Below are 55,563 nucleotides of genomic sequence, written 5' to 3'. Positions count from 1 at the left end.
TCATTATCACTTGACAGCCTTTCTTGTAGAAGTTTTACAGTGGATCTTTTCCAAACATGTTCCTGTGATGTATGTTTTCAGGGTTGTTTGCAGTGCCACGTCACTCACTGAGCTGCTTAGTTTTATGTGTGGATGACCTATGGGACGTTGTCAACAAAAGACCTGCATAAGTAGAATAGAAGCAAAAATATGGGTGTTACATATTTTTCTCTTTTTATTTGGCCAGCTAGTGAGCCATTTAGAAAAAGTGAGGAACCAGTCATCAGACCAAATGAATTCCAATGATTAGAACTGAATATCTGCATAAACAATAATGTTACCTTCTATGAAATAACAGATCATTGCACACACACAACCAATTTGACTTTTAAATGCACAGTTATGTCATCAAACAAATGCGAGCTGAGCAGACAGCAGGGAGTGGTCACCCCTACAAGACCTCTTGTACAGTCAGCCCGGCTCCTGCCCACTCGCCTCAGGACAGCAGAGTGACGGATGGAGGGACGGAGGAGCTGTGGGTCGGGGGAGGAGGTGAGCATATATCAACGACAGGCTGAAAGATGTCAAGATGGAAGGTAAAATTAGGGGACAGGAGAGAGCAAGGGAAGACAGAAAAAAAATGAGAAGAGAGGAAGTGAAGAGAAGGAATGAGAGGAGTGATTGTTTTTGGATGCAGGGATGACCTTTGACCCCGTAAAGCTGGAGATGTACTTGCTTTTTAACCATGTGTTTGAGTAGATAACTGGCTGCGTCATGAACGTACTTATTCACATACGTGCCTATGTACTTTGCATGTCACTAGAGGACACACCATAGAACTAAGGATATAAATAGACCTTCTGGATTTGCACGATGTAAAATCTGCCAAAAAACACAAAGAAGAAGAAGAAGAGGCATGATGTTCAAAATAAACATGGTGACACACGAGGAGGGTACTGCTTTGTTAATTCAAGCATATTTGTCACTGTGCAGCAGCAATGACACATCACACAGGTACGGCTAACTTGGTCTATTAACTTATCTAAAAAACTTTCCACCATTGTTGTCGCTGCTTTCGTGCCTACTGATTCCTGACCCTGTCACGTCCCCATACTGCCCCTACACTGCCCCTACCGTCATGTGCATATTGCATCTTGCGGACGCGTCCATTCATTTCTGAGGATGCGCACAATCAACACTCCAAAAGGATGCAGGATACGCGAGGCAGCCATCATGCACACGTGAGTGTGTAGTTAAAAGCAAGTATATCTTGCTTTTAGGTGAGGATGAAGCAGACTGAGTCTTTGGGTAAACATATGGTCTTGATTTATCCTCTCCATATGAGCACAGTGCACAGATGCAGGTAACTCTGTAGGTGTTTGTGTTTGTAATCTTCAGTTTTTTGTTGTGTTTAAATCAGCACAGTAGCTTAAGCAGTTAGGTCACCTGCTGTTCACCAAGGCAAATGTATTTTTTTCCCTCTTTCTCAAACATATCATCTCTTAAACCTGTGAAAAACACAACCTTCAGTATGTTCCATGTAACTGAATTCATCAGTGATATTGAGTTAGGCAAAGCAGTGAATCAAATAGTGAATATATATGTGTATTTTGCATAAGACTCCTGGAATACTATATGATGTCTTTGATAGCCTTTGCTGGATGGTATGCAAGAGTGTGCTTTTGACTGACACACACTTAAACCCAGCGTGGTCTATTTTCACATTCAAGCTGTGGAGAGATAATGCTGGTTTCTAATCCTATGGAGTAACCTCGGGCTATACAAGCATACCTGATATTTCTGATATCACTCCGTCTGTGAGATTGCGTCGAAACTGCACTCCGTCCCTGAAGCCATATCACATGCTCTTGTATCTCTTCATTCCAGTTTCAATCAAATGTTGGTCGAACGTTTCACTTGATGTGGGCGAGGAGTAGCCTTGGGCAGCCAAAGGGTATGAGGCCAGTGTGTGGCTATCAGGCCTCCCATGCATGAAAGGACATCTATTATCTGTGGACCTGAGAGCATGTTGAATTCTCATACACAAGGACAAATGGATACAAGTTAGGATTCATTGAAGTAGACTACTCCATGCTCAACCAACACTAACCAAAAAAGGCCACGTTTCATTGCGTTGTAGGATATGGCAATTATTTCCACATTCAAGATCAAAGGTGCGTGGTGGCAATAGTGGTGTTGTTTGGTGCAGGAGTGAGAATAGGTGATCAAAAATGTCAAAAAATACAAGATGCTGCTTTGGTTTGGCGTGTTCCTACAGGTACTGGTGAGATGATGAAAGATAATACAGCCAGCAAGTGTAGTTTAATAATACTTACATGAATCTGAAGCTTGATCAAATAACAAAACACTGCAGACTCTTTTATGTTACTACGAGACAAGATTGTGAAACTCTGGAAAGTTATAGGTAAACAGAGGAAATATGAGAAGGTAATTTAATTGCGTGTATTTGATTGGTCAAAGAAGTACATTACCAGGTGATGTTGCATTGCAGCAAAGTCGAGCCAGGTTTTTGTCTAATGACCCTGCATTTTTTTTTGTTTACACATGAACACATTTTTAGACTGTTTGATCATCTCAAGTTCTCAGTGTTTTTCACTTTTTGCAAGCCGTTTATGTTTTTTCAACTTTAAAGGCCCAGTGAGGTGGCACCGTGTTCAGCTTCTGTAACGAGACATATTACAAAGTGAAACTGAACATGTGGGTAGGACATCATCTCGAGAGGGATTTGTCCTAATTGTTAAGGGATTTGACTGGATTGCAAAAAAGTGGAAATGGTTTAGCAAGCATGAGAATTTTCACCGTCACCCCTCTTGTTACATCAGGCGGTGGAGGACGAGGGAGAAATGAATAAATTAGACCGCAACCATGCTCTTTTGGAGACAAAGAAAGCTTAAACAAAGTTTTTGCTAGCTGATATCCAAACACACCTGCAACCCATGATATGACTCTGCTAGCTACTAGAGCCCATGAGCTAATGGTCAAGTTATGTGATGGTTTTATATGATAGGAGGGGTTAAGCGGTCACCCCAAATCACATTAAAGTGCAGGATGAGTCATCAAAAACATACCAAGAGATAACAAAACAATTAATGTAGGGGGAACAGGATATTTTTGTCTAATTTCACTGGATCTTTATATTGTACAGTGTTTATCTGTGAAACAAATTTGCAGCACACAACTTTTATATACTGTATTAAGTAATTTTGACAGAATTCAGACTGATATAAAGGGTGTATTAAGTTCAAATTAAAGGGTCTTACCTGCAGGGATATCTGTCTCTGACATTCCTGCCATCACTAAATCATAAAGGAGGTAGAATTGAATTCAAAGTATCAAAAAATTACATTTAAAAAAACACAACAGCAACTTCTCTTTCCGTCAAAAATGTCCCAGAATAGTTTTCATTACCTTCTACTAAAGAAATAGTCCCAAAGACAGCGAGGTCTGTGGATAATCCTGAGTAACTGGGACATTGTGTATAGAAAAGGGTGTTGCTGTTAAATTTTGCAGAGGTAACTTTTCAGTCCCTTCAGCAGAACAAACGAAGCTCCATTGTATTGGCTGGTGGCACATGTTTCAGAGGCTGATATTTTAAAACCTCTGCACATACAACCAAGACAGCATGATACCAGCTGACGAGATAATGAAACAACAGCTTGAGGTTGACTGTAGCTGAGAGGTCAATTCAGCTATGAGGAAGGCAAATATTTTCCTGCATGAACGGTGTTTACATTTCAGTTTAGTGAGGGCACAGCGATTGTTTTCCCGGCAGGTCAAGGGAGCGTACTGCAGACAGGCTTGACAAGTTTTCTTTTTTTTTCATGTACATTTTTTTTTGTCCATAATCTTTCTTTGCTCAGAGTGATTCATGCTTAAAAAATTTTTACACCGCTTTTTATGACACGGTACTTGACTGTAAGATTTGTTGAGTTACTACCCAGCACCTGTCTTCACTCTCCGATTTGAGCTTTAAAGGTCGTTGTCTATTTCCGTGGACAGATGATGATATTCAGCTTTAGGTGGTCCCAGAAGGACTTCTATCTGCTGTGAATCCATTCCAGGATGTGTTCAGTGGGTCTTTCTTTTCATATATCAACACAACCGGCAGAACAATCATCCTCAATCACCCTTTTTCTGTCTGTCACTCGGAACCCCGCACCATACTGGCAGTGCTCCCAAAAGCTAACGTGGCATCACATTCTTGACTAAACGTGCATAAAAACAAATTAGCCTGGCCCATACAATTTGCAAAGAGATGTGTGCAGCCAGCCAGCAAATAGATGTCATTCCAAACCAAGGTCATGATGGTATTGAGGCTGGAAATTTAGGATTGATGTTTGCACATGCCGGCCTCTTCCACTTTTCACTCTCAGTTTGACGGGTTTGATGCAGGCTTATTGGACGAGACCCACTGGGAGCGAGACGGCACAGAGAACAGAGACAATCCTCCGCAACCTTGTTGTTTAGAGCTGAATTAAACCCTAACTTACCATCATTTTGATGCTTGTAAAAAGCACTGAGTAGCTGTGTCAGTACATTTGAAAAATGCTTCCTGTTTATCTTTTTTTTGGTGCTACAACTGTCTTCTAAAGTTTGAATTAACGATTTAACCTTTAAGAAAGTGTGTGGGTGAAGGATGCAGTCAGCTGAGGTTTTAATGGCAGGAAAGTCACATTTACATTTCCTGTTATGGTTTGAAACTGTATTTTGAGCAGCACTGACATATCTTCATACAGTCGTCCAATTTGGATAATGCAAAATGCTACACGTTTGGTGATAGCATGAGTGTCAGAGGACCTCTGCAGGTCTGAATTGATTTTTTCTTTTTAATAATCCAAAGCATGTAGCAAATATGATAGTCCTAGCACATATATGTATGTGCTTTTATATATGTACATATTCTTCGTGTTTTTCTAGTCATTGACATGCATGGTAAATATACAGTATGTTACATCAGGAGAGGCTTTCTACCCTCCATGGTATGCAGAGTGGGGCTGTGTTGAACAGAGCAGGGCTGGTCTAATAAGTCCCCAGGCTATGGCAGCCAGGCCTGTGGTAGGTGGATGATGGATCTCAGTGCCAGGGTACATAATGGTGGGACATGGGAGCATGGGGGTGAAGGACAACACTCTGCCCTCTCTCCTTAATCAGATGCAGATCAAGCTAAAAGCAGCAGAGCAGCAAATCCCTCCTCTAACAGTGAGCCTCTAGACCCCGCACAATCCCTTCTCCTTTGCCTCTCTCCTCTCCTCCTGTGGCCCCTCCTCTCTTCATCCCTCTCTCTTTTCTTCTGATTGTCTTAGCAACAGAGCTTAGGGAGCGGACCAGCGGAGGAGATGGATGCTCAGAGGCCTTTACCACAAAGATCATATAGGATAAGTGCAAAAGCCCCTTGTGGCTTGTTGATAAAGTATTGATTTCTCAGCAAGCTGCTGTTTACGAATCACCTTGGAGGGAGTGACCCCCGAGACCTTAGGGTGTGAGATAGGAACGTGTGAGGAGGGGGGAGCAATGGGGGACACAAGGGGGTAATGTGAAAAATGAAGAAAGGGAGAGCAGAGAGAGAGAGATAGAAAGATAGAGGAACAGAGAGGGCGAGATAGGAATTGATTGGAGACAAACCTTGCCATTAATTGAAGGGACGGATCAATGATGGTGGAATGTTGAATTTGGGGAAAACGAGGCAAGAGGTGACAGTAGATTCAGGCTCTGCTTCTTGTTATTGGTGGACAACATAAAACCAACTACACTTGCATGAGTGCGCTGACACACTCAAATGAACACAGTCTGCGCTTTGATGCCCCTTCTCATTGTCTCCCGTGAGATCAAGGCCTTGGCCATGCCACTATGAAGAATATAAGGAATGCTAATGTCATCCTCAACCTAGACGCTCCTTCCTGTCCTCTGTTTAGGAGATGGTGGTAAACAATGTGGGTAAAGCCATTTTGGAGCATCCACGCTTGTTCCAGGGTGATTGACACAGACAATGTCATTACCCCTAGGGGCTCGAAGGGGGCAGAGTATGGCCAGACAGACGTATAGCTCTCAGCTTTCAAGTCCACTCTGAAAAGTTTAAACCTCCATTCAGAACTGTTTTTTTTTTTCCCTCTTTCACCCCCATCTGTACCCAGAGTCAAGGTGAAGGCCTTGGGTCGTCTGTGTGTGTGTTAGCTGCATTTGCCCACATCTGATCAATAGGTCACTATTTAGTGAAAATGTGACTTGTTTATTTCTCCCCTGTCAGGACTGTGAGTAATTCAGGAGGTCCTCATACCTATAAGAAGGAGAAAAAAAAACAACTCATTAAAGGAAAACATTGTGCACTGCAAGGACCCTGTTTTCTGATGTCAAACATTTTGTACACCCATCCACCCACAGAGACCGCATCTCTGCAGATTTTGCTGCAGTATATGAATGTCACCTCATATTTTTTTGTACAAAATGTAAAAAATGGGCAATTTTCATTTTTACAACACTGCCAAACATGTACAACAACAAGATTGTTTTTTTTTTTTAAAGAAAGAACGCAAACTGCTCGCTCCCGCTATTCTTCCCTCTCTTACACCTTGTTGTCAGGAAATCTAATTTGTACCCATGGCCCAGAGAGCCACCTGGCAACATATGCAGCATGCAAATGTGGCTCTGTTTTCAGCATTGCCAGTTGTAGAAAGAGAGAGAGAGCGAGGTAGAGAGAGAGAGAGATTGCCCTGGAGGATTAATGACATCATTCTGTATGCACCTCTGGACTCCCAGACCGCCAGGATATTACCCACCTCTGACACAGAGGGATAATGTTGGTTCTATGAAGGCACAACGTTAGGGGATCTATCTCTTCCTGCTGGCGTACAAAAAATAATGGGGCTGGTTCATCATCAGATTGCGGTGTCAGGTTTTGGGGAAAAAATGAATAAGAATGTGGCATATTGAGAATAGATGGGTCTGAGGCTGTGGGCCAGTTAGAGTATACGTCTGGGTCGGTGACAGTCTCACTAATGGCGGCTCTCTGTGCTAACATAGCAACACAACTTGCTGCAGCCGGGCGCAGTGTGAGGTTGCTTTTCTTTGTAGGACATTATCCATCTTCTGTGCTGATTATGTTTAATGCTTTTATTTGACTCAGTGGGACAATGTGTCTATTAAAGGAGGCACAAAGGACAATGGCTGCAAGTGGGTAAAGCCCTCTGCAGATACAAGAGTGATGCACCACATTGGCCCTCTCTCCAGGGGAGCAGTTATCACAAACAAAATTCATCACTGTGTCACCGAAGTAGTTGCTGGTCTTTTAGCATTGTAGCTTCATTCCATTGTCATGAAATGTTACATCATTTTTTTCATCCACATCTCTTATATTAAGTGTCTTATTCTCCCAGTTTTTTGTATTTATTTGCCACTTCAACTTTTTAACAATGTTGCATTAAGTTATTCAGGCAAAGCAGGTTTTCATTGTTCACACATGGGTCTCCAATGTGCATAAAATCTGCATTGAGGCTGTATCTACATGAAAAAATGTCTCCATGCATAGATTACATTCCCCCAGATAAAACATTTTGTATCAAAAAGTGTACATGGTATTACAGATTAACGCACAAACAACAAACATGATTTCTAATTAGTTAGACTGATTTTTCTTTTTACAATCTCAATATTTGCTCGTTATTTGTCTTCAGAGAGCATTTTATTCAAGAGAATACCTCTTGAATAAAATGCTTTTCTGCAGTTGACTTTCAATAGCTGCACTGCCACTCAATGAAAACCCACCTGATAAAGCGTGATCATTTTTGAAGTGGATCGCCATATGAAAGTAGTTCCTGCAAGTGCATTTTCATGCTTTACAGGGTAATGAGGTGAGGGTGATTCAAAGGTTCACAAAAACAGTTATATATGTTTGTAAAATATGCAGATGATATTACAAATATCGAGATTATCATTTGTAATAAATGGGCTCAGTGTCCTGATTTACTTTTTTTCTGTGTATACATATAAACATAACAAAAGTATAGCATGAATATTGCTACTTTTTTTTCTTGAGCCTGTAAATTGCCGGCGCATCGTACACTGAAAATGGACTCACTGTTCTCACGTGACACTGACATGGAAAACTGCCTGAACATTTATGTGTTGCATGTGGGAAAGGGGTTTCTCTCTCTCTCTCTCTTTCTCTGTCTGTCTTTCACACACACCCCCCCTCCACATGCACACACATCTATCCTGTTTATCCTGTCCTCTGGACCCAGAGGCCCCTGGCTTCAAGGCCAGAGAAGACCAGCCTAAAGGCTATAGGCTGTCCTATCCTGTTTCAGGCCTCTCATAGCCAGCCACATCTGTTTAATGCATACATCCAGTCATGAGGTCATGAGGTGGGTATGTGACAGGGAGCAAAGGGGGCTCTGGACTCGGAGATCATTAGTGCCTATGGCTATTGTGATTTTGGCTAAACGCAGAGCTAAACAGTGAAAATGACAAAAAAAAATCAAATGGTTTGTGGTGGTGTGTTAGGTTAGAAGATCGTTTATGTCCGAAGGTTGCTTGCACTTTTGTTAACCAAAAATGGTGGTGGGGGATGGAAGAAGAAGTGTACTTCTGAGCTGAAACAAAGTTCAGACCAGTAACATACAACTTGACTTGCATTTGGCAGGCATATCACCCCCTTCTCTGTTCATCAGGGCATATGTCATTCCTCGTTGAGACCCAAAGGTGCGCTGAGGAAAGAACAGAGTGTCTTTCACCCCCAGGCTCTGTCATTGAGACATAATGGGACCTGTCTGGCCAAAGGCCCTTTTTTGGTTTCCATCAATTGGAGAGGAGAATGGATCCCAGAGGAAGGTATCAGTGTCCATGCGATGTTCTCTGGTCCGACTGAGGAATGCCAAGAACAACACAGCGGGTTTAGTGCTTAGGACTCGGAGAGGAAATTACAAGCTAAAGACTCTAGATCTTAGGACATTTCCAGGTATTTAAGGCTATTAATCTGCTGAATTCCTTAATGACAATATTATGGTTTGTTGGCTACCGCTTTCATTCTGTCTGCCTGTATGTCTGAGGACTGGGTGCACATGGATAAACACACACACGAAGCAACCGCACAAGCGAGCGCACGCACGAATTACATACATACATGCATAGGAGGATAAACACAATTTGCTGTGCAAATCCCGCCCCCTGCCCCAAAGACACACACAAAGATACAAGCAGCAGCTTTGCAGATACAGATACATAGTTATCCACACTCACTCACTCTCTCACCACACGTATACATCCATACACCACACAATACTTGAAGGGGGTCTACTCTAACTGTGGCACACTGCCACTCACTGGTCTGTGAGGGGTGCTGCTGTGTCTCCTCCTCTCTAATATCTTTCTTAAAACATCTTATTTCATACACTGTCTACAGTATGTGTCTATATGTCATCCATTGTCATCTATTTCCAAAAACCAAAATATGTAATAAGCTCTGATTTAAGTTTTGAGTTGTAGTTGAGTTCCATTCACTGCAAATTATTTGAAATTATAGGCCTACAAGACAAAAAAAAAAGCCAGTTTCTATGATAAAGTCCCAAGTCTTATTCTCCAAGGTCAAAGTGTTGTCTGTTTGAGATACCTGCTCCTCTTCGTCTCTCTTTTAATAGAGTGATAACCTCTTGCTGCAGTGGTGACCGCGTATGCAGATGATGAGAAAGAATGAAAAGGCGACAGGAAGCGAGATAAAGGATTAAGGGAGGGAGAATGAGAGAAGGGGTGAGAGATGTGCAGAGAGAGAGAGAGAGACGGACAGAGAGGGAGAGAGTGAGAGAGCAGCGCGCTGTGTGACATGTGGACAGATGGTAGCCACGCCGCATAGCCGCCGAGGCACATGCGATAGCCGTGAACTATGGTAGAGCCTCCCACACCCACGCCTCTACTGTTGACACCTCTCAACATACTCAGGCAGAGAGAGAGAGACATAGAGGGAGAGAGAGAGAGAGAGAGAGAGGAGAGAGCATGGGGGGAGGGAAGGGGAGGGCACACACACACACACAAGCAGGATGCTGGGTCTTACACTGTGTACTGAAGTACGCAGGTAGCATCACTCTATGTAGAAGAAGACAGGAGTAGAAGGTTGTAGAGTAACTCTGGTTCTGCTCCAGGAATAAGAGAACTTAACTGAAAATCATACTGACATTTATAATCATGCAAATGACTAAAATACAGCCCTGGAAAATCACTTAACAGTCTGTCATGTGGTCACTCCATTTATTTTATTTATTATAAAAAGAAGTCATGTCATTGTTAACTCAATATTTCTACTTTAAACTGCCTTTCATGAACATTTCCCACAAGCCCAAGAATTTTGTGTGCTGTACAAGATATCAATTCATTTCTAGAACCCAGAAACACCATATATTCATTTTCAAAAAGTCATTCACACAAAGCAATGTACAGTATGTTATCCTACACAGTGATGTTACTTACTGTATGTTAGGGCTTCATTCGTCCCCAGAGACGTCTAACCCCCTGTTAGAACTTTTATGAGCGACCTGTTAAAAAATTCAAGAACAGAAATTCAAATAATTCATTGATTTAAACACAGCTGCGGTCTCTGAGCCCCCGAATAGTTGTAATTTGTCAATTTCTGTAGCAGACTTTTGAAATATGTCATCAGTTCATAATCATATTTACAAGCGCTCCTCATACGATTAGAAAAAGACTGATAAAAGCAAACTTCAGTGTGAGATTGCATCGAGTGAGAAGTTAGTGTAACAGCTGCTGTAACCCAGAAGTGGCATCAGGACTTTAGCTTTCTATTGTATGCTGAAGTAGACCTATGACATTAGCAGGTGTCATCTCTTTACAGAAACAAAACAACATTTCTGCTTTTACAGTTATCTCTGAACCTCCGCCTCTTTTTGTGCCTTTTTCACATCATCTACCCTTTTCTCTCTCCCGCTCCCTCCCTCTCCTTTTAAACCCGCCTTTCTCTCTCGCTCTGTTTTCCTTCTCTTCCCCCCATTCATCGTACCCATGCAGGTTGGTCTGCGCGGTTCGTTGTGTTGTTTAATATGCACAGCCCATTCTTGCTCCTTTATTATTGTCCCACTGGCGGCGGAGGCCCTTTTCTTTGGCCAGACAATGGGCGGCGTCGTGACAGAGAGCACGGTGGTCATGTCCCATTTGCCACCCCGTGCTATCTCTCTATCCTGCCCCCCTTCTCACCCGCCATCCGCTTTTCAATAGCACCCTAATACTGTTACAGGAGAGAAAGACCTGGGAGCCTTCAATACGCCCCAAGCCTCCGGGGCCACAGCTATATACATACTATTAGCATAATTATAGCCTGAGAGAGTGAGAGAGAGATAGAGGGAAAAAGACAGATAGACAGAAAAAAAGAGACAGAGAGGCAGCAAAGGTGTTTGTAATGTGACAGTAGTCTCCCCCCCAACCCCCCTTCACACACACACATACACACTCGTGGAAAGACATTCTTGTAAAGGACATTTGAATAGATCTCGTATTGGATTTGTCCTGATCTCATCTACAGTTGGACTAGTCCACTCCGGGCTGGGACTCGTGGGTGGGCAATTCTCCTGCTGGTGCCACGGTTGCCTGACTTTGAACTTGAACTTGGACCCTGGGGGTCGAGCAGATTGAAATTGAATTGAGGAGGGCTCCCCCTGGGATTCTGGGCTGGTAAATGCAGGCCAGAGCAGCTGTGGTCCTGGCGGCTTGTTTACATGTTAACATCTCTTCCCGTTCGGTTATATTATTCTGTCCTGCTCAGTAGCATGCATTCATGTTCAGTTGTAACAACGCGGTATTTGAAGTCCGGCCTCAAGCAGTTAATCTTTCATTGTTTAGATTCCAAAACATCTGTCATTCTCACAAAATCATCAGTTGTCTGAAAATGAAAGCATAACATGGTTTGGTTAGAAAGCAGAGATGTGTGATGGAAGTGTCATGTGGTTCTGAAATACAGACCACTGTTGTTTTGGTTGCGCTTTGTTTGACTGCTTATTCCCAGAAGATGATTTTTTTTTGGAAGTGCAGCATTTATTTTTATCAGATTTGTGTTATCTCATGACAGTTAAAAAATGGAAGAATAACTGTAACTGGGAGGGTGTCACATTGTCTTTCAGAGTTTTTAATGGACATACAATAACAAGTATTTCAGGTGGTACATCAGTAACAAGGAACAATGGAGCTCCTGGTTGCCTGGTGGTTAAGATGCATGCCATGTAACTGCAACATCTTGTTCAATCCCAGCCAGGGACCTTTGCATGTCATCCCTCTATTTCTTCCCATGTGTCTACTACCATTGATAAAGGCTAAAATGTCCAAAAAATATAATTTTCAAAAATAAACACCGGTATTGAAATCCCTCTGCCGTTACATCACAAATGCTGTTTTTCTCACACTGTCACACATAGATAGGCAGGCACACCCTAACACCCGTACTTTGCCTTCATGCGGCAGCTACTGTATACCACACAACAGTTCCACAGAGTAAAACGATGATCTGTTCTCCACCCACTACATATTTTTCATAGGAAAGAATACCATAGCAATAGAAAAAGCCAACTCCTCGCTACCACTAGCCCAGTCATCCTGTTTTAGGGGCGGCTTTAAAGCATGTCACAAGACCTCATGCATAGTAAACAGTGCGGCCTCCATGGCTGACTGGTGAGCAATTTGCCTCGTAGATTGCCTGGCCCCGGGGCCTTGGAGCTATGTTTATGTATGAGCCCTCCTGTTTCATATGTATCGGCCCCGGATCATTTTCTACCCCCCTCCGTCCGCCCCGTTTTCTCCCTTGCAGAACTGATGGCATACGCATACACACAGAGACACAAGCACACATGAAAAACACACATAGAACAACACACACATACACACATGGACAGACACATAACGTAAACATTAAGAGTGATGACTCGCACAAGGGTTGACACTGTCCCAGCAGATTACACTATTGTCAATACAAATAGAAATTTACTATACATGTGTCGCAGCTGCTGCCGCTTACCGTGGAGGTTGTGCTTTTCAGGGTGAATGGAAATGTATTTGGAACATGTCTGTGATGGTGTATTCACACCTCCTCGTGTTGGATATTTTATACCACCTTTAGCTATATTTTCTAACTTAATAAACAACTTACAGCCCACGTTGAAGCCGCAAATTTGTAATTTGTGAGCTCTGTCTCATCAGCACCATCACAACATTATCACAAGGCTGTCATCACATGTAAATAAAGAGATTTTTAAACACGTGTCAAACACTCAATGAATTTCCTGGTGTCGATGGCATATGCTGCAAGACCGCATGCAGAGAGACAATTACGAAACTGAATACATGTAAGATGAGAATCCGAGTTCATTAACCCTTCATCACTCCCTCTGTTATCCCTCTCTCCTCCATTTCCTGCATTCTTATCCTGCTCTTTCTCTTCGCGATGGCTCTCGCATTCATCGTTTGAACCCCCACCCATATCTCTGTTTAATGAGAGAGTGGACATGTTTTAAAGATGCACAAAGCCCATCTTTGACTAGAAAGGAGATGCTCGTAGTAAGACCATCTTAAGAAATATTTACAGCATCAAAAGTCGGGCCAAAGATGTCCTCTATGTGTCAGCTAAGAGCGAAGCATCTCCAAAGGGCCCAAAATGTAATGGGTTTCACAGGACACAATTTGTTTGATATGAAATGATCCTCGGCAGACACAAAGTGGCCCCCATTAGGAGCCAAGCAGATTAGTGCAGTCCTCTGAGGGTCCGTGGCTCAGTGTCAGTGGTGGAGGACCCTTCTTATCTTTCATTAAGCGCACACAGCAGGGCGGATTCACCAGCTCAGGAGGGGGGGGGGGGGGTGGGGGTGGGGGTGGTGGGTTGGACTGAGAGAGTAAGAGAGAGAGAGAGAGACAGAGAGAGATAGAGAGAAAGGAAGAGAGGGAGGGAAACAGAGATTGGTGGCGTTTAAAAAATCGTTTCCACATATCATAGCCCCATCTCTAATTCAGTGCTGGAAGCGAGGGAGCCGTGGGGAATGCACAGCGTCTTTCTCTCCAAATGCCAAAATTGACCAGCAGGCACAGAGGAAATGAGGCTGAACACAAATACACACACATACGCATTCTGTATGTGCGCGCACATACACTTGTGAATGCAGGCAGGTTGGATAAATGCACACGTTGGGGAAAAAAAAGACATTCACATAGGCAAGCACCAGCAACAAACACATTCACACATGCCAAGTCTTTAATACAGACAAACACAAAGCGTGCAAAAATGAGACCTACTCAGACACTCACAGGGGAATACCACTCTTCACACACATACATCCACACACCACAGTGATGGCAGCATGCCATACGGGTTCATGCCTAATCTGTGTTTGTTAATGGTTGGCGTGTGCTAATTACTGTCACCGTGCACCAGGGGCCTTCGCTGGCCAATCACCAACTAGACTAGCCTCTGACCGGCCAATCGCTAGCCGGTCTAGCCTCTGAACCAGGGGGCTTCTGGGAGATAGGGACTTTCAGCGGCAGTGAAATTGGCCTTGGAACACTCGGCTAATACTGGAACATGATGTGTGTGTAAGAGAGAAGAGGGAGAGAGACAGGGATGGAAAGAAAGATGTGTGAGCGTGTGTGTGTGTGTGAGTGAGAGAGAGAGAGTGCTTCCATGTGTCTGTGTGTGACTCTATGTGTGTGTGCACATGTGGAGCTATGAGCATGTGAGCTTGTCCAGCTATATGTGTGTGAGCAGCAGAGTGGAAAGGAAAACAAGGCCTGAATGTGGGCCAAGTCAACCACTCCACAAGCTCAAAGGCAGCAGTAATCCAGTGTTGACATGGTAATAGCCATGAGCTTAGTGTCAATTAGATAGAAACAATATGCTTACTCTACTGGAGTAAGTGGATAGTACCTTTTAAGTAGAGCAAGCCTAGCAATACTAGGTTTAAGCTGAAATTAAATAGCGCTGTGAATCTAAGATTTTCCCAGCCGATGTTGATGTCTGTTTCCCTTATTTCTTCATTCTAACACCATTTCTTTCAGCTTGTTTGTACCAATTCACACTGACAGTGACAACCATCAACACTGGATTTTACCACCATTTTGTGCTGGCATCATATTCTACTCTCAGAGGGTAGATGGCCTTATTATATTTCAGTCACTCAGAATGGGTTTCTGGGCCATGACAATCTCAAACCACGCAGGCCACCATCATTCAGCATTGGTGAAAGAGGCGAGATACAAAGGGTGAAACCATCTTTGACATTCCTGGAATGGCCCTGAAGCCATATGAGGGAGGTGGTGCATGCGTGTGTGTTTGTGTGTGTGTGTGTGTGTGTATACATACAGCATGTGTGTGTGTGTTCGTGTAAATGGCTGCTTTGCTCCTCTGATAATGCCATGGTACCAGCTGAGGCCAGAGGGTATGAGGGGGAGAGGATCATGTGATTGGTTGATGCGTTAGGCCATCTTAAACGATAGCAAGAGTCCATTTACAGCAGTCGCCTACTGATGCTGCCCTAGAGGTGTACGAGGCACAAAGACACCTGCATGTAAACAAGACATGTGTTTAAAGGTGCAGTACATGCATGCAAACACAGTTCACATGCACATTCTAGCCGCTTATCAGATAAAGTAAAGCAGTGCTACGAGCCCTCTTCCGATGATGTAGCTATCCATACACTGCTCCCTCTGTCCAACCATCTCATTTTTACCCATTTTCTGTGAGCTGCACTCTTGTTTCCATGAATACCAAAGCTCGACGCGTCTCCGAGTCAATGTATTGTTTGCTTAAATTGGAAGGTCAGTGGGGGGAAGCAGACTGATGTGGTGAACCACTTCAAAACCACTTTTCATCTTTTCCCTTCTTTCTTTTTTTATCAGCCCCTCCATCATTTTCATTCGCCATGCAGCTGGAGAAGGCCCTTTCATTCGGAAGGGAGAAGGAGAGCGAAAAAGGGAGAGACGGCGAGAAAAAATGTCAACAGACATGTGCTTCTCTACCTACAGGAACTGATCATACCACAAACTTCCACCCGCACCCTCAGATCTGCCAGCAGCGTGCTCCTCCAGGCCCCCAGTACTAAGCTCCACACCATGGGGGATCGAGCCTTCTGCTCTGGTGCACTACGCTTGTGGAACAGCCTTCCTAACCATCTGAGGGCAGTACAGACCCTAGTCTCTTTAAAAAAAGGCCTAAAAACCTCTCTTTCAGGAAGGCTTTTTCATCTTAACTCTTATTACTGTTTTCTTTATGTTGTGTGTTCTAGGTGATGGTGTTGGGATGATTATATGTGAGCAGATCTTAATGACTTCTCTCCCTCTGACTCCTCTCTGCTTATTATCTGACCAAACAGCCTGCCGCCATCTACGGAGGCTATACCACTAAAAATCTTCTTTACAAAGAGGAGAGTTGCACTTTGCCAGACAATAGGTGAAGGCTTCCCATGCTTGCCTTGAGAGCACAACTACAGCAGTTACGTGTGATCTTGTGAGGGTGATTTTTAAGCTTGGTGGTAAAGATGATTATGTTCCAGCCTAAGTGAGGCTGTATTTATCTGCAATCCAAAATGTGCAGCCAATTTTCTTCCAAACAGGCAAGGGGCGACTGCTGCACATGCACATAAGGTCCAGATCATGAAAGCCCTTGCAATTCAATTCTGCATTATCTACCATATTAAAGCTAATAATGTCTTAAGATAAAACACTCCTAGACCGGTGACTCAGGTCCTGTCCTGGCACACAGTGTTTCAAGCTGCAATTTTATTTCCAAGGCCTGAGTTTTAAAACAAGGTCACTTTTTCTTTTTATTCTCTTGAAAACTTGAGAAGCCAAAGTTCACTGCCAGTTCCTGTTCTCCTTTCTATTCTGAAATTATGGGGGCTTTCAGTGAGGTCACTGCGCTGCCATATGAATAATAGATTTTAATTGATTTAACCTGGTCCTGAAGTGGGCTAAAACGCAAGTCCTGTCACTTTCAGAGGGCAGCAAGAGGGGATCATGGTCCAGCACACATCTTTAAAAGCCCCTTGACGTGAGTCTGGGATGAAATATTTACGCTGTAGTGAGGAGTGACCTCCCGCTGCAAACCCACGTTGTGATCTCCAATTGATTTCTGACAAGACAATTGGGGCGAGACAAAATGCAAGCGGCACTGTCCAGCTAAACCTGTGAGTCTCCACAATGACAACACAGTGCACTGAGTGGACCTGGTGGAAATCAGGATGGTCATCAACCTTTAACTGTAAATGATTTTGGCTGAAATTAAACAGCTTCTCCTGAACTCTCAGAGGTTTCAAGTGTTTCGTGAGGACGAAGCTATTTCCTGCAAATTATTCATTAATGTAATAATATCAGTCAAGTGGACATTTAAATGCTGCTTGAAGCATCCTGCACGCTATACAGGCAGATTAACTTCTACTGTATGAAGAAACAGAATGATGCTGAGAGAGGTTAATTATTAATATCTGCAAGTCGACAAAGCTGTAAAACAAAGGGCCTTTTGAATAGTTGTTACATGAGGTTATTACTTAATGAACTTTGACTTTTTGATTTGTTGTACATATAGTGTTTCACAGATGTAAATAACAAATCTCAGTAATTTGCTTTATCAAAGTTCTCTGTTGCTAGCTGATCCAACAGGCAGAGTTAAAATTATGTAGATTTATTCATAACATTAGCATGATAAATTGGGAACAAAATGAAGCAGCTACACTTGAATTATTAAGATTATGAAAAATTATAATGAATGCTTTGCTCTTGATGTGACTTGTTTTCCTGATAAACAAAGCCCTCTAATTACCATGGAAACATCTGGGGACTTTGGTAACCTTCATTAATCTAGCCCAATCCCACCATTCATCTCCCTGCAGAGTTTCACATTAGAAAGGATAAGTGCACCAGTGACACTGCATATAAATGCTTACCAGTTATCACACATTCTCTCCGGTTACTTTCTGGCATCTTCCCACACCTCAGGGACACACCCAATAAATGCCTTCTGCTGGTGCCACATCCTCCGATCTCATTGTCTCTGAGTGTTAATTGCGAGATAGTAAACACTGATTACAAGTCAATTAGTTGCTGCTTCATGCAGACGAAGAGACAAAGTTTCACTTTCTAAAAACAGGTGATGTAAGAAATTCAACAGATAAAGTTTGACATCTTTACTGAATTCTGTGCTTATTCCCAAAGGCGAGAGCACTTTGAGTTCATCTCAGACATGATAATAAACGTCACATTCAACCTGCCCTTGCACTGCATATATTCAGAGTCTTTTTTTTTTTTTCCAGTACATATCCATCCAGGTCTTCCAAAACTATGGATTCTTCATCTCAGATCCAACACGTCAATACATCATATTTTGCAGATGGTCTTGGTGTGTAAGTACATTTCATCTTAATGTTTGTGTTCCTCAGAGGTCACTAAGAGTGTTTGTGTCTCTGTTTGTCTGTGCCGGTTCTGCGGTTCATTCCTCGCATGGAGTGTGAGCCAAGGGTAGCGGTGTGTGGATAACCCCTATGACCGGGGCCCCAGGCTGACAGAAAACCTGGCTCAGACAGAGAGAAGAGAGCTGGGATATGAGAACAGATCAGACTGGGAGTGATGGAGGGCCCTGACCAGGTGTGTGTGTGTGTATGTGTGTGTGTGTTTGTGTAAAGGAGGTGATGGAGGATTTAGGATAGGTAGTGTGGAGGGGATGGGGGGGTGGGAGAAGGTGCTGTCAGAGTTCTTTTAAAGTTTCAGCAATCATTTGTTTAGTCAGTGTGTGTTGTGCGCCATTGTGCATTGTGTTTATACATGAAGGTAGTTTGAGTGTATCTCTATGTGTGTGTGCACTGTGAGCGTGTGTGTGCTGCTCCCTCTCTGACCTGCAGGATGAGTAGGGGGGAGACTCCTGCTGATTAATGGGCCTGTCGGCTCTCCCATGGTGGCACGTTTCCAAACTAAATTTGGCCACTGCTGGCTAGCAGGGTCAGGTGCAGGCAATGGAGACATTAGGGAGGGCCTGCCTCACAGCAGCATCTCCTGAAGGCTGCTGGACCCCGGCACCAGGAAAACCTGGAATAGGCTAAGACAGGTCATCTCGCTGAGTTGTTAAAGGTAGTGTTTATAATGCAGGGCTGTCATTTATAAATGGCCTGTAAAGAACCTATAAAGTGCGTTTTCGCTTAAAATAATATAAAATCATAGTCCAAAAGATATTAAGAGGCCCTGTGGATCTGTTAAAACTTCTCCAGAAATGTCTTTTGATAAGTGATCTCACTTTTGTCCAGAGTGAGTTTTGTTAGTTCAGTGCTTCGTCATTAAGGGAACCAGTTCTCTCAGGTGCTGTAGTTACAATTCTGAGTGAAAACTTTGCACAGATCTCAACAGATCAGTTGAACAGAGATGGTCCATTTGTAAATTTCCTGAAGCTTTCTGAGTGTACGCTTTTTCTGTATCACTTTCCTATAACAATGTCTTTAAAAAGGATTCATGCAGTGCAGTTCATAGACCAAACCAGTCATTCTCTCCTGGACTCACAGCTCCATCATGGCAGAGTGGTTTGTGAGCCTCAGTGACCCCAGGAGCATTGTTGTTACCTTGCCTGTGGCCCCTCGAAAACACTTCTCAAGCCGGAGTCCCAGCTTTGTGAGTAGTGTTTGTGAATATACGGTAGCAGGGCGACCCCAACTGCGTTAAAAAGCAGACCTCCGCGTTGTAGGCTCATCATCGTCAAGATGAAGGGTATTGGTCTGCGTAATGGTCAGGGCTGGAGCAGACCTTTGCATCCAGGGGCAAATCAAAAGTGTTCATGGTATTGCAATTGCTATAAAATGACATTTTGTGCCATTTTATCACTAATTGATGCTGATGAAAGTGGCAGCACCGTTAAACTGTAGACATAACCAACAGCATCCCACTCAACACCACATCCATCCCCCACAGTGACATTTCCTCGTCCATCTCACGGTGCAATCAGCACTATCCATTATGTATTCGCTACTAGGTAACAAGTGCAACTTGACCAATTACAGACACAATGATAGACCCTGCAGCTCATTTTTCTCTGTGTTTTTGCCAGCGCTGTCATGGCGACCTCTACAACGGACGGACATCAAGACTGGTTGGCAGGTCACCCAAGGTGGGCAATGTGAGTACATAATTACAGCTTGGGAACATTTGCCCTTTGCAAATTGTATGAAATGCATAGTGGCTAATTGGGCCACTCTGGCATTTGTGGAGTTCACCAGGTCGTCTTTTATGTGACGGCCATTATCACTAAAGTGATAAGAGTGATAGGCCCACTCAGCTCCCTCTGGTTCTTTTGCTGTATCCATAGAAATAACTGTGACTGGGTCAAGTTAAGGAAGACATTACATAGTCAATTGTGCAGGTCATAAAGTAAAGGTTTTATGTCCAAAAATGCTAAAATGGTATTATTTCAGTCAGACAAACATTAGCACATAAGCAGATAAAGCTGAAAAATCCTCAAACTTCTGATATTTCTGTTCATTTTCTGATGGTGGTATTTAGAGGTCAGAGTTCTCTGATGTTAAAAAGTGATTTTTTTCACACCACAGTGTACTTGCCTCTACTGTAGAACACAATTTCATTTGAATTGGTTCCCTCAGAAGAATGAAAGAGTCCTGATTCCTCAGAGTTTAATTAACTACATTAGACTGAGAGATAACGTGACTTTATGCAAGTGAAATGAAAAGAAAAAAATGAAAAAAAACAACATACTAGCTTAAAAACCGGGTTGAAATTGGCTACTGTACCATGTGTACTGAAAACTGGCATTCATCTACCTTAAGTATTCGTTACTAAAGAACCTTGGGTATTCACAGTGACAATAGCAAATCCTTTCATCTTCAAGAGCTTCAACTTATTCCATCATGCAAAAAAAAGAAACCTACATTCGACTATTTTAAATCCCCCTCTCTGACAGCAAACTTCTGCCGTTCCACAGACACCTTCCAGTTCACAGTGAAGCAGGAATGTGCTAAATCCTCCTCAGGTGGGGGAGTCTGCCCGGCCATCGGCAAACTCCATTCTCATACAGACTGATAAATCTCTCCCCTTGTATCCACACCCCTACATTAAGTAAAGGTAGCGCCATCTGCTCCCTATTAATTCCCCAGCAGGCGACTTATCACCTCAACCCCTGTGACCCCGAGTGCCTCCTACATCCTCCCTGCTCCTCTCCTTCTCTCTCCTCTTCACTTCTCCCCTCTACTCCCTCATTCCTGAGCCCTATTCATCTCATCCTCTGCGTGTTTTATACACTACAGTTGAAGAGGTTTGTTGACATTTCATTTAACTACGCCTTAGAATATGGATTTATACACATACACGCACAAAAACACACATACGATAACCTTTTACTAACTGCTAAACTCACAAGCCATCCAACTCCCCCCCTATGTCCCTGTGGCGGGGGTTCAGTGGACAAGTCTGGTCCTCTAGGTCAATGGCAAATGAGAAGCAGAGCTTTAGGATTAGGGAGGAGATAGCTGAGGGTTCAGGAGCCTTTCTCTGGCTTTGATTAGCTCCCTTACTTGATTAAATGCCCATCGTCGAGGAAAAAAGATGAAAATTGGATGAGGGGAGAAGAAGAGAAGAGAGGGGAGAGACAGAGTCAAGGCCATTTGTTTTCTCAGCTGGGGCTAGTTCAAGTGGTCGTCTTTTGGAGCCCTCTGGCTCGGGTTCACACACACACACACACATACACACACACACATAAGCCTTTCATACAAGAACACACATACACACTCAGATTAATAAAAATGTCCTGGGGGAGAACAGCATAAGTCAGAAGGTTGGCTCTTGCGAGTCCACCGCACCTCACTCCCTTACTTTTCAGTCCCATCCCTCACTCACTTGTTTACCCCTCATTTCTCCCTCCCTTCCTCCCCTCTCTCCCCCACTGTAGTCTCTCCCAGTCTGGTCTGTCAGAGTAACCTGACTCTGGCGGCTTCTGACACGATCCAGACCGCTCGTAGCCCCTGCCCAACACTTTCACCACCAGAGCCAGACAGTAAAACAACCAGATTACTTCCACATGTTCCCCCCTCTTTCTCTCTCTTTCTCTCTCTCTCATACAGACACACACACACACACACACACTTTCTGTTGTTGGCAAGCATCCCCCACCGCCACCATAGCTGGGCTCAGGAACACAAGCCACACCAAAAACCCCAGAGCGGGGTAAACTGACCCAACCTGTGTAGGAAAAAGGTGGGAGGGTTGACCTGTGTCTAAGTACGTGTGTAGTTATGGTAGTTCAGATAAACAGTGACTGACTCAAGGAGAGGAGAGGAAACAAAGAGTTCACCTGCGTAACATATAACCAGTGTTTGGCAATTACAGTAATATTTAGTCAGTGACAATCATATAAGGAATTACAATTAGAATTTCTGCAATATATAGTTACTAAACGCTATGTTACTTGGATAATTTGGGGTAAGCTTGTTCACTGTCTTACCGGGAGTTAGATAAAGATTTAATATCATGTAGTCTCTCTGCAGCCAGTGGTCAGACTGGTCCAGGCTGTGTTAGCATAGCATGGGAGCTAGAAATATAGGTTAGCCACTACCAAAAGAGGAGAAATGCACTTCCCGGTAGCTCCACAGTTGTCTTATTTACATGTCTTCTTCATCAGCTAGCTTGCTAACGTTAGGCACTGGTAAAGCATTCATTCAGGAATCACAAGGATTTTGTTCAGAGTTGGAGGGTCTTTGAACCTCGAGGCTTCACTTTGACGGCTAGCTTACTAACGTTAAGCCAGCTGTTGATGGTCAGGAAATGCCTCCGAACTGTTGCCTGGCTGCTTGTTAAAACATAATGTCCTGTTTTCTATTTTTACATGTGTTAAATATAGAAGATGTGACATGTGGGCGCGATGCATTTAGAGTTGTTTAAAGGGCACTGTGCCGGAGTTGATAAACAAAAGTAACCTGACATACAAATGACTAGGCCTATAACGAGCCCTTATGCTGTTGAGTAACGAGTAAAATAATGTAATGACTTTTTTCCGAATAATAATAAGTAATGAGTAACACTGCTTATATAATTTATTCCAATTTCAACTGCTATCATAGTCGCTTCATTAACTTTCATTGAAGCTTTTACAGTTTTTTCCTCAAACATTCAAACAAAACCCTTAAACATTCCTCTCATGTTTATGCTGCAAATACTCGAAATAATCACGACAAACAGTCAAGTCTACAGTATAAGAGTTTATCTTTACATTATGCACCACCTCCACATACCCTCTACAACAGTGCCTGATCTTCATAGAGTTATCTAAAGAGAGTTACAGTCCCCTTTTGACTTTGCACCTGCACAGCGTTCCCTCCCTCCTCCGTGCTTTGTTGGCAAGAGCCGTCTTGGTCATTCTGCATGCCCAGGCACATTATCAACTTGCAATTACACTCACATTCGCTGTTCTACTCGCCCAAATGAACCAGCTGGTGATACAGCAACACTGCATTACAAACACATTGACTACTTGCACATTCTTAAATAAGAGGTCTCCCTATCACAAATAACCCTAATATGAACTTAATGCGAAGTAATGAATCTGTTGGAGTTTCATTCCGGCATACTGGAAAGTTAATAAAACAATATTGCGATTGGTAGGGAAAGAGAACTCTGCGGACCAAGCTTTAGATTAGGCCCCTAATGGCTCTGAAGCCGGAGGCTAAATTGAAATGTAAAACCCAGAGCGAGACCCTAATTCACCCTTATCTGTGTGAGTGACGAGCCTGCCTCCCCCGACTGAGATTGGGGCCATCGAGTTGGATGAACCGTAATTTGCTTTGTTAGAGGTAGGTGTATATGCATGCGCGGCCCGGATCACAGTATGGAGATATAGAATGCGTGTTTGGAATGCATTGGAATAAATGAATGAGGTTCAAAGGCGCTCCCGCTTCTTTTTCTGTCTCTCTCTCTTTTTACACAGTCTTCAGTTTAAGTGAGGGTGTTGCACAGACTGTCTGGGTTACAATGCATATGAGAAAAGACACATACATACAGTATGACGATGTATGCAAATGAAAATGTTGAATTTCTAGTCTAATTTGTAATTCTGAATGAATAATAGCGATCAAATACTGTCAAAGGAGTGTTTACCATATGTTATAAGACCTTCAGTGTCCTTTTATGCGTACATATTGTAACACTTTGTGGATTGGTTGCGCTAAAACACACAAACACAACATCACTCCCCTCCTCCATTGCTCCTCTTATTCCCTCAGTCAACAGGCCACTCGTCCACCTGTTCCCATTATGTTACCTCGGTGATATCTCTCTCTCTCTCTCTCTCTCCTCTTCCTCCTCCCTCCCTTTCTAATACTCCTTCCTTCCTCCCCTCTCACCCTAATATCCTCCTTTTCCTTTATCTCTCCTCCTTTTACCACCACTGGTGCCTCCATCGCTGACCGTTCATTACCCTAATCAAATCCAGCAGCTGAACAACCGCTCACTGCCACTCCACGAGCTGTTATTTTTTTTAAATCCCCGGACTCATTTGCATATGCGTCCAGTTAATTAGTGTGGGGGCGCAGGTGCGTGGTGATAATCATTATTAAACATGACAGTCACCTGTGACCGCGCTGCCCTCCCCAACCCTACACACATACACACAAACAGACACACACACACACACACACACCACTCCTCCTCTGCTTCAACAGCCTCCTCTCCGCTTAAGCATCATGGATGGGTTTAGCCAGTGATGATGTCATTTCCTGTTTCTGTTTTAGTAGTCAGCATGTATTCCACACATGCATTCACTATTTGATCACATTTGCTCAGTAATGACTGCAGCTCAGCAGTTTTTGGGGCCGCTGTAAGCTGAGCAGGTTTTAGAGAAACAGACCTGTCTTCGAACTAATATCGTTTTCAGTGTCCTCTGGCAGGATGTTTAAAAGGAAAAGAAATTAAACGAAAGAAAGTCATTCCCCACCGAGACACAGAGAGAGAGAGTATGTGTGTGTTGGCCTGTTGACATCACTGGGAGCGCTTGTTCCCTTACTCCATTAGCCAGGCCAAGATTTTTCTGTTGGCGTGTGCCAGTGTCAGCAGCATGCATGACACTCTTGCGTGCACATTTACATTTTTATTTGTGTGTGTTTCCCTGTGTGTGCGTGTGTGTGTGTGTGTGTGTGTGTGTGTGTGTGTGTGTGTGTGTGTGTGTGTGTGTGAACATTGCTTGAACTACAGAGGCATGTGTATGTGTCTGAGTAATATAATATATGCTTGATGATAGGTTACACTGTGGAAAGTTGATGTGATAGAGTTGGACAGTTACAACAGACGAACAGTAGGCACCATTTTTATTCTCATGAGTGCAGCAGTTTTCCAAGAGGATGAATACAGGTTAAACAGTAGTTCTCGTTTATTTTCAGCTATTGTCATATTGGTGTATTACTGGGTGTTATTATTTGGTGCAATTACATAGTGAATACTTGTTTCTTTTACTTGTTTCAAATTCTAGTGCTGTTGCCGTAGATTCTTGCAAAATTAGATTATCCAGTGTAAAGCAAGGAAATCATGAATAACTCTCTCCTGCTTTGAGTCTATGGACTACTAAAATATTTAGGTGAATTTGTTTCTGCACAAGCAAACAAAGAAAAGCCATATTTAATCCTAACATTTCTATATAAAAGTTATAAAGTGATGCCCTGAATTCAACATGACAGGCCCCTGTAAACATGGTGGTGGTACTGTGTATGTGTGTGTTTTTCTCTTAAATAGATCTGTACCACCCTCTGCTGTATGTTTGCTGAAAGTGCAGTAAATTTTTGTTGAAAGCGAAAACAGAGAATTTTTATTACCTATCTCACATAATCACACCAATCTCAATGTAATTATTTTCAATATCATTGATATAGGCACTATTTTACCCCCGTATATGAGGTGTGTCTAGTGTAGCCATCCTAACAAAAAATGTATGTATTAATGCTAGTTCAAGATGCTTGGAGTGTATACCAAACTTTCACTGAGTGTAAATCCCTGCTGCTCTGGAGGAAGAGGAAACCAAGTCTACAGTGTATTCATAATTCTACTAGAAGACATACATTTATCAAGATGTTTGTATGTATCAGTGGAAGAGCTCATATTCGTAAATGTAAAAGTACAAAAATAATGTCATACTAGCTTACATTAACCCCAGCAAAACCACTATTAAATACATACTGAGGTGAGTATTAGCGTCACTCAGGCCAAATAAAATGATATGTTTTGTTGCAAATTTTAGATCTACATCTGACTTTGATTTGAGTCCAGTTAAAGTTTTTTTTTCATTGGTTATTACAGAAATGATCATTCATCAGTAGATCTATCATACTATGAGACATTTGTATCTGAACTCCATCATGTTAATTTTTGGAAAATACCTCAATCCTGCAGGGACTATAAGAGCTTTATATGCAAAGAAACTGTGCCAAATTTCTGGCCATTTAAAAATGATCATGTTGCTGTAGTGCCACCTACTGGTGATATGTCATAACAATTCGCAGGAGTGCTGGGAGATGATGTGTACACCTGTCATCTAAATTTGGTTTTGATGACAGGTTCCAAACTTAAGGGTTATGTTGAAGACACACTTAGAGGAATCTGGCAACCAATTATGGTAAAATGGTGTTTAAAATACATATATATGAAAATATATATGTATATAATATACACATATGTTAAAATACAAATCTAAATATCTTGGCCAATAATGTACTGTAAAATCAGCATTTAAATATTAGTTAGTCATCACTAAAACTAAAAGCCATTATGTCTGCTGTTTTAAATGAAAATAATTTAATAAGTAGTTCATTTATAAATGACCCGTTTGCAAAGGGATCTATTGGAGGAGTTTCCCTGAAGAGTTAATGAGCTAGATAAAAAAAAAGAAGAAGATATACACAAAGCAAGGATTTTTTAATAACCTAGCAAACCAAAAGTTGTTGTTATTAATGGAGATCTACTATATAAAGCCTTATCAAATATTATTGACAATCAGAAAAGCCATTAGTTACAACATAAAATATATATTACTGAAAGTGGTTGGCATACATCTCCCCTGTTGGGTGCTGTGGCATTGTTAAATTGCATTACTTTTCAAATGTCTGATTTCTGCTGCTTTAGAAAAGGCAACTGTGCTTACTGTGCCATTTCCACTAGATGGCAGCAAGTTTATTTACCAGCACTGTGTCAGTGAACCCCTGTGGGGAAAGCCTGATCCCCCTCTGAACAGCCTCAGATAACAGATCCGGCTCAGCTGATGTCTCGCAGGAGTTGTAGTGCAAGTCACCTCAAGCCAACTTCTAATGCCAATAACAGTGTGACAACTTATATCCCTGCAAATCTGACTGTGACATTGTATTTATCAGGCGGTGTGTTAATGTACACAAGATCAGAAGACTCACTTGCCAATAGAGGACAACAGCTGTGTGTATGTGCATGCAAGCGTATGTGTTTACATAATGGGAGTAAAAATGTGAACCATTTTGTTGGGTATATGAGCATTTCTTTGTGTGCACATATAGTAGGAGTATGCACCCATGCATGGTGATGGACGCATGGATGGATCCATTCATATACAGTATAATGTAGCCTTATTGAAAGTATAAGAGTAAAAAGCAAAGACATGGCAGCCATGAGTGTGTGTGAAAGTTGGACAGTTTAAAGACAGAGACACATTACAGAGGAGCTCTTGGGGGGACAGACTGAAGGTTTAGGCCCTTGTTAATTATTGAAGCGTTTGCTGTTGTGCTTTAGTCAGCAATGTGTCACATTACGCCCCTGCCCCACACACACATAAACACATAAATACCAACAATGATGACAAAATAGATGTCGGTCTTGCAAAATGTGTGCTGAGATATTCTCCAGCCACTTGTAATCCTCAATATGCTCAGCAGGTTCAGCAGGTTAGATCATTCATAAGTAATGAATGAAGGTACTATTGTTTAAAAGGTCAACTGTAAGTCAGTGAGAAACTTCACTTTACAATACACATCGTTTAGGAATTATTGATTATATCCATTGGCTACTGTGTTTTGACTGGTTCTGTTACAAAAGAGATCAACAAGTGATTTTAGATGGTAAATGTACCAGCACAAGCAGATAGATTACAACAAAGACAGTGAAGTGAAAATTGGACATGGCATGCAGCCCAATACATTTCTCTTATACATTCACCGATAAAGACACAGTATGTCTGCTCTTCACATGCTGTGTATAATTTTAAAATGTCTATCAACTGTCAAATATCTCCTTATTGTCTCTGTAAAGGCAAAGGTTACTTTATTTTATTCTCCTGTTAACTGTTCAGTTGTCATGGACTAAATAATCTCCACGGTGCCTTGAGGTCTGTAAAAAAAAACCTGACAACCAAAAATCTCACCTTTGAGTGTCTTTCTCTGTGGTCAATTTATGCATGCTGGTGCAGCATGTTCTTTGATCTTTTCCTAGCCCCGTTCACCGGGCCTGAGGCAGCTTTATTCAGGTGGAAAATGGAGGTTAGACCTAACTGGACAGAAGAAGAGAGCACAATGGGGGATGGGAACATGCTGTCTATAGTGGCTGATGTTGGTGATTCTTGGTAGAAGTAGGTCAAAGGTAGGTCAGCTTCCTCACTACGAGACAAGTTCATCCAGTTGGCATTATTAAGAGTTATGATCCCTGTTTGTGAGATATGGTGGAGAGGAGGTCAGTTCATCATCCTTGGGATTTGATTGGATACAGAACATGTATACATTCATCCTCAGACAGAGTGTTGTCACCGTGCCTGCTGTTGGATCCGATCATATGTTGTCCTGTAGGTTCCTCATCCATCACTTCTCTTAATGTAGACTCCGGGTCTCCACCAGCTGAAGCTAATTCCCATGTTGACAGTGGGATGTATGTTGTAAATCAAAAGGCTTTAACATAATTTCTCAGGACAGCAGGTTTGTGTTTGTGTGTGTGTCTGTGCACTATATGTCTCATATGCATCTGTCATTTCAGAGCGCTACAGGAAGGTCTGCTACTGTATTTATTGGTGTAGTCATGAAAACTGGCGAGGCTGTGTCATTCTCTAGGTGGCACTTAGTGCAATGAGTGAGTATTTTCAAGGCCGGATAGTAAATAGCAAAATACATGTGTCCTTATTTCCTTCTCTGTCTTTCTCGTTCTCTTCCTGAAACCTACTTTACATGTGCAATACTCTGGAAAACAAAAGAGAACTTTGTCTAAATCCATTTTATTGATCAGGTGGAGCGTGCATTGGCCCCAAGCCTTGAAATCAAATCCAGTTGTTTACTGTACATTCTTGATATTCATCACAGGATGTTATATCCAGTGTATATCTATCTCCAAAGCACAAAAATGCACATTCATCTAGTCACCAAGACATTCAACATTTTGCTTAAAACAGTGGCATATTTTCATTTTGTCCCCTAAAACGTACATTAAATCTATATTAAGTAATTTTATCGTGCAAGAGCCAAGATATAGATTACAGTCAAATATTGAAGATAACATCTATTACCTGTGATGATGGCTTTATCACAGACTATATGGTATCTGGTCGAACATATTTATATAACATAATCAAGCATTGTGAAACATTAGGTTGTCATATGTTCACTTAAAGAATTGTATTAATTATGCTTATTAGCTTTGTTGCAGGGAGTAAGATGAGAAGATTGATACCGCTCACATAAGGATGGTACTGACCTTCTCATCTAACTCTCTTAGCAAGAAATCACATAAGTATGTTTCCCAAAATGTCAATCTATTCCTTTAAGAATAGTTGAACATGACCTTTTCATAATGTTCTTTTTAAGAAGGACATTCATTAAAATGCTTGATATTTTAAAATTTAGTGGTCAGAAATATGTTCTGTATGAAGCTTTCTGTGTTACAAAAGAAAAAAAATAAAAAGCAAAACTTTTTCCCCACATTTTCTTCCATGAGTAAAGATAAAAGAAGAGTTTGTGAGCAAATGGAATAGACGACTCAGAAAACATATTCATATCTATATAGTGTGAAACTGATGGAGACAAAAACAGATTCCTTGTCTTCCCCTAGCTGACCTTGGTGGCAGCCTAGCTGCGACTCGAGGGCAGAAACCCAAATAACCCAGCCATGAAAACAAAAATCAATGCAGGAAGCAGATCTGTTGCCAGAAGGTAGTCCTCCAAGGTCAACAGCTCCGGCTGGCTGGCTATCACATTCAGCTTTCCACCCAGTCACACAGATGTAGACAAACAACAGACATGGAAAGAAAAATGCCAGCAACAATATTCATTCCATCTCAGATGGCTTGTTTCTAGAAAGAGTTGGTAAGAGGATGAATCCATTTTCTGCTCATGTTTGGACAAAAAGAATAAGCTTTTTGTTGTAGTGTTGTCACAACTGAACTATCCACTTCAGATACTAACTTAGTTTAAGAGCTGATTCTTAAACTGGCATTTGAAAGTCATAAAGTGTCTAAATTAAATGGTCACTCCTTATCCCTCATCATTCCTCATCACTCTAATAACACAGATTAACAGACCTTCCTCACTGCTATCATTTTGACTTGTCTACCCATCTGTAACTGATAACATCAATAGTGGCTGTGTTCTATTAACAGTAGATGTCTAAAGGTGTGTTCAGACAAAATGTGAGGTGAATTTGTGCCCTGTGTCACTAATGCGAGTTGGACCGCTGGACCATTTGTCTTTATTCGCCCCAAACAGCCAAAATATCAACTATATGTTGGCTGTATACTAGGACACACTGACCATATCCGTGGTGTGTTTGTGATCAGTTCAGCCTCTGACTGAACTCAGAACTCACCAGAAACTTATTCTGGTGAGTTCTTTCCCTCCAATCTCTCTTCTGAAATTCACTTCACGTTCTGTCTGAACACACGGTCAGTCTCTGGTCATGGGTTACTGGCACAACTCAACAGAGCAGAGCCATTGTTAATGTTACTGATTACACCTGTGGATTTCCTTTTATGACGTCAAAATGTCCACTGTGAAAACTGACTCCTTAATAGTGCCCAAAACTGACTAAGCTCATTAGATGATCAGCTGGAAATGACAAAACATTGTGGACTTAGTCTCCAGCTAAGTCTCCAGCAGGATAAACTGCTAAAATTAGAGGAACTTACATGTAAAGTAAGAGGGGAAGAAGGGTCCTCTGTGGAGTTTTACATTCCAGTGAATAGCAAAGCATGAATAAGCATAGTACAGTACTGCATAGCCACACAGCAAGATCTCAAAAACCTTTTAACCTATTTTCAATGACCATTTACTTTAATAAAGGATTTCCTTATGTTGACACAGAGCAAAATTAAAATCTACTTTTGCTTCTGAGTGGTAAATGTGACGCTAGAGGGACCAAGCACAGCACACATAGAACTTCAAGGCTGGCATCAGTATGCCAACATTCATGACGCATAAATTACTCAAAGTCATGATGTGTCCTGTCAATGCTCAGTAAAGTAAAAGGGCCTGGTGGGCAGAGGATGGCATGTTGAAGCAGAATGACTCTTTGGCTCAGGTTGCATTACAATAATCTTGCCTCACCATTTTGCTTTATGCAGTCTGAAACAACTATCCCTTGAGCATTTTTATTGATGCTGGAACAGAAGGTTTTAATTGAGTTGAACTGGCAGCAATTTGATATTCGTCAACCAAGGAAATCTTGCAGTTAAACAACACTGAGTTCTGCTTAAATCACCTGCGAGCTTAACCCACTGTTTCTATTAGCAATTAACTCAGCAGCTCACTTGTTCATCCTCTCAGACGAAACGTGTGGAAGACCCTTAAAAACATAATGAGAGAAAGCATCAGTCACTAATTATTTCAGTAATTATTGAAGATCAGTTTAAGGTCAGACAAGTAATTAATTGGGGTCAGGTTAAAGTAAAGTAAGGAGTCAGTGCAGGAGAGGTTAAGATAGGATTTAGATGATGGACAGAGGTTGTCTGGGAATAGGAAATAATGGATTTGTTTGAGCTAGAGTTTCAAGTAGCCTTCGGCACAAACATAAAGAAACCTTCACCAGAAGAGGATTTTGAATGGAATTTCTTCTTATTTGCAAGCAAAATACATTATAGAAATCCTGTTTACTCTCCTGTCAGGTGTTTCTTGCCCTATAAATTGTTCAATTGTAATGATGTTTGCTGACATTTATCATGCCCCTATAACATGCATCAAATAATCCTGTACTGTAGCTTGCAGAACAGACTAAAAATTTTAGCTAGAAAATGGACAAGGAATAAAACCACATTATTTGAAATATCTTTGGAGTGGTTTAAATGACAGAATGAGTTTAACTACAGTCATTTATATTATCTCTCACAAGGAAATTCCAATTTATGAGTCTGCTCCAATTTAGTTGTTTGACTTGTCAGATGTTCCTTATATAAGGTCAGAGTGGGAGAGTGAGTGAGCGTTAAACACACTGATGCAGCTCATGCTGCACTGGAGGGGTCACAGCTGTCAGAACAGAAGCTGAGAAGACATTTTTCTGCCGTCTTTGTCTCTTTTCAAACAGCTCATCTCTGAGAGGGGGAAATTAGGCATCTTTCTCTCTCCTTGTGTGTCTCAGGTGTTTGGATTGGTACAATAAGTTTCAGATTTACACATTGATGGCTATATTTGCATCAGTAATGTAGTAGTAATTTGCTGGGATCTTAATTATATGAATAGAATACTGGATCTATCTATCACCTGTTTGGGTTATACAAGTGAAAGACCATCCTTTTTGAACATATAGCACCCGTCAAAAGTTTGGACACACTTTCTCATTCAAGAGAACGGGAAGGTGTGTCCAAACTTTTAACAGGCACAGTACACTATGCAACCTCACTGACAACATTTGCTGAATTCAAAAAGCTGATTTCTGCCTGTGAGGTGGACGACTCACTGAGGTCCATTGCACCATCATGCAGCACTTGAGCACTCAGCTCTTTTCAGCAAGCTCAGTCCCTTAATTACCATGCAAATGTCAAGACAGGCAGCTCTAAATATGCTTATCTACCAAGATCTTTGGAGGCTACACAGGTGAGCTGACAATCAATCATAGGCCACATGGGATGGGCGCCTGTGTACCCGCCTGCCCTGTCATTCCCATAAACTACATTCTTACAGTGGTGAGTGGGTGAGGAGAGACATCACTCCCTCAGTGACAATTTCTCTTACAGTGTGGATTTCTTGCTTTATATCAGCATGTTAGCTTGTCACTTGAAGGGCATTACATTTGCAATCAGGAGACAGCAAGCAGATATATGGTAATGGGCCAACATTAGCAGGAAAGTGCCAGCTCCTGTGCTGTGTAGTCTTTAAACATATTCCACTCTTAAATATACTTGCACAGTTGTTGACAATCTGTCAGTGTTGACTTTGTTCCAGGAGTTATTTTATGTTGGGTCTACCCACCTAAAAAAATCACCTGGAAATGCAAGGTGTATTGGAAATGGGTTTGTATGAGTACTTTTATTGTATTTTATTTTATTTTAGAGTAGATTTGTTCCATTCAGGAGAGGTACAGCTATATCAACAGTGTACTGGTAACAGGATCCCTATGGGGCCAATCTCACTGAGCAAGATTACTCTCTCCAATGCCAAAAACCATCTGACGGCCACAAGTTGAAATGAGTTAATTTAGTTTTAAGATGGGTAGAGATGACTTGAATGTGCAATAGACCAGTGTAATAGCAAGAGCACAGCACTTTTTAAGACCCATATCCACTGTGCAATAGCATCTTACACATCATCTATGTCTATGGGCCCTTACAATCTGGGCATCTGCCAGTTTATTATGTCATTTCATGCCATATTCTGATTGGCTAGTTTGTAGACATGGCTTGAGGCAGCAGCCATATTGGAAGAATTTTATCCCAAATTTCTGGAAATGTCCAAATTTTGATGCAGGCTGTCTTTAAAAGCTCCAAATTGTTTGCTGGTGAGCGTGATCTAGCACCACCCCTTATTGGTGACCAAAGATTTCACCACTTTTCCCTCACAACTGCCAACTTTTGTTAAACATAACCCAATAGTGCACATCGTAAAGAAGCCTTAAGTAATTTCCTGGCATTACCACCTAATTTCAAAAAGTATGGTTTTACACCAACTCTGATGCAGAAAGTAGACAGGAGTACAAGGAACCGCAGCATAAGGTTAAGAGATCAGTGGCGAAGGCTAAGGAAAAGGTGTACGGTGAGTTGTATGAGAGGTTGGACAGTAAGGAAGGAGAAAAGGACTTGTACCAATTGGCTAGACAGAGGGACCGAGCTGGGAAAGATGTGCAGCAGGTTAGGGTGATGAAGGATAGAATTGGAAATGTGCTAACTAGCTTGGAGTGTGTGTTGAGAAGGTGGAAGGAGTACTGTGAGGGGCTGATGAATGAAGAAAATGAGAGGGAGGAGAGGGTTGGAGGAAGTGAGGGCAGCTATACACAGGATGAAGAGTGGAAAGGTGGTTGGTCCAGATGACTGTGGAGGCATGGAGATGTTTAGGAGAGATGGAAGTGGAGTTCTTAACTAGATTGTTTAACACACTCTTGGAAAGTGAGAGGATGCTTGAGGAGTTGGAGAAGAAGTGTACTGTTACCGAATTTCGAGAATAAGGGTGATGTACAGAGCTGCACTAACTACCGAGGTGTAAAGTTGATCAGCTATAGCATGAAGTTATGGGAAAGAGTAGTGGAAGCTAAGAGGAGAGGTGACAATTAGTGAGCAGCAATATGGTTTCATGTCAGGAAAGAGCACTACAGATGCGATGTTTGCTTTGAGAATGTTGATAGAGAAGTATAGAGAAGGTCAGAAGGAGTTGCATTGTGTCTTTGTTGATCTAGAGAAAGCATACAACAGGGTGCTGAGAGAGGAGGCGTGGTATTATATGAAGAAGTCGGGAGTAGCAGAGAAGTATGTAAGAGTGGTGCAGGATATGTATAAGGGCAGTGTGACAGCGGTGAGGTGTGCAGTTGGAGTGACGGATGGGCTCAAGGTGAAAGTGGGATTACATCAAGGATCGGCTCTGAGCCCTTTCTTGTTTGCAATGGTGATGGACAGGTTGACGGACAAGATCAGGCAAAAGTCTGTAGTGAGAGTAGGGAGCAGGTTGAGAAGAGCCTGGAGAGGTGGAGGTATGCACTGCAGAGAAGAGGAATGAAAGTCAGAAGGAGCAAGACACAATACATGTGCGTAAATGGGAGGGAGGACAGCAGAATGGTGAGGATTCAAGGAGTAGAGGTGGCGGATGAGTTATGAGTCGAATAAAGCAATATCAGGGTCTTTCTAACATATAGGCTAAGTAATATATAGTTGACACCCTAACAACAGGTGTACTTACAGGGTTTCATAAAATAATGTAATAAATAAATAAATAAATTGCCAAGAAATAGCCTAGTGGAAAAGTTGGCACCCCAAGAAGTGCACACAGGATTTTATTTGCTTGACAATTGATATGGGCAACCCAACTCTCAGCACACTTATGCAACAATCTGTAACCTCTCAAATAAAACAAATATGATATAATCATATAGCCTATCATGAATGTAGTCTATAACAAAATACAATGCTGTCATCATGAAACAAAATGGCCAAAACTTAATTTTCACATTGGACAAAAGTTTTCCTATGATGATCTAGAAATGTTAGAGCTATTTACAGTCAATCATCCAGCATTGTATTTGCAGCTGATCTGATACAATTTACACATCAGGCTTAACAGTCAGGATTTCATGCCACCAACAGTATTTAAACATTTATTCATTGGTTTTGTCAGGCTGTGACAAACAGCATGTTTGCACCCAATTGGAGTGGACCCAGAGTGACTAATCACCTGACATGATTTAAAAAAAACAGCATAGCACAGCAGCCTTAAGCAGTGAATAAAGTAGAATAGAATAGCATGTCCTACCTTAGGCAGTGAGAGGATGTCTCATCAGTGCTCTCTTCTCTGCCATCCTGTTGATTATTCCATCGGTGTCCAAAGCAATGAGAATGTCTTTTTCTGTAGCCATAAGCATGAACGCTTCAAGATGTAGTGCTCCGTAATCTATTCTTGATGAATTTTAAAGTTGAAAAGCTGCGCTCATATGCCACCTGTGTAACGGAGAGAGTCAGGTCTTGAGCTCCACTGTTAATGCTGTCACTACATGAGCTAACATTAGCAGTATCACCTGCTGGAGGTTGTCACGCACCTTTCGCTCATCCTTGGCAGCGGCTTCCTCTTCTTGGGGGTAAAAACTGTTGGATAATAAGGGACAGAGTGAACTAAGCAGCCACACATTTCTCCATTCTATATTTCTCCATTTAGCATATTCAGGTTAGGCTAACCCATTGTTGCTAACTTTGGAGCTGACCCCCTTCACTTTTCAAGAAGTTGGGGAAACAACTTTTCTTGATCTTGAGAAGCTGCAGCATTTATTAACTGAAACACTGTAGTCTATACTGTACATTTACTGCAAGATTGACAACCTTTTCCTCTGCTCTGCTCATATTCACCATCACTTTTCTGCTGCTCGCGTTCTCACTTAACCACTCACTCACTAAGCACACACATTACGCACTTAAAAGGAGTTACACGACCAAGAGTTTCCCAGGCAATGACACAGATGTTAACTCACGTTTCAGTATAGTGCTGCACAGACTCCCAAATGCAATTGATTCCCGAATGATTAGGTATATGGTGTCATTTTTGTCATTAAATTTTTTTTTTTTTTTTTGCTCTGGCTGCGGTCCTTGTTGTGCTTTTATAGGGGAAACACTGTGGCGGACTGTTAATGTTATCACTGCGGCTAGACATGCTAACGTTAACAGGATTTTGTGTGGAAGTGACATCTAGATTTTGAATAAATGTGTTAAACATTTTTCAGCATCAGCCACAAAATTCTTTTTCTTTTTGTCTCTGACCTTTTCTGCTCCACTTTTTTGCTTTTTGGGACCTTTATCCATTTATATTGGCTAGCAACTCCACTCTCTCTGTCTTGATCTGATTATTTCCCGCTTGACTTCTTACATTACATGGATGGACACATCCACTTGAAAGGGTGGTGGGAGAACAACGGTAGCACTTTCTATACCTGCCTTAAAGTGTAGGTAGCCTATTGACAATTGGGACCATGTAACCCCCAGTCAGATGGGATGATCCAACATCAAGTGGGCCACAGCCGGCAGGTTGAATTTTTTTTCCCGCAATTATTTTTCCCCACATTGCTGGTGGCTTTGTGGCCAACTAAATGGACCGGCCCATGTTCAAAGTAACAGGGAGTGTGGAAGAGAGATGAAGAAGAGAGAGCAGGCAGGGTAGAGTGGGTGGAGAAGAGTGTCAGAAGTGATCTGCGACAGGAGGGTACCGACAAGAGTGAAAGGGAAGGTTTACAAGAGGTTAGTGAGACCAGCTATGTTGTATGGTTTGGAAGTGGTGGCACTGACGAAAAGACAGTAGACAGAGCTGGAGGTGGCACAGTTGAAGATACTAAGATTTTCATTGGGAGTGACGAGGATGGACAGGATAAGGAATGAGTAGATTAGAGGGACAGCTCAGGTTGGACAGTTTGGAGACAAAGCGACAGGTGAGATGGAGATGGTTTAGACGGAGGAGAGATACTGGTTATACTGGGATAAGGATGCTGAAAATGGAGCTGACAGGCAAGAGGAAAAGAGCAAGGCTGAAGAGGGGGTTTATGGATATGGTGAGGGAAGACATGCAGGTGGTTGTCACGACAGAGGAAGATGCAGAGGACAGGAAGAGATAGAAATGGCGACCCCTAGCTGGAACAGTCGAAAGAAGAAGAAGATGGTTTTACACGTACTTCTAATAGTTTTTGCACATAAAATGTTTCTTTACTCATTGTTCTTTTCTACACTCAGAATATGCTTAATTCGCTGCTTCTTCACAGCTGCTTTGTGAGTCTGAATGCTTTATGAGATACTCAGTAAATGCTTTATAAACAGTAATGCACAGTGATTATATTGTCAATATTGTATTTGATGTTTATATTGTAATAACTGAGTTATAATAATATGTTCGTTCGATCCTCTCCAAACTTCACAATATCTCATGGCTGTATTGGCAGGTACAAACTCATCTCTCTCCCATTATATTTGCTGAAAAGATATATATTTTTTGTTTTATTGCGCTCTGACATTCTGTTCTGTTCTTCCGTTATTGTGGATATGCTAATGGTACGCCTACATCTATACTTTTTTGCAACGCTTAGCTAATTTGTCAGCTAGAACTGCCTTCGTTATCTCCTAGTGAGCTAACGAGCTGATGGGAAACAACTGTGTAGGCAGGTAGCAGGTCACATGGGCACTGAGGTGATATGGAGGGGTGAAAGATGCACTGAGGGCTCCTAGTGGGCAGGTGTGGCACAAGATTCAGAGGCAGAGATTGAGACACATGAAGATTGCATTCTGAACACCAAGCTCCAATAATTTCAATGTGACAAGGTTTATTGCATCTTTTTCTGTTTTATTACAAGGAGCAAGTTCAGATCCTGTTTAAAAAAAATCTGCATCTGTTATATTTGTGCATTAAATGTCACAATGTTGCATTTTAACAGCAAAACTGCTTTAGGTAGTGTAGGTATATGTCTTGAATGCTGTAATGCTGTATAACCAAGCAGTATGTGATGTGTTAACAGACGATATGATGCAAAGGTCAGATTCTTTGTCAGCGACTAAGGTCACATCCCTTGAGAGATGTTTTCCAACTAGACAGAATGAACAATACCTCTTCAGGGGCATGCAATCGTGACTCAGCGCTGTGTATGGATGTTGGCTTTGCTGCATGTAAATGTGAATGCCTCTGTCACCCTGACTGACATTCTGATTCAGCAAGACCTCCGCACTGTGTGTGGGATGATGCATTCAAATCCACGCATAAGAATCACAGATAAGTTTTCCTTTTGCTTTTACTCCGTGAGTGTGCAGGTAAAAGTGCTTTTTCTTCACACATATTTTACTACAGGCGCATTTCTACATAAATGAATAGACTCATTCAGGGACTAAGTGCGGTGTGTTGAATACTGATTGGATCAACCTTTCAGTTAAAAGGGTGGCTGATTGTGTCAACCTTTCAGGTAAAATGGCACAAATTTTGAATGATTGGGCTGGATTGAAATAATACAGTGACAAGTGGGATATTTCTATTACAGCTGGTCTTTGGTAGTGTATCCTATTCAAAATCAAGAATGTTTGAAAAGAAGCAGATGAAATGCAGTTATTTGAGTGTTTTTCAGTCTCCTGTAGCTGTAAAATCGTACATTAATGTACATAATTTGAGCTAAGTAGAGATATGCCACTACTCATCTGCCTTGAACTCCCCCTGGACATAAAGAAGCTATATATAAATTGTAGCTGAAGCACACTGTCTGTCTGTTTGAATGGATGTGCCGGGAGACTCACAGAGGGTTAACCGACCTGACTGCTGGACTATGATTCACACTCTGCTGGGTTAAGGTCCCACACGCAACAGAGCAGAACTGTCCTCGGGGCTGGAGACGCCAGCAATGCCCAGATTGTGTATGTGTGTGTGTGCGTTTGAACATTTGTGTGCATGTTTGTCTGTTAAAACATTTGCATGTGTCACATTTGTTATGTTAAAGTGTCTTCGATGGGATACTCTATCCGTTATTTTTTTTAAAGATATGAGACAATCCTGCTACACCTACATACCAAACCCAGAAATTCTCACTGTGAACCAGTAAAGCAAGGATGTAGCTTTATTCTTTTCTGATTAGCACACAATATAGTTCTCCCTGGAGTGATGAGCTCATGTGATTTACCTGTACATAGACCTGCTTTCAGAAGCAGCCTCTAAAATCCTCGCTCCTCAGTACTTACAGGCTGGTTATAACGCATTGACTACATGGAAAAACCTCCTGGGAGACACACGGAGACAATGGCTTTTCATCTAAATTGTCTGACTTCCACTTTATTTTTCTTTGGTGATCCATGAATATACTGTTGCTCCGCACTAGGAGAGAAGCTGGAGAGAGAATCACAGATAGGGAGAGCAAATGATAAACGCTCTTGGAATGAAAGTCCTAAATATTGTAGAAAAAGAGCAGAAATGCTTGAAAAAGACAAACAAAACACTCATGATCGAAAACTGCAAGAGGGAATAAAAGATGAACAGAACAGCAAAAAAAGAGGAGAGGAAACAGACAGAGAATGAGAGGGATGAGAGAAGAGGAAAGGGAGGAGTAATGGTAATTTATGGCTGCCATGCGGCCCAGATATCCATTAGGAGAGCCATAACGAATGGTTGGTCCCTGGAAGTGACACTTGGCTGGAGCCGGGGCTGATTGAGCTGTGATCAACCCAGCAGACTGCTGCTGCCAGCAATGCAACACTAACCTTAGCAGATGACATCTAAACGCCACCGTAAATTCACGCCCATGGTAAGTGTGGCCCTGCTCCACACCTTTCTTTCTCTGTCTCTCAGTCCTCTTTAGTGATTCCCTGTCATGTGTTAAGTTTTCGCACTGTTTGTATGTCTGTCTGCACCTGCTCCAGTATTGCTGTTTTTGCCTTCATCTGTATGGATTAGTGTGTCTGTCTCCATATAAGTGTACACCATCAGTCATACACTTAGCCTGGCCTAGGGAGTGGTCCTCCACTACCACCCCTCTGTTTCTTCCTCCCTCAGGTGCTGATACTGAAGGTTGCTATCTTTTCTTCCTCTTTCCCTATCTTTCCTTTCCTGACTGTACATGATACCCAAGGTCAGGTTCCCTCTACTACATCCACATCACTCATTCAGCACTGCTATAATTATCACCCTGCACAGCAGCTGCTAAGCTCTATTTACACTTGTTCTCTGTCTGGTTGCAAGTTCAATAACCCCATAACATATTATCATATTATACAATAGTCTAGTCGTGTTTCACTCATGTGTTGTGTGTTCTATGTTAAGTAATATCACTAGGACTATTTAAAATTTTAAAAAGCCTGGGAGAAAAAAACACTAACACCACTCTGTGGTATTTCCCCACTGCATTGGATACTATCAGAGATTACAGTAAGCAGATTACAGCTAGCATCTCTGTCTGCAAGTTTACACTCCAGCAACCCCAGCCAACTTGTCATCATCCTCAAAAGGTTTTCTCTTGTTTAAGTCATAGTTATTGTTTAAAACATAAACAATAAAGCATCTAACCACTGTGTTGCTTTTTTCTTGCTAGAAACGTTCGAATCGAAACTCATTTTAATGCCGAAACTAACTTAAAATATTGCATTTTTCCACAGAGAAAACGTGGACGCAGGCAAATAGAAAAAAATATTTTAAAAAAAACGTGGACATCTCACAATTTTATGCCATTATTGTGAAAGTAATACATTTTACACTTTAGACTAATGTACACATTTCTATGTGAGCCTGGGTTGAATATTCACAACCTGTCGCTACAACTTGAAAACGTGAAAACAATAGAACTTCATTTATCAGAAAAAGAGTAGTGGAAGACATGAAATGTTGATTTTATACATGGCACATTGAAATAACAGTAGCCCTTTGACTTTGGCACACCTTACTTTTCACAAGTAACTTTCTCCAAATATATTCTCAGCAAACATTGTTTGGACAGCAACGTCGTGTCCCCGCCGGCCAAAAATGCTTCCTGTCGGACGCCAAAAGCAACAACATGCAAATGAAACACAAATCATGAACCTCACATCAAATTGCTTTTTAGCAGACATGTGCACATATTTGGAATACAGATATGCTTGTCTAAGTGTCAATTTCTCCTTCTAATGAATGTTTGGTCTGGTCCAATTTTGGTTTAAAAACGTCTGTGAGCAGACGATCACAAGGTGTCGTCCTTTCCACGTTCAATAAAGGTCCATCTGGACCTGACTTCAAAAACACTTCAAATACATCTCAGAGTTTCGCTGTACAACGCATCTATGTGCGTTTTGTTTTTTCTCATACAAAAACTTTTATTTTTATTCATCAATTGGTTGAGAGCAGATTGTTCTAAAGAGACGTCCTGTGCCCATAGAATCAACGTCTTTGGGCATTTAAATTTTTAACAGTTTAGCAATGATGTGCGCTTTATCTGGGTTAATATAAGTTACACAGGGTTTATTATTGAGTCACATATCTTCATCATGGATGTTTTATCCTCATATCAATTAATAATTCATGTTTGATATGTGTAGCCCGTCTCGTGGGAATAAACATTGTTCAGCACAAGAGTTGAGAGCTAAGGATGTGCTGCTAACTTTGAAAAGCAACAGGAACAAGAGGACAGTTTGCTTTTATGTTGGCATGTATGTTCCATATCACTCATGTAAGAGCGTTATTTAGAGCCTCTCAGAGTTCAGACAAGGACTGTCAGCAACAGTTTTTTATCCTGGAGTTAGCATTATTATTAGCCTGCTGCAGTGCCTCAATGGAAACACAGTCAAGGGATGGAAACTGGAGAAAAAGTGTATTAAGTGGAATTAAAAGAATTAAGAATTCAAACTGTTATTTATCTACAATAAGCTGTACTTTTGATGATCATCTTTTTCTGTGTTGTTGCATGTCAATATTGACCCAGTGTCTTCCTGTAAAAATGATGCATATGTCTTATATTAACTAAGATACTTCATGTGTTTGCTTTGTGTTTGGTTTTATATAATTCACTATCAGGATTATCTTGAAAGTGACACGTTAAAATGTATAACAGACGTCCAGGTCAGACAGGACATTGGTTGGACCGTTTCAAAATATAAAGCAGTTGTTAATCTTGACATATAGGATATATATATAGCTGCAGAATGCACACTGTGTACATAAACTTTAGCAAAATAGCTGAATAGGCCCGTTGATGATGGTAATGACATATTTTGACATTGCTGGAATGCCCAGGAAGGACATCTAGCTGGTGGCCAGGTTTTGGAGCTATTTTTGAACTGTAACGGGACATCTTGATTGGACGTTCAAACAACGGTCATGCAACGTCTCAGTGTTTGCTGGGTTGCTCTCCCCAGTCTGTCTCTCTTGTTTTATTTGTGTAATATGTGTTTTGGCTTTGGTCCAGAGCAGGGAAGTGCAGCAATAATGCGATTATGAGTGAGCCCAAACTTCATCACCTGTCTGCTGCAGTGCCAGGGGAGATAAAGTGGTGAGGTGATATATGCTTTGATATGACATGGGGAACATGGTTGTGTGCCAGCAAATAATATTAATCTAGTTTATTGGTGAGATGGAAGCAAATTGTGCATAACTGTGCTGGCCTTTTAGTGCTGCTACAAGGATATTAACACTGTCCAAGGTGTGCGTCCGTGCGTGTCTGTGTTCAAAACAGTCTTTTATGTACTTCAGTATTATTCACACAATATAGCCCTGAATTTTAGATGAACAAATACAAACAGAGAAATAAGTCAACTGAAGTCAAAATTGAGGAATAGTAGTACATATACTCAGGGGCAACTTAATTAAGTTTTCAATTTAAAACTAATCAGCACAATAATATGGGTTGAAAAATAAAAATCCCTTTTGACAAGAGGGTACTTTAACAAACAGAATTGCCTTCGACACTCATTGATTTGTTTTTACTTATTCAAGATCTTCAAAATATTTTTTGGAGACGCTTGATATTTGAGACTAAGAGTAGAAGTTGTGCCAACATCTTGTGGATGAGTGGGATCAGCCTGGAAGGCAAAATGTACTGTTTACTTTTTATTTCATGACTGTTTTCTCATCAACCAGAACTTACTGTTGGATTTACTGCAAGCAATTCTCCCTCTAAAATCCAGAAAGATGAGAAAATACCCACATACTGCTGCCTTGTTCCCAATTCTTGACATGACAATGGTTTGACCGTAAATAGTTTTCCCGGGGGAAAGTTGAGAGTTTTAACTACACCAATACAATATGGTCAATCATTCAATTATGAGAGCTCACACAATACCTCTTTTATAAGATTGTGAATGTCACATCAACATTATATACAAACACATCAAACTGACTGACTAGAATGCTGTGCTATAGAAAGGATTTTAAGCAAACAAATCAATCAAAAGCTAACCTTATCACAAAAGGGACACTGACAGTATCACAAGAACAGGCATCTAGTACCGCATTCAGACCGACACATTGACACGGGTCAAACTCACTATCTGTATTGGTCAACCTGTGTAAACCAACCCTTCTCCTCAACCCTCCTCTGGACAATTGTCGGACCACTCCACCACTGAAACTGTGTGATGATAGTGAAAAGTGTGACGGGTATGTCATACAGATGAGTCCAATGCTTCCCCAGGCAGCAACTGTCCGATCATTAGCAACCATATAGGCACAGCAGGCTTGTCAAGCTTTGGATTTCTCCTCATGTTGAAGCGGTGTGTATGGGGCTGTATGGGCTGTAGTGAAAGCGATACTCTGCATTGTAAGAGTTTGGAGAGTGATCAGTTAGTCTTCATTCTAAAAGCCTTTCTTTTCAAAAGCTTGAAGTGAAAACATACTGTTTAAACTTTATGAACAAGTACTGTATGTAAAACAGGGTTATGCTAGACTGAAGTAAGTCTGATCTTATATTCTTCCTCATAATACAAGGACTAACTAATACTACAATGCACTACAATGCTGTTTATCTATTTCCATGTCTTCTACATGACTCGTCAGCTTAGCCTCGGTCTTGTAACATGATATCATGCATGTAGATAATCAACTGCATATCTAAGACCTCTTTTATAAGATTGGCAATTTAAAACACCTCAGCTGGGAACGTAAAAAAGTCAGCAGGAGACAAGAGTTTTCAACCAACTCATGCTGGTAACATTCATGACAGTTTGACAGCAAAATCAGAGATAACATTGTGAACTGCACGTGACATACAAGAATGCAAAGTTTGAGATGGTTAGTTTTTTTTCTTGTCAATCATTTTGTTTATAAATTGTTACCAAGCACTTACAAATAATTTATGGATGTCTGTGTGCCTCCTGATGATTGCCTCTAAAATCCAATTCTACCATCACCTCATTACTACAAGTTTGTAAATGATCCATTTCTTTAGGATATGAAAATTTCATAAACAGCATCATTTTTCTCTGGGGTTGTTTTACTTTCTCTACAAAGAAAGGCTTATACAATCAGAATAATTCAACAGATACACATAAATTAAACTACTGTACACAAAGGGGCTTTAGGAGAAAAACTGTAATAAAACCCATATATTTAGTTTTTCCTCTGTGTCTGTGTTGCATGTCTGTGTGTATTTGTGCCTCCGTGGTCTGCAACTTCCAGTGGCTTAGTTTGATTCAATACAGTAAGCAAATACAACAATCTGCCAAAAACAATTACCTGATTTTAAGATCCCACTCGTTCACCAAGCTGACGTTGCCTTTGAGGAGAAAGGAAGCTGACATTTGAATTTGCATCTGAGCAGGGTTACTGGCTGGTAGAATGGAGGGTACAGCGGCTCCTCGCTGCTGTCAGAGTGAGGCTGTGTTTGAGGGTGTCAGGACCGATCGGTGTGTTGCAGCTCTGAGGAATGCACAATGTTTCCTCCGTTTAAGTGTTAGACTCGGCCGAAAGAAGGGAGGAGGTGGAGACCGAGAGAGAGAATGGAGATGAAATAGGAGTGGAAAGGAGGGAAAGTGAAAGACTAGTTGCAATCTGAGAGGAGGAAATACATTTTACAGAAAGAGAGAGTAAGACAAAACAAGATTAATGGGTGGGGAAGGACATATCCTCCAACTATAGGTGTAGATTCGAGTATGGTCATGTCCCTAGCAATGTCAAGATATTACTGAATTGTCCTTACCCTTCTGATTTCTTCTGAGTTACCAGGAATTAGGCAACTTTAAAGGAGATGAGAGCAAGAGATATGGGGTATAATTGAACTGATGGGCTGGCAACCCTCGAGTTTTACTAAGCATTGTCGGTTAGCTGTAGCATTGACAGTAGCGCCTGAGAGATGAATGAGGTGAATTTGAAACGGTCAAACATAACAGAGCTAAAAACTCAATGTAATTCAATTCAATTCAATTCAAATAACTTTATTTATCCCCAGCAGGGCTAATGCTGGACATAACTAACATCAGACAACTTATATTACTGTATATCAGGTGTGGGGGTGAAAGCTAATTTATGATAAATGTCCAAACATCAACCAACTTAATTATTGTGAATTTTTGTGAAAAAAAAGTGAAAGATGGAAGACATTGTGTGCTTTTTTAAGCAGCTTAACTTAAACTGCTTAGCTACATGTTCTGCAATTAGTCCAAACATTGTTTTTGACATCAGAAACATGTAGAACTAATGTGTGTTAAATTAACACCATCAGGAGTTTAGTTATTATTGTATGGATCATTATATTATGGATGATATTTATGAGTTAAATTAGCCACAGATTGTCCAACTGATTAGTTTGTTTGTGGATGTCATCACTTTATCAGGAAAATCGTTGAGGCAGCATCTTAACAGGCAGGTGGAGCTGCAGGATCTCAGGTCAGCTCTGGTGGTTAGTTAATTAAAAATATAATTATTTTAGGATGGTCTAAACATACTGTAGGTTGGAGCATAAACTTTATTAGCTGCTCTAAACCCTTGAGTTGTTTAGCCCAGACTGAATGAGAGGACAGAACCACAGAATCTCAGGTGAGGTTTGCAAATGTTTAACAGCACACAGTGGGTTCATTACCTGTATTGGTTGGTTTTTCATTCATTTGCTTTTAGGCAAGTTACATAACCAAATACATTTTGCAGAGTCAAGCTCTTTGTGTGTGTTAGTCTGCCTATTTGCCAAAATTAACACCTAACCGACATCCTTGCAGAGCATAGGATTTTATTTATGAACAGCATGTCCTCTTTTTTCATCATAGCTTCTTCACCCATATGGAATTCCATAGGTAGATATGTGTGTGTTAAAATATACGAATGCATGGCCTTATCTTGTGCTTTTCAAGAACATGGCTTTCCATGCATGTGTATGAAACTAGGGTGTTCCAACATGATATGTCAGTGATGATGTTTCCTAGTTACTGCTCATGTGATTTTCCTGCACAGGACTGGCATTGCTCTTAAACAACTCATTTGTATTTTTATATAGCAACATTAAGCTTTCAGTTGTCTAACAGATTGTAAATGCTGTAAGTCCATTTCTACTTGTGCTGCAATAGAAATGCTAACATAATGTATAAGATTTAGTGGTAAATTGTCAGGGCTTAGTGCTGACATAGCTTTTTCTATGTCTGTGTAACAGGGGTGGGAATGCATTTTTTGGTTGAGTTTTGTGGATTAATTTCTAATCGAACAGGGCAGTGTTCTTTCGTTGAGCTGGACCTCGGTGTTGAGGCCAATCTCTCTCGCCCTTAATCACCCTTCTACCTCAAAACACAACATTCTTTTCTGTTGGTCATTCATTCTGTGGGAGTTCAAGCTCGCCCACCAGAGCAAAAATCAATACAGTCCGAGCTGAGCTTAGTGGGTGGACATAAAATGGCTGTTTCTTGCTGTTTCTTTTTCCCTGACCATGGGGTGATATTGAAGAATAAAAAATCAAATTCTGCAGTCTAAATTAACAGCACATTTCCCCTGTTATTAACCTTTTCAACAGATTTCAGTGGCTTCAACCTTTCAAATCAGCCAAACTACCAAAACCGCATAACAAGAAGAGAAAGAAACACATCATTAGTGACTGAAGCAAAGTGAGATGCACAGCTCACACATAATGTGCAGCCAATTACCTGTAAAACATCTGTAAAAAAAAAATCTTGATATGTCTTGTGGGCTCAGAAACAGCAGTCATGGTATGCTGCCATGCCAAAAGCTCAAAAATGGTAGGTATATAAAAACAGATGTAGCAAGCACATTTCTTTACTACATTTATAAAACAAATACAGTTACAGATGAAGAGATGTTATCTTAGTATCCAAGCATCTTTATATCGACTCACTAGCATCAGAGGACTGATGATTGCACGGTAGTATTTAGCTGTAAAATGTTCACTGAAACATGCTCTCATTAAGTGTGACCTCTCTGTCACAGTAAAGCCTAGTGGTGAGTGTGTTGGGTTGTAATGAGAGCTGGCTGTGGGCTGAGGATGAGGAGAAGAAAGATCAGGACACTGTGTCTCAGACACAAAGGGCAGAGGACTGACTCAGTCCAACCGACCATACCACATGGGAAGAGGAGAACACTCTGGCGCCATGATGACAGAGAGTATATTTGTTAAAAACTGGAAATGTGAAGATGATGAAGAGAATCTTCTGGAGAGCCGAGCACAATCTATGATTATAACAATAAAATGAAATCTTCCAGGCAGTCATACTTTTCTCAGCTACTTGCAAATTACTATAAATATCATAAAGATATAATATACAGAGATTATCATGTTTTTTTTTTCTCCTATTAAATCACACTCTGATCTGGATTAAGTTATCAAGCAGCTGAATTCTTCCACCAGCTCTCCATCCCCAATATGCTGATTAAGTCTGTCTTTCCACGTTTCTCACATATACTGAACACTTTCCCCTCCTCTCTAATGTGCTGTCATAATTACATTACTTAAGAAATTTAACCCAGATCCTTTCATAATTAGTAACTAAAGAACAATCTCAAAACTTCCATTCCTCAGCAAAATACTGGGGAAAAGTTGTATATTAACTATTGGATAATGAAAGTGTTCCAGTCAGATTTCAGATCTAAGCTCAGCACTGAAACAGCCATTATACCATTACCATAGTAATCAATGACCCAGAATAAGATCTGGTGAGGGTGTTTTTTAGCTATATTGTTCCTGTTCTCTAAAACAAACTGCCTGATAACCTGTTACAACTGTGTCCACTTTTTTGTTTTATAAGGCTTGTAATTAGTTTTGTGTGTGTGTGTGTGTGTGTGTGTGTGTGTGTGTGTGTGTGTGTGTGTGTGTGTGTGTGTGTGTGCGTGTCTGTAGGACAGTTGTGGTTTGTCGCTGTCTTTTGGAGGGTGGGTGGTTGTCAGTCTTCTACTGTACTGTATGTTATTTATTATAATCTCATGGCACTTGTTGTTGTATGCACTCAAATGTAAAGCACATTGAGTTTTCCTGTACTAAAATGTTCTCTAAAATTGCCTTGCCTTTCCTCAATGTCTCTATGGGCTGCAGGAGGTAATAGGATGTGATCAGACTGGTTTCAGCAGGTGGCGGAGGATGGGGAGAGTCAAGGTTGCCTGAGTGCATGTGTCAGGACCCTGACTGCAGCAGACAGGCTATCTGGATGTGCCCCTCAGCCCAACCTGATCTGTGATTGGTTGAGACCGGTTGGATGGCTGTTGCAGATGGGGTCATCCTCCCCTAGTTGTCACAAAGACGACTGCATCCTCCACAGTAACTGAAAACATCCCAACAGAAGGCAGAGAGAAGAAGAGAGCAGCAGGAGTGAGACAAGCTATATTTATAGTTTAAGCACTTTTACAACAAAATTACAAAGTGTTTCACAGAGAAGACCATGCAAGCAATAAGAGCAAATACAAATACCAAGAAGATTGAAAAGTTTTAGGATGAAATCAAAAAAGAATCACATTACATTTTCAATTTTAACCACAAAATCACATTATGTATACCCCATCCTCAAGACATCAAATTAAATTAAAGCATGTACAACACTCTGTTCCTCTTGAGCAAGAAAACATTTTACTGGAAACAGACATGAAACCTAGACATAGAAACCTAAGTCTGCATCAGTGATTGCTTGCAGGATGTTTTTTTTTCACAATATGCTGGAAGAATATGGGCCAAACCGGATGACCTCTTAGGGCATCAGCATTTGATATCCATGAGGCATGCAATAACATGGCTATACTGCTAGAATCAAAGGGTGTTGATGGGAAGTACATCCAGGTGTTATCGGTGTTACATACAGAACATTGTGGTTTTGAATGGCTTGATCCAGAGGAACTATGTAGTGTACATCAAAAACAGAAGAGGACCAACAATGGATCCTTGAGGAGCACTGTCATGACTGTATGTATGACTGTATTCACCAATCTAATAAAGACTGAAAAATGTCAAAGTTCAATAATTTTTCATGAGAGAAAAGAGTTGTGAGGAAATGACATGATAGCATCTTCATCAGTATGATGGATGTGTAGTTGCTGAAAGTTTGATCAATCAATGCTGAACAATGACATGTTTGGTAAAGGAGCCAGCAATCAAAGAACTGGTGAAAAAAATGTACATAAACAGTAACAAGAACCATATGTAGTGGAGCTGAACCCTAAAAGTGTTACTGGGTTCATGATGCAGATATATTATGTAAGATGCTGAAAGAGGGGGATTCAGGTTGGATTTCAACTCCGCCTTGTAGACAAAATTAACCAAATATTTCTCAAGTCTGGATTTAGGATTGAGACAGGAGGGACATTTACCAACGGAAAACTAATAGTTTCAAGATATCATGAGAGAAAAGAGGAAGAGACATAAATTACAAAGATGTTTGTTGTATTAAGGGGAAAACTCCTCACAAACTTTGTAGTCTTTCCCCATAGTAACTAACATTTCAATTTGAATCTAATTATTATTATTTAATGCACTGTGGAATTGACAAAAGATGCATGAGATTTTATTTTAGGAGCCACTCATGCATTTTACCCTGATAGCTATTGGCACTGCTGAAGGATTTCTAACTACACCGCAACAAATTCTTTTTATATGCACAGTACATAACTAAGACTATATTGTTTTGTACAAATTACATCCAATCTGATCTTTTTAACATTCTAGACTGTTACCATCCCACAAATCCTATGATCTATAGACTATGTTACACCCATGTGTAAACAGCAGTCCCAATTATTTTCTCCCAAAGTACAGCTTAGCTTGTGTATTTTTGTCTCTTAAATTATTCTCCTTGTCTCTCCACCTGAAGACCCTTCGTTGTTTACGAGGCCATCACTGTAAACAATTTGTTGCTAATTTATTTTCATGGTTAAATAAAGGATAAATAAATATCAATCTTCCTTAACCTTGCAGAACCTTCTCAAACTGCCTTCCTCACTCCAGAGCTGTCCTTGGTGCTGCAGACCTCCCCACCACCCAGTCAGCTCTACTAGCATAAACCATCTCTGATAGGTGCAGCTGTAAAGCTTAAGGTTATATGTAAATGGCTGCATTATAAGGTCAAGCGTCATTCTCATGAGAGAGAAGTGAGTCTCGTGGGTTTTTAATGTGGAGGAGAAATCTTTCAAATTTGATCTGGATTGTAATTATCCAGCCTTCACTGTAAATTTCTCAAGACAACATTACACATTAATTTCTATCTGCATATATTATATTTGTCATATTTTGTATAATGTTTAAAATCTGCAAGTCTCTGCAAAATTTCCTCAATAATTTCTCAGTAGCTATGCTCTCAAGCAGCAAAGTGCTCTTGTTTTAAAATGCAGTCTAAAATTTGTGCCAAGAGCAGACAGTGAGTGTATATCATTTCAATAAATCTGAGTGAAGGAGACAAATTCACAGCTCTCTATCACGACTCTGATGGATACAGAGGAAGAGGCAGAGAGCACTCAGAGGTCTATCTGCAAGCCCTCTAACTCAGGCTGTCTGTACTGTAGGTGTGGTGATGCTGCAGGAAGAGACATAAAACACACACACAGCGATAAGGTGAATGCAAACACACAGGCATGCACTCACACACATACGCTTGAAGCGCATATTTATGCAGACAGGGCATGTATATTGTACATAAATACCTTGTTAAGCACACATCCAACACACAAGCACACAGTCAGCTGAGAGGCAGGGGCTCGATTGGAGGAATGACAAGAGGAGATGATCTGTAGGCTATTCCTCATGCTGTCACCAGCTCACGACATCAGGGTGGGGGCGGGGAGGCAACTAGAGGGGTGGCAGCAAGTATTATATTATCTAGGAGTAGTGTGGAGCAAAATATGTGAAAAAAAATGCAGTAAATTATACATTGCAAATCACTTATTAAAAAGTAATGACATTACTTTAGTAATTACTCAACAGCAAAGGTAATTTGTTACATTTCTCTTTACATTGGGCTACATTTGTTACTCACCATTTCAGTCAAAGGTGCCCTTAACCAACTCCAAAGCCCCCCAAAACACATCACATCTTCTGTATATAATGTGTCAAAAAAGAAAACGAGACATTGGTGTGAAACACCTAGCCAGTCTACACTTTGGGGGGTATTTGTCAATCAATAGCTAGCTTAGCATTAGCGCAGGTAACTGCATTCAGCAGCACTTCAGAGGTCTCGTCCACAAAGTGAAGAAGAGGGGTTGACGTATCCTTCAACTCAGAATGAAACCCAGGTGATTCTTGAATGTAGGCTAACCACTGGCTAATGTTAGCAAGCCAGCTAAGCACACCCAACATGTCCAGAAAATTATACAACTTTCAAGTTACCCGCAGATACATTTCATCTCTTTTGGTAAATGTTAGCTACCATCTGACACCTTCAGCCTCTGTGCCAAACTAACACTTCATGGACCAGTCTGTCCACTGAACACAGCACAGTTGCAGATATAATATTGTTATCAACTCTCCATCAAACTCCATGTAAAGCAGTGAACAAGCCAACCACCCAAATTGTCAGAGTAATGCAACATCAAGGCTGGAATACCAACTAGGCAAAGCGGGCAACTGCCCAGGGGCCCCAGACACCCAGGTGTACTCTACATCATTTGGTTTACCGTAATATGATTAATCGAAAATTTGTTTCAAATTTGTACCACTGAAGTACAATATCAGCTATGACAGGTCCTCCATTCTCCATGTTGTGGCTCTGGTCTTGAAATGGGACTAGTTTTAAGACAATAATTGTTTTAGTTTATATATTATTAGGAGTACTGTAAGACTGCAACCAACAATTATTTTCATTATCAATAGGTCTGACAGTTATTTTCTTTAATAATCGATTAACTTTTCATTGTAAAATGTCAGAAAATGGTGAAAAATGCCCATCATTGTTCCCTGAAGCCCAAATTAACATATTCAGATTACTTGTTTTGTCAGAAAAGTCAAAACAGGTCGCCACTGAAAAAGGTATCACATTACACAAATGTGTTACTAAGTAATACATTACTGCCAACAGTGTCAGGGAGTGGGGTATCGTTTGGCTTCACCCACTGCTATTATGTAATTACACATAGTCACGCAAAACCCCATTACTGAGTGTTTGATGTTGTAGTGATACTCAGAGGATTATTGGATGTGATTGCAAAGAGTAGCATGTGTGTGCATGTGTATGTGTATGAGCGTACACGCCGAGTACAGACAGATGTGTTGCAGAGAGATGGAGACTGTGCTGAAGCCACTAAGGACAGGTGAGAAGTCTTCCTTTTGCATCTGCTTTCTAACGTATGATGATATGATATTATATCCCCTATTGCCTAGCAACGCAAACATCACTAGAGGTAATCATGTCAGTCCAATTCACTAATTCTAACAATGATTCACCAATAAGTGGCATGTTGTGGCCCAGCTTTAGGGGTAAATGGATACCAAGAAAATTAAACCCAAGTCTCTGGGGCACCCAGGCCTGTGATAAACTAATGGAAATCAATTGGGGCTCTCTCATTAAAGCGATAATCAACTATGTATGGTGAAGTTGCATTGATTGGAAAACAGTTTGAGTGACAGCAATGCTAACCTCAGGGGCAGTTAGCGATGAGTCATGGTGAGTGGGGCTTTTGAAACATCCTCTGTGTCACTTGTCATATCCTGCCTCCTTGCTTTGATCCGACGAGACACTGTGGGTCACATGTCGTGACACTGTCGAAATGATCCACAAAATAAGTAGATTCACACACTTAGTTACTGCAATGGCTATTTACTGCATTTGATGACTAGTGTGAGCAGGAGAAAGTAAGCATGTGTGATATACACAGGTTTACTTTCTATACGGCTTGTGGCTGCATGTTTCGAGAAATATACGTTTATGAAAATACTCCTGCGCTTATGTATGATGTTTGATCAGCAAATTCATGCTTACATTACTTTGGATCTAATGCCACAGCTGTCTCTCTGCCTTTCTTCTCCTTCCATCTGTATGGAAGCTTCAGGACACAGATTTCTGCACCCAAGATTTGCTCTGAGAAAGTTTCTCCCGCCCACCTATGGAAACACTTTCCCTCTGTACATTATTAAACACAACTCCCCCAAGTCATGACAATATTGGCTCATCACCTGTGTGTATGTGTGGTTTCATCTCACTTTCATAAAACTAAATAGAATTCCCTGTGGTGTGAGGACAATATTTGTTCACCCTTTGTGTGTTAGAAGGTTTGTGTGTGTGTGTGTGTGTGTGTGTGTGTGTGTGTGTGTGCGTGTTTGTTTAGTGTCATTGCCCTTCCATACTTTGTGTGGGTGTAAATAAATAGTGAAGAATGGAAGAGAAAAGCAAAGTAACGGTAACTCAGGTCAGGTGGAGGCATCACAGTGAAGTCAAACACAAAAATTACATTATGCTAAATAGCAGCAAACAAAAACTCCATAATCTGTATATTTTTTTGTCAATTCCAAGCTTCTCCCTCTATGAAATTAGGTTTTAAAGGTCCCATATTGTAGAAAGGGAGATTTCCATTTCTTTTTTGATCATAAAGCAGGTCCACATACTAAATACTACTAAGTAATACTAAGTATCAAAACGCTCAGTCCACAGAGAAATGCACACAGCCCGTATTCAGAAACTGTGCCTTTAGATGAGCAATTTGGACTTCCGTAAGGTTGTGATGTCACAACTATACACTCAGCACTTTGGAGGGGTGGCCCACCCCTCCTATGGGACCCCCACCCCTCCTGAAAGAAACAAAATATTTCTACTTATGTTATTTACCTAATTTATGTGCACTCCATTTCAGCTCAGCATGACCGTCTCTACTGCATTTTGCTGCCATTATGTTGGATAACATTATCCTCAGCTGTGGCCCATGCAATTTACCAGTGAGTTTTGCCCAGAGCCCTGGTTTTATCTGCCTAGAGGCTAGACTACAATCCATCACCTATAGTTGGCCTGGGCATGCGTCACTCAGAAAACAGTCAGCCAATCAGAAGAGAGGGGTATTGAGACACAAAACAGCCTGCTCTTGGTAGAGCTTCAAAGAGAAGCTTAAGAGAGGAGATGTAAAACTATATTGAGATGTTTTTTGATACTTAAAACCACAAAAATATCCCCTTATGGATATCAAGACTTCAAGTAAAACAATGGAAAAGTGTAAAATATGGGACTTTTAAGGTGCAAATTTGGCAAAAGTCCAAAACATAAGACTCTTAATTTCCTATTTTAAGTGCAAGCACATTAACAAGCTGTGAGCTGTGTCAGTGTCGAAGGGGACCTAAATGTTCTCCACTTAGCCAAGTGAAACCAGACTACAGTCTGCCATCGATTTCTCATCCTGGATAGTGACGAACTACCTGAGGGCTGAAAGTTTGCAATAAACTGTAGCTGTTTGAATTGAGCAGCTTACTATTTACAGTGGCTCACAGGATGTTTGTTTCTTGAATTCAGTAGACACTGACCTGAAAATGTTTCCCTCCCTTTCTCTTGGAAGGTGGAGTGAAGTTTCCTTACGAAGAAGAACATGTGGTCACACTCAACAATAAGGTAAGCTAAATTCTGAGTCATTAGGCTTGTGAATTAAGAATAATGAAGCATGTTAT

The 55,563-nt window shown here is 41.2% G+C and overlaps 3 long non-coding RNA genes across 4 annotated transcripts; all 3 read right to left on the bottom strand.

Moving 5' to 3' along the window:
* Positions 1–213: 213 nt before the first annotated feature.
* Positions 214–5,582, bottom strand: LOC121908142. Its single transcript, XR_006099179.1, has 3 exons — positions 3,409–5,582; positions 1,771–3,296; positions 214–512 (listed from the first exon to the last, which is right to left on the bottom strand). It is a non-coding gene; the product is annotated as an uncharacterized LOC121908142 (long non-coding RNA).
* A 2,105-nt stretch (positions 5,583–7,687) lies between these two features.
* On the bottom strand, positions 7,688–46,399 carry LOC121908149. 2 transcript variants are annotated; one of them, XR_006099183.1, is made up of 6 exons: positions 45,715–46,399; positions 36,866–39,947; positions 36,154–36,199; positions 35,871–36,055; positions 10,453–10,517; positions 7,688–8,856 (listed from the first exon to the last, which is right to left on the bottom strand). It is a non-coding gene; the product is annotated as an uncharacterized LOC121908149 (long non-coding RNA). The 2 variants fall into 2 exon arrangements; XR_006099184.1 differs by lacking the exons at positions 35,871–36,055; positions 36,154–36,199; positions 36,866–39,947; positions 45,715–46,399 and adding exons at positions 17,910–18,016; positions 18,855–19,051.
* Positions 46,400–51,159: 4,760 nt separating this feature from the next.
* On the bottom strand, positions 51,160–52,761 carry LOC121908146. The gene is made up of 3 exons (XR_006099182.1): positions 51,959–52,761; positions 51,627–51,771; positions 51,160–51,499 (listed from the first exon to the last, which is right to left on the bottom strand). It is a non-coding gene; the product is annotated as an uncharacterized LOC121908146 (long non-coding RNA).
* Positions 52,762–55,563: the final 2,802 nt, after the last annotated feature.

The sequence above is a fragment of the Thunnus maccoyii genome, chromosome 2 (assembly GCF_910596095.1).
Source record: "Thunnus maccoyii chromosome 2, fThuMac1.1, whole genome shotgun sequence".
In the NCBI taxonomy this organism is placed as follows: domain Eukaryota; kingdom Metazoa; phylum Chordata; class Actinopteri; order Scombriformes; family Scombridae; genus Thunnus; species Thunnus maccoyii.
Note: the sequence above shows the minus strand (reverse complement) of the source record. Positions and strands in the feature narration are given on the sequence as shown.